This window comes from Lathyrus oleraceus, chromosome 4 (assembly GCF_024323335.1).
Source record: "Lathyrus oleraceus cultivar Zhongwan6 chromosome 4, CAAS_Psat_ZW6_1.0, whole genome shotgun sequence".
NCBI classification, from domain to species: Eukaryota; Viridiplantae; Streptophyta; class Magnoliopsida; order Fabales; family Fabaceae; genus Lathyrus; species Lathyrus oleraceus.
Window position 1 is genome coordinate 76427982 of NC_066582.1, and position 72089 is coordinate 76500070.

The 72089-nt window shown below is 36.3% G+C and overlaps 1 protein-coding gene and 1 long non-coding RNA gene across 2 annotated transcripts; both read left to right on the forward strand.

Moving 5' to 3' along the window:
* Positions 1–26792: 26792 nt before the first annotated feature.
* LOC127073510 (uncharacterized) lies at positions 26793–33054 on the forward strand. The gene is made up of 10 exons (XM_051014670.1): positions 26793–27120; positions 27217–27284; positions 27371–27432; positions 27518–27667; positions 28209–28385; positions 28739–28951; positions 29220–30895; positions 31397–31462; positions 31553–31622; positions 31946–33054. The coding sequence occupies exons 1-10, from the start codon at positions 26924–26926 to the stop codon at positions 32624–32626; spliced, it is 3360 nt and encodes a 1119-aa protein (XP_050870627.1). The 5' UTR covers positions 26793–26923; the 3' UTR covers positions 32627–33054.
* A 17165-nt stretch (positions 33055–50219) lies between these two features.
* On the forward strand, positions 50220–51923 carry LOC127073511 (uncharacterized). Its single transcript, XR_007785776.1, has 2 exons — positions 50220–50882; positions 50987–51923. It is a non-coding gene; the product is annotated as an uncharacterized LOC127073511 (long non-coding RNA).
* The last annotated feature ends 20166 nt before the right edge of the window (positions 51924–72089 follow it).

The window sequence follows — 72089 nt, forward strand, 5'->3', positions numbered from 1 at the left end:
CACTACCTTTGATTGCTTTTTGAGATTGGTGTTCAATATCATACTCGGGTAACAAGATCTGCCAACGGAAAATTCTCCCAGTTAAAGCAGGCTTCTCAAAAATATACTTGATTGGATCCATTTTGGATATCAACCAAGTGGTATAATTCAATATATACTGACGCAGACGCTTAGCAGCCCAGGCCAATGCACAACAAGTCTTTTCTAGCATAGAATACAGAGTCTCACAGTCGGTGAATTTCTTATTGAGGTAGTAAATTGCATATTCTTTCTTTCCAGTTTCATCTTGCTGACCGAGAATACAACCCATACTCTCTTCAAGCACAGTCAAATACATAATCAAAGGTCTTCCTTCAACAGGCGGAGACAAAATCGGAGGCTCGAGCAGATATTCCTTGATACTGTCAAAATCTTTTTGGATATCTTCAGTCCAATCACAAGATTGATCTTTCCGAAGAAGCTTGAATATAGGCGCACATGTGGCAGTCATATGCGATATAAATCTTGAGATGTAATTCAAGCGGCCGAGAAAACCTCTGACTTGTTTCTTAGTTTTGGGCGCAGTCATCTCTTGTATTGCTTTGACCTTTGCAGGATCAACTTCAATACCCTTCTCACTAATAATAAAGCCCAACAACTTACCAGAACGAACACCAAAAGTACATTTATTGTGATTCAAGCGGAGTTTGTACTTCCTCAAACGGTGGGATAGCTTTAATAAATGCTCAACATGCTCTTCTTCATCACTGGATTTAGCAATCATATCATCAACATAAACTTTGATCTCTTTATGCATCATATCATGAAAAAGAGTAGTCATTGCTATTTGTTATGTTGCACCAACATTCTTTAAACCGAAAGGCATCACTCTATAACATAATATTCCCTAGGGTGTAATGAATATGGTCTTCTCCATATCTTCGGGTGCCATCTTGATCTGATTATAATCGGAAAATCCGTCCATAAATGAAAAGACTTTGAATTTAGTTATATTGTCTACTAACATATCAATGTGTGGCAACGGGAAATCATCTTTCAGACTAGCTTTGTTCAAATCTCTATAATCGACGCACATATGGACTTTTCCATCCTTCTTCGGGACAAGCACAATATTGGCCATCCATTGCGGATACTCAGCGGTAACAAGGAAATCGGCATCAATTTGCTTTTGCACTTCTTCTTTGACTGCCGAGCATTCTGGCTTCAATAATAATCTATGCTCCACAATCTCAGAATCCAAACCCGACATGTCTTGATAAGACCAAGCAAACACATCTGAATACTCTCGGAGAAGATCAATCAACCCCTTCTTAACCTTTGGACATAGTTGAGACTCAATCTTGACTTCCTTCACATCATCTTCGGAACCCAAATTGACTAGCTCAATCTGCTCTTCGAATGGCTGAATGACTTTTTCCTCATGCTCAAGTAGACGAGATAATTCATCAGATACTTCTTCATCAGTCTCTTCCTCAGCCTCAAACACAGGGAAATCAAAGTTTGGAGAGGGAGTAGGATCATTGTATTCAATGGGTTTAGGAACCAACCTGCATAATGATTAGATATTTCGATTTTAGAGAAGTGAATTGTGACCAAATATTCTGCATATGGATAATTATTATTTATTTATTTATGTTTTTTTGTGATTACCATTTTCAGAAAGGCAAAAAGTAAAATAAGACATCATAAATGTGGATGAATAGAATTGCATTTTATTGATGATAACTTTGAAAATGCCCAAAAATCTTCACTTCTCCCTTAGGCATAGGAGAAGTATTTTTTCTAAAAATAATGAAAAAGTAAATTACTTATAACGATGGATAATAACAGGAACATCAACAATAATCCAATTGTTGCAAGTCTTGTCATGCGTCACAAAGTTGGCGCAGTCTTCATCTTCATCACCCTCGATCACAGTAGCTGAGTGTTATTCATTACCATGGATGACCCTCCGCTACGAAAACTCGGTTGCACTTCTTCAGGTTTGACATTAGACGACCCTCGTTGGAATCCCAATCCGACCCTATTCTTGTTTTCGGCGACCTCTACCATACGCCCCACTGATATGAACTTCCGTCTTCAATGATTTTCTGCGCATCTTTGAAAGAAGACATGGGTGCCCCAGTTTTCTTCACTTCAATAATAGATAGAGCTTGGAACGGAGTTCCGACCTCTATCTCATCTTCCACATATGAAAAGTTGACCCACAATGCAAGAGCACTTTCTCTCATGGATGGCTAACCAAGAGCACTTTCTCTCTACCCACAATGCAAGCTTGCCATTCTTCACAAATTTCAACTTCTAGTGAAGAGTTGACGTTATAGCTCCAGCCTCATGGATCCATGGCCTTCCCAACAAACAACTATAGGTTGGATGGATATCCATTACTTGAAAAGTAATCTAAAAATCACTCGGACCTATCTTTACTGGAAGGTTCACTTCTCCTATAACAGTCTTGCGAGAACCATCAAAAGCTTTGATGATTACACCATTATACCTCATTGGGGTGCCTTGGTAGGATAATCTACATAGAGTTGATTTGGGGAGTATGTTCATAGAAGAACCGGTATCAACCAACACACTTGACAATGCATCCTTCTTGCAATTCATCGATATATGCAGTGCTAGATTGTGATTTTTGCCTTCCTCAAGAAGTTCTTCATCACAAAAGCTCAAGTTGTTGCAGGAAGTAATGTTAGCCACAATGTGGTCAAATTGATCCACAGTTACATCATGCTCTACGTAGGTTTGCTCCAACATTCTTTGCAATGCTTCTCTGTGCGCTTTAGAATTCATGAGCATAGACAACACTGAAATTTTCGAAGGAGTCTGGAGCAGCTGCTCCACCATATTAAATTCACACTTCTCAATTAATACTAATACCTCATAATCATCATTAGGTTTCAATCTGCTGGATTCACCAGACTGACACATTGGAGCACTAACTGGGCTTACGGTAGGTATATCAACCTTCTTACCAACAAACATATCTTATATCACTTCTTTCGGGAAGATGGTACCAAAACCACGACCACTACGGGTTACCTTCGCAATATAGGCTATATTCATAACAGAATCGATCATAGGTATCAGAACCTCTTGACCATTCTCTACCATGGTAGCATTATATTGATAAGGAACAACTCTATCGGATGAATATGGGATGGGGCCTGCTAACCGTATTACTAACCGCGATACCGATATGTTGACGTTGTTACTGCTATCATTATTAAACTGAATAACTACCCGCTTAGGGGTCTTAAACACTGGAACAATCACATTGACATCGTCACCCAAGTGACGAGACTGAAAAATCTAATCATACCCTCATCCATCAGCCTTTGAATATCTATCTTGACGATGACGCACCCTCGAGGGTTTATACTACAGATTGCACAACCATCATGGTCATGCTCGCACTCACTAACCAGGCAAATATCCTTATGCATCGTTACCTTCTGATAAAGCGGACGTCATAAATCTTGAATTTTCTAAGACAACCATCTACCATATTAACAGAGGAATTACCATGAGCGGGCAATGGGTTAGCTAAGGGAGAAAGGCGATCCAAAACGCATCGAAATTTAAAAAAAATCTCCTTTAGTGATCCTTACGAATAGGCATGATTAGTGATACAATCGTTACCTCTTGTGACGATTGAAACCTTTTATGCAGATCTACGGAGCAATCACGAACGTTGAACGATGACAACACCTCTACTCAGTCCACACGAACAGATTCCTTCAATCTCGGTGCTAGCTGCTATGAATGAAGGCTTTGAGTGAGAGAGAGAGAGAGAGAGAGAAAAAAAAACGAATTTGTAATTGCACAAGGGTTCTATTTATAGAACCAATTGTGCGGGCTGCAAGCTAAAAATCCCATTTAAGTGTATGTGGCCCATATCTTATAATATGCCAAAATCACTTAAGCGCATGGTACCTTACCATATTTCGTATTCTACTTAAGTACGCCCTACCTTACGATGTTCTATAATTCACTTAAGTGCATCGTACCTTACGGTGTTCCTTAGTTACTCTATCTCTCATCAATCCATCCTTTTGTGTGTGACCCTGTAGGTATTCGCGGCATTGGCAATTATATTAAATCACGTATTTAACATAATAAACAGTGAGCGGTATCTAGCAACACATCACTACTACCCAAGACACGAAAATGTCATGTGATCTGACAAATCCTTTTGTGATAATACTTATGTGTACAATTACCCTTTTGCCCTTATGTCTATATTGAACACAAGGCATAGACTGTGTCATCCTTGTCCAGTTCAATATTCGGCCCATATACATTTATCCTGTTATGCAGGATGGGCAAATTCCATCTAGGTCACTCATGTCCCTCAGCATGCTTCGTGGAGTACCCATCAACTGTCTTTATGGTCATCTAGTTACGGATAATGTTTGATCAGCAATAAGGCACTTGACTCTACATCTAAGGTCCATAGTGGTTTCAGATCGAAGGGTGGTATACACCATTATCACCATGAGAATAACTTATGACACTTTGCATAACATTCTATATAGTATTCTCATAGCGGGTCAATCCAGTATAAATATCACTCTTAATATTCATACCTACGTTTAAGACTTGATAACTCCTTATCCATGATCCATGAGATGTGATCATCAATCTGTATATATAATAGTCTTAATGCTTTAATGTTATCCCACTTCACAATAAAGCTCGACTACATATACTTTAAGAATAGTGTCCTTATGTTTAATGTGATCTCGTGATTAAGTCACACTTGATACATTAAACGGACTAGTTATTCTAGGGACTTTATTAAACAAACATAATAAAGAAAAAGCCTTTTATTATTAATAAATAATTCGATACAAGTACCAAAAGTATTGGCCTCTAGGGCTTACACCAACAATCTCCCACTAGCACTAGAGCCAATCAGGTATATCCCTAATGCCCATAGATATAGTATGGCCATCATGCTTCTGCTGCCCAAGAGGCTTTGTCAGTGGGTCAGCAATATTTTCAAGTGTAGGTACTCTGTATATTTTCATATCTCCTCTATCTATTATCTCTCTAATGAGGTGATAAGACCTAAGTATGTGTTTGGATCGTTGGTGAGATCCAGGCTCCTTAGCTTATGCTATAGCACCATTGTTATCACAATAGAGACCATTGGGATCCACAATACTAGGAACTATGCCAAGTTCACTAATGAACTTTTTGATCCAAACAACTTCCTTTGTTGCACTTGAGGCAACAATATACTCGGCCTCGGTTGTAGAATCAGCAAATGTATCTTGCTTTGAACTTTTCCAGCTCATAGCGCCACCATTTAAGCAAAACACATAACCAGATTGTGATCTAAAGTCATCCTTATCAGTCTAGAAGCTAGCATTGATGTATCCAAATACAACAAGCTCTTCCTGACCTCCATATATCAAGAATGAGTTCTTAGTCCTTCTCAAATACTTAAGGATATTCTTGGCAGCTACCCAATGAGCATCACCGAGATCAGATTGGTACCTACTCGTTGCACTTAAAGCATATGAGATATCTAGTCGAGTACATAACATGGCATACATGATAGATCCTATTGCAGATGCATATGGAATCTTATTCATGTGGTCCCTTTCTTCCTTAGTTGAAGGGGATTTTGTTTTTGATAGACACGGGCCATGTTGCATAGGTATGAATCCTTTCTTGGAATCATGCATATTAAAGTGTCTCAGCACTTTGTCTATGCATGTACTCTGACTTAGGCCAAGCTGTTTTTGTGATATATCTCTATAGATCCTGATTCCTAATATATAGGTTGCTTCACCTAGGTCCTTCATAGAAAAGCATTTCCCCAACCAAGACTTTACTTGTTGTAGGGTAGGGACATCATTTCCAATGAGTAATATGTCATCTACATATAATACCAGGAAAACGACCATGCTCCTACTAACCTTCTTGTAGACACAAGGCTCATCTTTGTTCTTGATGAATCCATATTGTTTTACTGTTTCATCAAAACAAAGATTCCAGCTTCTAGAAGCTTGCTTCAATCCATAGATTGATCTTTGCAACTTACATATCTTTTGGGCTTCTTCTGGTATGTCAAATCCTTTAGGCTCTGTCATGTACACATCCTCAAGAAGATTCCCATTAAGGAAAGCAGTTTTGACATCCATTTGCCATATTTCATAATCATGATATGCAGCAATAGCAAGTAAAATTCGAACAGATTTAAGCATTGCAACTAGTGAAAAGGTCTCATCATAGTCAACCCCATGCATTTGTTTATATCCTTTTGCAACAAGTCTTGCCTTATAGGTATGTACCTTACCATCCATGTCAGACTTCTTTTTGAAGACCCACTTGCATCCTATAGGGTTAACTCCTACAGGAGGCTCTACCAAGGTCCAAACTTAGTTTGTGTACATGGAATCCATTTTAGATTTCATGGCTTCTAGCCACTTCTCAGACTCGGGACCAGTTATGGCCTCTTGGTAGGTCACAGACTCATCTTGATCCATGAGTAATACATCACCTTGATCAGTTATGAGATATCCATATCTCTCAGGTAGGTGACGTATCCTGCTTGACCTACGCTGGTCTTGTTCTACTTGAGCAGGTTGCTCTTCCACAACTACTTGTGTTTCCTGCTCTAATTCCTTCATAGGTGTATCAATGCTTTGTGATTCTTGAATTTCTTCAAGCTCTACTTTCCTCCCACTAATTCCTTTGGAAATAAAATCCTTTTCTAGGAAAACTTCAGTTCGAGCGACAAACACTTTGCCCTCATAAGGATTGTAGAAGTAATACCCTCTTGTTTCTTTAGGATACCCCATAAATAAGCATTTGTCAGATTTGGGCTCAAGCTTAGTTGAAATTTGTCGTTTCACATAAACTTCGCAACCCCAAATCTTCATGTAAGACATATGTGGTTTCTTACCACTCCATATCTCATATGGTGTCTTCTCAACCTTTTTGGATGGAGCACGGTTAAGTGTGTAAGCTGCTGTCAGTAGTGCATGTCCCCAAAAGGAGTTTGTAAGATCGGCGTGACTCATCATGGATCGGACCATGTCTAACAGGGTTCGATTTCTTCTCTCATATAAACCGTTCCATTGGGGTGTTCCAGAAGGAGTAAGTTGGAATAGGATCCCATACTCTTTCAGATGGTCGTCAAACTCTAGGCTTAAATACTCACCACCTCGATCTGATCGAAGAGTTTTAATATTCTTACCTAGTTGGTTTTGTACTTCATTCTTGAATTCCTTGAACTTTGCAAAGGACTTTGATTTATGTTTCATTAAATACACATAACCATATCTACTGAAATCATCAGTAAATGTGATGAAGTACTGAAAACCTCCTCTGGCTGGTACGTTTAGTGGTCCACATACATCAGTATGTATGAGGGCCAAAAGATCATTAGCTCTTTCACCTTTTCCTGTGAATGGAGACTTTGTCATCTTTCCAATTAAACAAGATCTGCATGTCTCATATGATTCATAATCAAAAGAGTCCAAGAGTCCATCTTTATGGAGTTTGGAAATGTGTTTCTCATTTATGTGGCCTAATCGACAATGCTAAAGGTAAGTTGGATTTAACTCATTAGGTTTCATCCTTTTAGTATTAATCTTATAAATAGGCATTTACAGATCAAGGACATATAGTCCATTGTTCATTTGTGCAGTAGCATAAAATATATCATTCAAATAAATTAAGCAACAATTGTTCTTTATTATAAATGAAAAACCAAACTTGTCCAAACAAGAAACGGAAATAATATTCCTGCTAATTGCAGGTACATAATAACAGTTCTCTAACTGAATTATTAAACCACGAGGTAAAGTCAATACATAAGTTCCTACGGCTAAAGCAACAACCTTTGCTCCATTGCCAACTCGTTGGTTAACTTCACCTTTTGCCAAGTCTCTACTCCTTTTTAGCCCCTGCACATTGGTACAAATGTGAGAACCGCATCCAATATCTAATACCCATGATGCAGAAGTAGATAAATTAATTTCAATAACAAAAATACCTGAAGTTGAAGTCTCTACTCCATTATTCTAATCTTCCAGGTACTTTGGGCAGTTTCTCTTCCAATGTCCGGTCTTACCGCAATGGAAGCAGGTGCCTTCCTTTGCTATGCCTCCACTAGGCTTTAAAGTAGCAATAGTGGGTTTGGGTTTGGCAACTTCCTTGCCTTTCCCTTTATCACCCTGCTTGGTGGGTCTTTTCTTCTGTCTCTTTCCATTTCCGATCATCAGAATGAACTTCCCTTTTGACTTCAGATTCTGCTCAACAGTTCTTAACATGGCTAGTAGTTTAGGAAGAGATTTGTTCATATCATTCATATTGAAATTAAGGACAAATTGATTGAATTTATCTGGCAACGATTGCACAATCAAATCAGTCGCAAGTTCCTTTCCGAGGGGAAAACCCAACCTCTCAAGGTTTTCCACATCTTGAGCACACGGGGACCTACAGGGGCTCCCTCAGCTAACTTGCCTTGAAAAAGGGCTTTTGAAACTTCAAACCTTTCATGTCTTGCTTGCTCTTGATAGAGCATCTTCAGGTGTTCGATCATATCGAACGCTTCCATATTCCCATGTTGCTTTTGCAACTCTGAGTTCATGGTAGCTAGCATGAGGCAAGCAGTTTCATTGGCATCATTGACATGCTTCTTATAAGCATCTCTTTCTGCCTTATATGCAGAACTAGGAGGTTCCTCTTCAGGAACAGGTTTCTCCAAGACATACAACTTTCTATCATGTTTGAGGACAATCCTCATATTTCGGTGCCAATCTAGAAAATTTGTCCCAGACAATTTTTCCTTGTCAAGGATTGATCGCAAAATGTTGTTAGAGGTGTTTGTTATCATGGTAATGTACATGAAAATAATGAAAATATAAGTATCAATAACATATTTAATTAGGCCTTTAATTAAATATGCTCCCACTATTTTACTCAAAACAAATGACCCTCGCCATTTGATTCGGAAAATCCCGTTGGAAGATTTTCTAGTGGATCGAGATCCATATTTCACTTTGTTTTAAGTCCGCGTAGGCGGATTACACAAAACTAGGTTATTTAGGTATGAACTCCTTCCAATTGTATCTAATACAATTCTCGAATATTTTAGTTGGGTGAATAACTCCTTATTCCAATCCATCACATGGATCATTTCCAACTCTTGCTTCTAAACATATATAATCTTATTATAATTTGTTTAGTTAAGTTTGACCCATTGTTTTAGCAATTGGATATTACAATTATCCCATCGCACCTTACTAATATAAAACATGTACCTCGCGTAGGCGAAACCTACATTATTTGATACTAGTCTTGATGAGTGATAAAACTTGGAAAGCATAAACTTAATATTTAATTTGAGGGAATTTGCAATTATTCCGATCTCACCAGCTTATTTATCATTTAAATCGTCTCTCACATGCATCAACATACATTCACATGCATCAACATACATAATGAAACAATTATGGCTCCTAGCGCAATTGTTCTCCCAAGCCAATGAGAGAACCTAGGCTAACCTAATAACGATCTAAGCTTCTCCAAGCAAGATCTTCAAGGTTGTCCTCCTTTGATATTGTATTCTTCTCTTTCTTCATAACATTACATTACATAAAAGAAACTCTTTTTACATACGAGGGAAACTAAGGCCATACCCGATCACCACAAGACAATAATAATAAACACATTATTATTATTAATTTAAATTCTGTTAATTAATTAAAACCAAATTAAATTTCGGCGGCCGATCACACTATGCAGAGTTAGCCGGGGGTTCCGTTACCCGGTCAGCGGACGGTGGTTTCGCTGACCGATCAGCGGATGGGGGTCAAGGGGCAGCGCCCCCTTACGGGGTTGCAGGGGGAGCGCCCCGACTCAAATTTTTAATGAACAATTCATTTAAAATCGACGTCGTTTTTTTTGCATTAACACTCGATACTTTAAAGCATAACTCTTGCGCAGTCACAATCCTAATCGCATAACTCTTTGACAGCACAACCCTTGTGTCGTCATTAACCCTAATGCAACAATTTCAGACCGTCAAACACACCTCAATTGTTAATTTAGTATGATTGATCAACACCTTATTGCTTCACCATACTAATGTCGGATCAAGAAGCAAATGACCATTGATCGCTCAAAGGAAAACAACCATTAAGTGTTTGAATGAACGAAACAAAAGTAGTATATCATATATGTCGTAATTTGCATCAGGATTACTTATATCATATATATAACTTGATCGATCTCAATTGCGTAACCTATGGACGATCGATGTATCGCTGCTTCACCATACTAACATTGAATTTCGAAGCATAGTCAACATCAATCATCCAAATCGTACACACGTGATGCTAAATTTAATTACTCGTTTATTCTTTGATTCATTCTGTATTTTAATCGTATTAATACAAAAAATACAGAAAATAAATAACTATCAGATGCATGGTTTCGTAAGTGGCTGTGATACCACTGAAGGAGAAGGGCGATCCAAAACGCAACGAAATTTAAAAAATTTCTCCTTTAGTGATCCTTACGAATGGGCATGATCAATGATAGAATAGTTACCTCTTGTGACGATTGAAACCTTTGATGCAGATCTACAGAGTGATCATGAACGTTGAACGATGACAACGCCTCTATTCAGTCCACACGAACGGATTCCTTCAATCTCAGTGCTAGCTGCTACGAACGAAGGCTTTGAGTGAGTGAGAGAGAGAAACGAAATTGCAACTGCACAAATTCTTCTGCACAAGGGTTCTATTTATATAACCACTTGTGTGGGCTACAAGCTAAAAAGCCCACTTAAGTGTATGTGGCTCATATCTTATAATATGCCAAAATCACTTAAGCGCGTGGTACCTTACCATATTTCGTATTCTACTTAAGTACACCGTACCTTACTATGTTCTACAATTCACTTAAGTGCATCGTACCTTATGGTGTTCCTTAGTTACTCTATCTCTCATTAATCCGTCCTTTTGTGTGTGACCCTGTAGGTTTTCGCGGCATTGGCAATTATATTAAATCACGTATTTAACATAATAAACAATGAGCGGTATCTAGCAACACATCACTGTTACCCAAGACACAAAAATGTCATGTGATTTGACAAATCCTTTTATGATAATACTGTAAAACCCCAATTTTGACCCTAAGATCCCTCATGCAATTTCATCATAAGCATTAGCATTGGGATCATACATTGACATCCTCCTAACCATTTTTCATTGGGTTTGTTTTGGGAGAGATCACCAAGCACTATGTGATTGTATCATACTTGTATATTATCATATTACTAACCAAAATATCAAAAATATGTCTTTGTATTTGCCTAACTCTTTTGTAGGAAGGGCATGATCCCATTAATTCATCAAGTTCACATCTAGGGTTTGAGACCCTCAAGAACAAAGAGCACAACCATGGAATGATCCAATAATGGTTATAAGTATCATATATGAGTCCCAATGTTCTCTACATGTTATTTTGATCAAGTTTTCTTCAAGAGTTTGAGGGTGATTTGCCTTGGAAAACCCTAGTTTGACTGGGTATTTTGAGTAACTTCTCCAACAAGCTATCTCACCAATTGATCAAATTTCTCAAGGGAAACTTCAAATTTCATCACCTTATGCATATATGATCTACCATGAGCCTAGAAAGTCAAGAGAAGTCGAAGACAAAAATTTGGCACATGAGATTGGGTCATGTTAGTGAAATGGGTCTGGTCGAATTGGGGAAACAAAATCCACTTGGTGGAGACAAAGTCGAAAAGCTAAAGTTTTATGAACCTTGTGCATTTGAAAAATCTTGCGGAGTGAAGTTCAATAAAGGCAAACAAAGAACACATGGATCCCCTGATTACATCCATGCTGATCTTTGGGGGTCTGTGAGGTGTCCATCACATTCAAGAGCAAGGTATTTTCTATCCATAGTTGATGATTATTCTAAAAAGTTACGAGTATTCACCTAGAAGAATAAGGATGAAACTTTTGAGAATTTTAAAAGTTGGAAGACTTTGGTAGAAAATGAGAATGGCAGGAAGGTCAAGAAGTTGAGAACCGACAATGGCCTTGATTTTGTAATGAGGCGTTCGACAGCTTTTATGCAGCCTTTTGTATTGCAAGGTGCATAACTACTACATGTACTCCCCAACAAAATGGTTTGGATGAAAGGTCAAATTGAAACATTTTAGAAAGAGTTAGATGCATATTGACTAGTGTTGGATTAAAAAAGGTGTTTTGGGCAGAGGCTGTTTCGACAACAACATATCTGATAAACAAATGTCATTCGACTGCATTAGATATGAAGACACCTGAAGAAATTTGGTCGGGACATCCACTAGATCTCGATAAACTTAGAGTATTTGATTGCATAACATATGCTCACACTAGGTAGGACAAGGTCAAACCTAGAGCTTTGAGATGCATGTTCATGGGATACCCTGAAGGAGTCAAAGATTATATAAGCGATAGCAAATCAAACATGTGTCCCAAAAATATTAAAATAGGTTCATCAACCTCAACCTAATCTAAGGAGAATTAGTTACTCATAATGCAAATTACAATACCAAATACAAATAAGAAGGTTGCATGAGAAATCCCTTGGAGAATTGGCCTTTAATGGATTCAAATGCTCTCCAAATATGCCTTTTGGTGCTGAAAACCCTTCCTTCCCGTGTAAAATTTCAAAACCCTTGAAAAAGTACCAAACTTCCCCTTTTAAATCACATGGGCGATGTTGCGCAATGGCCTGCATGATTATTCCAGTAGTTGCACACATTTTGTCCTGTTTTTTACCTGATTTTCACTAAGTATTTATTTCTCCATACTTAGTCATTTTTGCATTTTTGGCCTGCATGATTATTCCAGTAGTTGCACACATTTTGTCCTGTTTTTTACCTGATTTTCACTAAGTATTTATTTCTCCATACTTAGTCATTTTTGCATTTTTCTATGGCCTTTATTATTCATTTTTGCTCCTCTTTACCTTGTTTTGATCTGTTTTTAGACCGAAAACATGCAATGACAGAGTGTCATCAACCGATAATGTCAAAGTAATAGAAAGATCGAATTCATAATGACTGTTATTTAACAAGACAATAATTGTGCAATGTTTAGAAAAATACTAAATTGAGGGGGGGGGGGTTATTGTGAACAAGAAAATATAGTCTTTTATCGATAATACGAAAGTAGTTAGGTTTTGTATAAAATCTCCTGTTTCTTTACTGTTGATGGTCAATGTATTGCATAAATGACATTGTTGCTATAATTTCACGTGAAATTAACAAAACTTCTATACCCAATCCCTTGGTGTATATCTCACTAATCTATAATATGAGCTTTCTATCCCTAGTCCACCAACTTAAGCAAGATTAGACTATGCAATGGAATGTTAATTCCTAAGCCATTACTCAAGATCTCATATCCCTATTCAACCGACGTAAGCCACAACAATTGCCTTAGGTCTAACACATACAATAATGGTCAGTATTCCTTATGCATCCAAACTCATGTTAAAAGATCACATAAAAAGCATTAAGAACAAGGTGCAATGTAATAAAATTATAACTCAAATTATTCATGCAATATCAAATCAAGCATATGCCCCACAATATTGAAATAGGTTCATAAAAAAAAGCTAACTGAGAGAGAATTAACTACTCATAATGCAAATTATAATACCAAATACAAATAAGAGGTTTGCATAAGAGATCCCTTGAAGAATTAGCCTCCAATGGCATCAAATTCACTCCCATTATGCCTTCTGGTGTTGTAATTCGTCACTTGTAATGCAAAATCACAGAACCCTCGAAAATGTACTAAACTTATCTTTTTAAAGCAATCAAAATGGATCAAAAATGCATTAGAAAAAGTACCATCGTGCGCTTTATAACTTGCATCGCATGCGCGATGCTGACTTTGCTTTTCTATCACGCGCATGATTATTTCAGTAGCTACATGCATTTACTCCTTTTTCCACCTTATTTTCACTAAGTCCTTATTTCTTCATACTTAATCATTTTTGCATATTTCTTTGGCCTTTATTCCTCATTTTTGCTCATCTTTAACTTGTTTGCTCCGTTTCTTCGACAAAAAACATGCAACGACACAGTGTCATCACAACCCCAAACTTGAATCGTTGCTTGTCCTCAAATAACTTGCTTGTACTGCCAATTTCAAATAGAAAACAAGTTGTATAATAACAATTGAACATCACCATATAAATTTTTCTTTATCTGACAATCATTCTAGCTTTCAACTTTAATCCTAAAAATTCAGAAAACATAAACAATCTTTGACAGGTACCCAATATGTCTCTCATCTCACCTTAATTCACCTAATTGATAAGGTAGTCTCTCAATTATCATGCAAAATAGTTTATACTGAGTTTGATCATGTTCTAATATAATTCTTAAAAGAAATAAAAGCACACACATTTTAGGGCTTTTTCGGTTGAATCTTGGCTTATGTCCGGGTAGGAGATTTTTGGGAAAATTGATTTAAACCTTTGGAGTTAGGTGCCTAGTTCTCCTTCTTTTATCATACCACGCTGTTGCTTATTTCTGGTACTAGAGATATTTCTACCGTAGTCCTCATTATGCATTTTTCATTTTTTTATCTTTTTTTTTTGAAGAAGTTCCTTTTCTCAGCTTCTTATTTTCTCAAAATTTTGAATTTTTGACTATTTTTCTCTAGTACCCCAATCCCAAACTTTAAAATTTATTCACTTCCAATAGCAACCCCAAACTTATTTTTTTTATACAACTTAAGAACTTAAACATTTCTACCTAACTCTAAAGAGAGGATGGAAAGATAAAATCTTTCAAGTCATATGGCTAAGAATTAATGCTAAGTCACCGAAAGAAAGACCAAGCTCAAAGTGGTTAGCAATGGATGCATCTTATTACTACATGGTGGTTAAAAGACCTTAAGTTCAAAGGAAACAAATGGCTCAGTGTGTGTCAATTAAACTAGACAAATTTAATAAAAAATAGTTCAAATATGATAAACAATAATGCATGGATACACTCAATAAAAGGAATAGTAAACAATAGAATTTATTTGGCTCAAACCTTACTAATTGAGGTATCTGAAGGTTGAGTACACGTCCCTTAATTCCTTTTTCATCCTTTGCTTTCAAGTTATAAGTCGCTTTCTTGATGATCAAGTTTTCTCAAATGGTACTTTTGGTTCATTTATTCAATACTACAAGTTCAAAATTTGTAAATCTGAAAGAAACAAAAGCTACGAATTTGTTCATTAAAGACAAATATAAATTTATTGGTATAAAAGGGAACCAAGTATTGTAGCTAATAATCTAAATTTGACTTGTCATACGTAAAAAGGAATCGTAGATATTAATACAAATTTAGAAACTCCAAATTAATATGTCATTGGAGCGGAAAAATTCTTGGACGTCTTGCATGATATTGTTGAAGTCTTGGTTCTGTTTGATCCACTATGCCCTCGTCTGACTGATGATGATGCTCAAGAGAAGCGACTTCTCTTTGGACCCAATGCCTGAAACAAAAACAACAACATTAGAAAGTGCAAAGAGATTGGAAAGAATAATAATAGGATTATAAAGTTTTTAGTCTCTTTTTCTTCTTTCAATCCCTTTCTCAAGTCTTTGTCCTACTGCTCCTAAATGTGACATGCTACAAAACAAAAACAATTAATTAAAAGAAACTGAAATTTAAATTTTGCAAATAAAATAAAAACTTATTTGATGGATTGCCTCCCATAAAGCGCTTCTTTAAGGTCATAAGCTTGACCTTTCGATTTTTGTGTTATAGCGGTATATATGACACGGAAAACACATAATCCTTCTTCTTCCTTTTGTTTAGCAGGAATTTCATTACTTTCAAGAATTAAAGGTTTTTCTTCCACATTCTCTTGAAGGTGTATGACTATTCTTTTGTTGAAGATCTTATAGTTGGATATCTAAGTCTGAACGAATTATTGAAATTGGAGCTTCCTTCAAAATGATACAATCTTCATCTTGCATCTTACTCTTGTCCCACATATCTTTTTCACCTCTGTTGCTTCTACTTTTGCTCATATCTCTATATCAAGTGTTATGCATTTTCCTCCCTCTTTCTCTTTTTCAACTTCTCCTTTATCGACTACCTCACATTCCTGTTTGACTTCTCTTCCAATTTCCATATCTCTAGTACAGTCTAACATGTTTTAATAGAATTCCCCACTAAATCTCAGTTTTAATGCTAATTGGCTATATATTTGACCAAGTTGCATTTCTAAATTCTCGAAGGATGTTTCCATGTTACTTTGCACGGTTTCTTGATGCCTGTTGATTTTCTCGAAATTGAGTTGAGCCATCTTTATAAACCGAGTCAAGGTTTCTTAGCTGAGACGATTAATCCTCCTCCCATGAATGATCAATGTAAGGCTCTGGCTTTGAGTAATTTCCTGCATTTTGTTGAATTAGAGTTTTTGCTGCAAGTTCCTTTGAATAAGCTTCAAACTTTGTCAAGGTAACATAAATGTCATTTTGCATGACTGTCTTGACCTTGCATACAACAAGAAAAATACCTTAGTAACAATGCACTAGATAAAAAAAAACAAACAAAAATAAAACCAAAAAGAGAAAAAATAGGAAAGAAAATTTAAGAAGAGACAAAAACAACTAATTACAAAAAAAAACATATTTCCAATTGAAAATAAAAACAAACTTAAAAGAAAAAAAAATTAAATGTTGCACAAACGTCACCTTGTTGAAATTATCAATAGTCTCTGACAACGACGCCAAAAACTTGATGACTTCTCGACAAGTGTACCAATAATGTCGAAGTAAAAGATCGAATATATAAAGAATGCTATTTAACAAGACAATAATTGTGCAATGTTTAGAAAATATTAAATTGGGGGGGAGGGGGGGAGGGAGTTTTGAGTGTTAATGCGAAAAAGAAAATAGAGTGTTTGTCGATAATATGAAAGCGGTTAAGTTTTGTATAGAATCCCCTATTTCTCTATTATTGATGTTCGATGTATTGCATAAATGATATCGTTGCTATAATTCCACGGTGAATTAACAAAATCGCTATACCCAATCCCTTGGTGTATAACTCACAAATACATACTATGAGCTTTCTATCCATGGTCCACCAATGCAAGCAAGATTATGCAATGCAATAGAACGTTAATTCCTAAGCCACTACTCGAGGTATTCTCTCCCTATTCAATCGGCATAAGCACAATAATTGCCATATGTTCAACGCATAGACGAATAGTCAATATTCCTTATGCGTCAAAAATTATATTAAAAGCGTATCTTACATAAAAATCATCAAGAACAAAGTGCAATTGAATAGAATTATAACTCAAATTATTCATGAAATATCAAATCAAGTATATGTCCCAACAATATTGAAATAGGTTCATCAAACAAAACCTAACATAGAGAGAATTAGCTACTCATAATGCAAATTAAAATACCAAATACAAATAAGAGATTTGCATAAGAGAACCATTGAAGAATTGACATCCAATGGCTTCAAATTCACTCCCAATATGCCTTCTAGTGTTGTAAATCGTCACTTGCAGTGTAAAGTCGCTGAACCCTTGAAAAATATCAAACTTCACCTTTTAAACAGTCATAATGGGTCAAAAACGCATCAAAAAAAGCCTAGAAAAAGTACCACCACGTGCGTTATAACTTGCATCACGCGATACCGACTTTGCTTTTTGAAATTCTGGTATAGTCAGAGTTTAGATGTTCTACACGAAGTCATGACATCTGATCCTACAATGTTACTAAATACAACAAGACAGTTATACAAATTAAAACCCAATACTCATATGCACCCAGTCACAGATGTCAAGACATCTGCTAATACACCACCATGGAAAGAAGAACATCTAGTTTTGTCTATCTAGTGCAAAGACACAGTAGAGATCAAACATAGCCCTTATGTTTATTGATCATGCCCAGTTATCAGCGTGATGTCTCAACATTGATTTGAACATCACTTGTCCCACATTACAGATGGTTGAACTGTAATAGACCAACCAGTCTATACATCAGTATTAGTAGTCAATAATGAATGTCATAACATTCTGTTTTGCATTCAGACTGCAGGCTATGTGTCTGGTCTGTTATTCCCTTCATAAACAGACTAGAAACAAACTGAGTTATAACAGACAAAATATAGTGTGCAGAAGGTAAAAACACCAGTAATTGTTAACCCAATTCGGTACAACATTACCTACTTTGGGGGTATACCAAGCCAGGAAGAAGATCCACTATTAGCAGTATTAATTCAGAGTTAAACTCCCCCGTTTATAACTCTTCACTTAATCCCTACCCAATGCAATCTATACCTAGGCACTCCTAGATAGAAACCTCTAGTTTCCATTCCTATCATTACAATTACCATGTAATGCTTAGACAACTTGAACATGCTTCACAACTTCGTTCAAGAACATAACAACTCTTGCCTACAGGCTTTAAGTTACAAATAATCTCATGCTTTCAAGCACTGAGAAACACCTGGTAACCTTCCCACAGGTTGGGAGGTTTACCTCACACACACCCCTAATTTTTACATTGTTTGAGGCTTCCAAAACCTAGGTTATAATCTGCTATCTATAACCTAACTACCCAACTGGATTTGGGCCTTCAAAAATCGCAGCAAGCTTCTCCTTTGCTGTTACAAAGCTGGCAGAATTCTTCTGCTACAATCAAGGTCTTCAATCTTTTATTTCCTAAAAGATCTCCATATTTGGAAACTGCATATTCACCAAATATTCTGATTGAGTCTTCAAGATCTCCACATAGAAGTTAGGATATTCACCAAATATCTTAACTAATCCCAGAATATTAAATTAGTTAACACATGCCAGAATTAACTAATACAATTTTATACACCTACTTGATGTCACAGTCACGATGTCGTGACATCGTACCTAACATGTTGGTCCAGATGTTGAACTTCTTCAACCCAACATATTAAAACAACAGAGGTGATTACATTATTTGTTTTACAAAATTAATGCCAATCTTAAGGTACCAACAATCTCCCCCTTTGGCAAATTTTAGCTAAAACAAATAACCCAATATGGGTTTGCACTTCCTCTTTGTCATTGACAACCCCATTGCCACCACCACTATTGGTGTACATGAGGAAGAAGCTGTACAAGACACAGCTGCATCATAACCCTTCCCCTCAACAGGAGGGCTTCCTGAAGAATATGTAATGCTGAGTACATAGATAATGTAACTCAGATCACAAGACACAACTGTCTTCTTAACTCAGATCACAAGACACAACTGATATACCCAGTTAGTGACTTTTGTGTCTGAACCCATCTTCTCCTTGCTACCAGATATTGCTTGCTTCTGGTGCATCCTCAGGACAATGTTTCTCTCCCCCTTTTTAGCTAAACATTTATAAATGACACCTTCACAAAACCAGATGCAGGAGCAGTATGCCCAAATCTTAACAAACCCCATGAATTGTCGCTCTTGTGAGGAGAGGAGTGCTGATACATCCTTTAAATAGGCCAGACCATGCTTAGGATTTAACGGTAGGAGTAAATGCTTGGTCAAGATCCATAAATATTTGCTGAGAATCAGTCAGAGAATCACCACCAATATCCCAGACTATCTTTGAATACCTTTTATAGCTCTTGACTATTTCTTTCCAAAGACAACAGTTCCAAGACTATTCCATAAATGCTGTCAGACACGTTGCAAGCTATGTCTTAACATTTGTTACTGCTTTTGTCTGCATTCTTCATGTATTCTCCCTGTCACCATTTCCTAAAACCATTTTCTCACCTCCAGTGGTAACTTGACATCTAGCACCACACATCCACATTTCCTTAAATAACTTCCAGCAGGTACATAGGATATCTTATGTTAAGACATCACATATGACATCTTGTGAACACTCTGTCCTTTTTGTTCACAAGGAAAAACTATCAGCAGCTAAACAACTTAACAGTAGTTTAATCAGCAGCAGAGGCAAAACAATTACTAGCTATGGCTACTAGTAATACACACATGCACAAGGGTACTTCTCCTCCCCCTAAATCTGTGCAACAATCAGAATGACTAGTTATGGATGCAACTAGTAAGACACACAAATGCGCCAGGGTATTCCTTCTCCCCCTAAATCTGTGCATACATCAAATAACAGAAACTCCAGCACATGTTCCACACAACTGTAATACACATGCTCATTCTAATATAACATAATGAGACACACCCCATCCATATTTCCTTATGACTGTAAGTTTCAGAAGGAAATAACAATATTGTCCAAGGCAATGTCATGACATTCGGTCAGACATTCTTCTGCTCACTCAGCTTTGACACACACCACAACATCCCAATAACTAATAAGGTTCCATACCTTGTTATCTGAGAACACATAGACCACAAGCTTGATGATTACTTGCAGTGCAAAGACAGAACTCCCCCTGTCACGAACAACCAACTCTCCTCTTGAAACATGGAGATCACACATGAACATATCCAACACCCCGAGGTTGGACCATCACTAACTTCCTGATTCAAAGAGAACCCAGACCACTTGATGAATGGAAAACATAAGACGCATCTTCATGTCTTCAAGAGCGCACCCTCTGCTCAACCCTTTTGGCTGAACACATCCATATTCCGTGTCAATCTCTCTTCTAACCAGAACAGAAAACTACTTCACACCATGCTCTAACTTGAGTTAGGACATTCTTCACAACATAACACCATCTGATAATCTTCAGCTATCACCGAGTCATTAGCTTGATCCACAAGAAACCAGACACAAATTGGGACATATACATTCTTATCCCATTACAAGAGATAGTCTTCCATATATAGCTCAACACACCTTCCACAAGCTCCAAGAGATGGATAGACAACACCTCCTTTTGTCTTCAACTTACTACTTTTCTGCTTAAAGTAAGTTGTCTCAGACCTTCCTCAAGAATAATCAGCTGCCATAAGTTGATTGTCTTGATCCTTCGAACTCACTTCTGAGATAGACCATATGCCACTGGTTGATTACCTTCTTCAAGAATCCTCATATGGAAAAAAACATCAAATGCCATTCTTTGACCTCTCCACGTTTATCAGACTTCTCCCAAAGATATTCTGACCTTCCAAGTGAGACTTGAACTTCAAGCTACATGTTGAACAAAACTTAGATTTTCTAAGACATGAACATGTAACATCCTCTCCATCCAGCAACTCCAAAGAACTGCAACGAGAACGATCTTTTTGAAGTATCCAATCTACAACCTTGTAGACCCTTCTATCTCAAGTTGTTGTGCCACTTCACCAACTAAGAATCTAATGTTGAACCAAATGTCACAATATTGTGTTTTGACATCTAGTTGTTGAATTCAGCTTCTTCTTCTGCCACTTGAAAGAACTTCCTCCCTTCACAGAACAAGAGTTCAATGTTCTCATAGACTTGATTGTGGAACCAAGTTTGAGTAAACAACCTCCATCCTGCAGGTTTGCAGTTAAGTCATCCAAGCTCACACCTTGATGAATCCCTGCTTCTTCTCCAAAGACATCAGACACTCTGATGCATGAGTCTTCAGAAGGACCAGTTAGAAACTCTCCCTATAGTTATACCAAGGATTCCACTTCCTAAGATAAGGCTGTTTCCATGATGTTAAGAATGATGCCACTTATTCTTAACTCCACAGTGTGCATTAGCCAATGCACTTCCTTACCTAGATCAGAAGTAAACTGATCCAAGTAACCACCATCAAGACTATGATGTTTTCTTCTTTTCGTACACACTAAGGTTGAACATGTTTCTTGCCAGGAAACCTTTTCAGAGATCATATGCTTTTGCTGCCACCAAAGTGATAGATCATAAACCAATGTACTAACCTTCCTGTGATTCTGCACAGGGTCTAGAAGACGAGATGTTCCAACATCTTTTAAAAACATCAATTATCTTGAGCTCCAAGGATAATCAATTAAGTACTTGTACTTGGCACAAGTAGACATTGATCTTAAATCCTTTCCCAATTTTCCTTTCAGATACTTCCACCATAAGAATACTTTGAGAATACTCTTCTTGTGTCAACATCTTCTGCTTGCAAGCACCTCAACAGTTTTGAGAATCTTCCCAGATTAGATTCACCCTTAGGAATGAGAGGGATGAATCCTACCTTGCAAATGTGTCACAGAACAACCAGAACCCATGTGACACAGGTCAACAGCCAACCAGACCCTAGGCTGACCAAATGTGGGGAGGTTAACCAAAACTCCCCCTCAAATTAACAATCATGGAAACTTCACACCAAAATCCATGCATTGTACACAAATGTCTCAACATGACATACATCACCCCTATCGGTGGCAACTAACTCTATGAGTTATACCTATACATACTCCAATCACACCAATCAGACTCCAGCTGACCATAAGAACTGGTGAAAGAAAACAACATCCGTCAATAGTAGATATGCATTGCCAGAGCATACTACTTCAACCAATCTCTGAATCTTCATATTCTCACTCCTTGAAAGAACTGTCACTTCTGAGAGTGGTGTTCGAATAACTAGATTCATGATCCCAATCCTCTTAAATGACATATCAATCAGGTTACCCCCATTATTGACTTCTAACGTCCAGGGGACTTGTCTTCCAACACAACATAGAACTTCAGGGAACAACTATCCAATCCTAATCAATCTATAGGAATAAGACAGACAGTAGGAAATAACATTATGTCACATCTCAACCAGCTCCACTACTAGAGATCACACGTCCAAAAGTGACCTTCTTGAGCATACACACAGTTGACCCTACCCTTGTCAACTTAGCCCCCACAGATGTCTCCTCTTCCAGGTCAGGAGTAGGTTCCAAACACCAGTATCCCTTTGTTTGACACCTAAAAACATATGCTCTTCAACCAGTAGCTGCATACTTGTTGAACAACATGTTCTAGCATCGCATAGAACATTAGTTCCACCTCATTGGAACAAACTCTCCTTTAAGGTCTTCAAGGTCTTCATATACACTACCCAAGAGAGTAAAAGAATCAGTGATCAGGTGATTCTTACCATCCTGAAGTTAGAACGTCATGATGAGTGGACTTGAGGAGACTCAAGTATCTTTGACATTTTCAGTAGATTATGATGACATCTTGACTAAGCAGCCTTTCATCCACGTGAGGGGAACCTTCATCAGAGTTTGAGTTTTGCCAGGTATTATGCAGCGGAAATCATAATACAACTTAACCTATGATCACACACTTCACCAGATCAGCCTCCAAGAACATACCGAGTTTGAATATGTTCCAATACTGGCACAACTGTTCCACACAAAGGCCAATTGCCAACCTCCAGAGACAGGTACACACAGTTCCTGTCATGAATAGTCCAACCACCTACTTCAAGGGACCATTCAGGGGGAACACAGAACCTTCTAAAGGTTCCACCATCAGTACTAACATAACTCCTTGCAAGATACCAGAAAGTATCACCCATGGATCTCATTCAGAAACAGAACAGGATGCCTGCTCTGATACCAATTGAAATTCTGGTATAGTCAGAGTTCAGATGTTCTACACGAAGTCATGACATCTGATCCAACAATGTTACTAAATACAACAAGACAGTTATACAAATTAAAACCCAGTACTCATATGCACCCAGTCACAGATGTCAAGACATCTGCTAATACACCACCATGGAAAGAAGAACATTTAGTTTTGTCTATCTAGTGCAAAGACACAGTAGAGATCAAACATAGCCCTTATGTTTATTGATCATGCCCAGTTATCAGCGTGATGTCTCAACATTGATTTGAACATCACTTGTCCCACATTACAGATGGTTGAACTGTAATAGACCAACCAGTCTATACATCAGTATTAGTAGTCAATAATGAATGTCATAACATTCTGTTTTGCATTCAGACTGCAGGCTATGTGTCTGGTCTGTTATTCCCTTCATAAACAGACTAGAAACAAACTGAGTTATAACAGACAAAATATAGTGTGCAGAAGGTAAAAACACCAGTAATTGTTAACCCAATTCGGTACAACATTACCTACTTTGGGGGTATACCAAGCCAGGAAGAAGATCCACTATTAGCAGTATTAATTCAGAGTTAAACTCCCCCGTTTACAACTCTTCACTTAATCCCTACCCAATGCAATCTATACCTAGGCACTCCTAGATAGAAACCTCTAGTTTCCATTCCTATCATTACAATTACCATGTAATGCTTAGACAACTTGAACATGCTTCACAACTTCGTTCAAGAACATAACAACTCTTGCCTACAGGCTTTAAGTTACAAATAATCTCATGCTTTCAAGCACTGAGAAACACATGGTAACCTTCCCACAGGTTGGGAGGTTTACCTCACACACACCCCTAATTTTTACATTGTTTGAGGCTTCCAAAACCTAGGTTACAATCTGCTATTTATAACCTAACTACCCAACTGGATTTGGGCCTTCAAAAATCGCAGCAAGCTTCTCCTTTGCTGTTACAAAGCTGGCAGAATTCTTCTGCTACAATCAAGGTCTTCAATCTTTTATTTCCTAAAAGATCTCCATATTTGGAAACTGTATATTCACCAAATATTCTGATTGAGTCTTCAAGATCTCCACATAGAAGTTAGGATATTCACCAAATATCTTAACTAATCCCAGAATATTAAATTAGTTAACACATGCCAGAATTAACTAATACAGTTTTATACACCTGCTTGATGTCACAGTCACAATGTTGTGACATCGTACCTGACATGTTGGTCCAGATGTTGAACTTCTTCAACCCAACATATTAAAACAACAAAGGTGATTACATTATTTGTTTTACAAAATTAATGTCAATCTTAAGGTACCAACACTTTTCTATCATGCGCCTGATGCTGCACGTGATAATTCCAGTAACTGCATGTATTTGTTCATTTCCATCCGATTTTCACAAAGTCCTTATTTCTCCATACTTAGTGATTTTTGCATATTTCTTTGGCCTTTATTCCTCATTTTTGCTTCTCTTTAACTTGTTTTGCTCTGTTTCTTCGAACGAAAATATGCAATGATATAACTTTTCAAACTGGTTTACAAAATACTTATATGAACAATTATATTTGAAGAACAAATTACACTAATTAATGATTTTCAAGTATTTTGCAACTCATTATTCATCTTATGTTTTTTAATGGTTAAAATCTCTCTAATGCTTCTTGTTTTCGTTCAACTTTCTTCCATACTTTTTCAATGAGCAAGTATGAAAGAAAGTTGAACGAAAACTAAAAGCATCTGGAGAGATCTTAACCATTAAAGAACGTGAGATGAATGATGAGTTGCAAAATGCTCAAAAAACATTGATTAGTGTTAGATGTTTTTCAAATACAACATAATTTTGATATTATTATTTCCAACAACAATTTAATATATTACATGTTCAAAGAGGGGTTAGTGAAAAAAACAATCGACATTAGATATAATAAACTCAATTATATTTTCTATCACTATAATATCCTAAACATATATATTTCAAAACTTTGCTAAGTATAACAACTAGACAACAAAAACAATAACACCAACAACTCAAAAACAATAGTAAATAACAACAACATTAACATTATCTCAATCTAAACAATAAAAAAATAATAACTCAAAAAAAATCTCTAAACAAAAAATACAACAATATCAACAATAAACCTACGACTTCAATCTCAATAAACCTATAATATACTTATGTCAACAAAAACAACAACATAATCTAGACCGAGACACACACTCTTCTTTTTATGCCGATAAGTGTCTCTATCCGATGGTTGATTGGGTTCGGTGTTCCATGATCCCTGGTTAACTCCCATGGTTGAGGGTTTTCCCCCATGATTAATGTAACGTTGCATCCTATTCAATATACCTTTCAAATTATGGTCTTTCTTGAGTCCTGGATTATCTCGGAACATGTAGTAAGACCTCGATCCTCTTTTAAAAATCCAATATTTTAATCTTTCATTTATGTTCTATGACTACCGCCACTTTAATAAATCTGTTAATGTATATACGCAAAATTTTATTATTTTTCTAAATAATTCCACTTAATACACATTTTATTTGAAGAAATTTGAGAAAATAACACACAAGAAAAATGATTGGAGATTGCAACACCAAATTTGAAGACCACAATGCCCGTGCATATGACCCCATTTGATTCATTTAAAAAAAACAATGTATCACAACTATCTATAACAAATAACTTAAAAATATGAATAAATTCAAATTAAAAAGAAATGCATTGTCTATCTAAAACTATTTTATATTAGCTGTGTATAGAAGCTTATGTTATTACTCCATAAATCTCCTTTTCTTTACATCATTTAGAAAAAACTACAAATTATTAAATTTTGATAGAAAGTAAAGTAAAATCAATTTATATCGACAAATATATATGTTGCATTTTAAAAAAAAGAAAAAAAGACTATACACTGAAAATATTTTTACATTATCAATCAGAGATATGCATCCCGTCAAATCACACATTTAATTTTAAAATACTGTTATAACATGATAGAATGTTATAATTTTATTGGATGATGATGTAAAAAAAATTTAAACCGATAATGCACTATCTTTAATCTCTTTAAAAAATAAAAAATAAAATATTTTAATTAAATAAATTATTATTTATCATTGAAAAAGATATAAAACTCACGATAAATAAATAAAGATAATCTTATCTATTTTATCATCAAATTACTAAACTAATGAAGAACTAAATTTAATAAAAAGTCTTAAATTTTGTAGAGAACACAAAACTATTTAACCCCAAAATAAAAAATTGGCGCTAGCATCAAACTAGTTTTGGCGCGAAAGATTGGTTCCATCTCGTCTCTCAGGTCTTCGAGCATTCACCACTCATCACTTCTAGGGTTTCATCTCTGCAACAAAACAATGTCTCAAGAGATTCTTGAAATCCAAACCCTAATTTCTTCCGATGATAACTCCAACAAATGTTCAGGCTACTCCACACTTCTCCAATTCCAACAACATTCTTGCCTCAATCCTTCTTCGCTTCAATCCCTTGCACAATCCTCTAATTCTATAGTTTCCTCTACCGTTTCCGATATCTCACACCCCGATGAAGAAATGTGAGTTTCCAATTGCATTAATATCTTATGAATTTTTTCATTCTCATGTAAAATTATCATGTTTCTGTTACTTATATATATATTTTTGTTTGTTAGAGCTGCACAAGCCTTGAAATGTTTAGGGTTCATGATTTACCATCCCGACATTGTTTCCACGCTTCAAGGTACCTGGTTTCTCTCTGATCTATGTCTTGTGAAGTTGTGATTTACTTTGATTTTAGGGACTCTAATTTTCTATACTGTTTTGCAGTTGATGGTGTTAATTTGGTCTTGGATTCGTTGTCTAAGCTTATTACGACCACCAAATTGAAGGTTGATTAGATTTTTTTTATAGATTTGTTGGGTTTTTGTTGTGTGATAGTATGTTGTGTATTAACTATCTCTACTTTTGTTGCAGACTGTTTGCAATTTAGGGGTTTGGTGCTTATCTGTCCAACAGTTAGATGCTTCATTTCTTGTCACTCACTTCCATTCTTTGTTACATGCGATTGTTCATGCCCTAGACAATCCAATGGGTTCTTTGTCAACTACGTTTGAAGCTACCCAGGTACTTGTTTTTTCTAAGAAAGTGTTTGTTATTCCATGAGGTTTCCATACACGTGTTTTAAACAGAAAAGGAAAACTTTTAACTTTCTAGTAATTTTTAACGGTTTAGTTAATTTCTGGTGGGTTTTTTTTAATGTATTTTCATACCAAGTTAATTAGCATATCAGGATATCAACATGTTGATATTAGAAGTTGGAAAATCAGAGCTAACCCTCAGATCGAAATAGAGTTAAAACTTAAGCTTGGTCCTTGCCAATTTCTAGTTGTCTGATAGCTTTGCTTATATGCAGAAATCGCGTATTCACTCTATGACCCATAAAATGACATAAAATGACATAAAATGGAGATTGGAGCTTATAAAATTTTAAATATACTCATCTTCTATTCTTTTTCCCTTTTATATTGACAATCTTGTAGTCTTAAAAATTATTACTGAGAGAACTAATATCACAATTTTTATTCTTCATGCACAATGTCAACGGCATACCAACATTTTTTTCCAACTACTGACTAACTAAATGTATTCAACCTTTTGATGCCAGGCTATAGTGAAGCTATCGGGTCAAATAAGTGAGCAAATGAGAGACTCATCGCATATATGGGCTCCTCCAATATACAGGAGACTTCTCAGCACAGACAAAAGGGAGAAAGATTCATCAGAAAGGTGCCTGTTGAAGATCAGCTCCATAGTTATTCCTCCTTCATTGGAGCTCTCCAAGGTACCAAATACCTTCTTCAATATTAAGACATGACTCTTTACTCTCAGTGGCATGGAGTGATTTTACTATAGCTATTTAAGCTGCTGGTTGTTTTCTTGGGAATGACAAATGTTAGTGTTATGTTGCTGCTAGATTATTGTTGTTTAGTGTTTACATGTTTGTGCAAATGATTCAAAGTTAACCCCTGCTGCCTGCAATTTTTCCATGGTAGATAATTATCTAAATAACCTTTTTTTGGGTATTGCAAAGTGGAGAACAAAATAAATTATATCACACCCATGGCATTTCATGATTGATCTGTAAAGTTCTTTTGATGGTTTAAACATGTATTCTCTGGTCTCCTTTTTCAACAGGTTCTTGTTAAAGATATGAAGATAAAATTGCTCAATGGAATGAAGGACTTGCTAGATAATGGTATGAAGATTCAAGCTATTCAATCATGGGGGTGGTTTATTCGAATGCTTGGGTCCCATGCTTTGAAGAATAAGCATTTAGTTAATGATATGTTGAAAATTCCTCAGCGTACATTTACAGATCCTGACCCTCAAGTTCAGATTGCCACACAGGTACCATATATCAGTTACTGCATTATCTCATCCATGTTTCATTGTGGTGAGTTATGTGTGGGATGCAATTCTATTCCGATTTTAGGTGACAGACATGGCTTAACAAGACTTGATTAATTTACATTTGAAGACCAATGCATAGAGATCTCACTAGTTCTTTTTACTTTTTTGACTAGCAAAAAGAAACATAAAAAATTGAGCACCCACTAGTTGTTAGCACTGTTTACCTATTTCTGCTTATGTGACTTGTCAAGTGTCTTATGTGCAGGTTGCCTGGGAAGGTCTTATTGATGCCCTTGTTGACCATGCCATATTGGTTTCAGAGAAAAAGACACCAGCTAAGGATACTTCTCTCCAGAAACAGCATTCATTTGGTATGAGCGATTGTAAGGATCAAGTAAACAGAATTTACAAAAGCATAAAGCTTATAATGACTCCACTGATTGGCATCATGTCAAGTAAATGTGACATATCTGTTCATTCATCCTGCTTGAACACATGGTGTTATTTGCTTCATAAGCTTGATGCCTCTGTCAACGAACCATCATTGATAAAAATGGTTTTAGATCCTATTCTTAAAGAAGTATTTCAGAATGGACCTGATAGCAAGACAATCTGGTTATGGAACCTGGGCCTTGAGCTGCTCAGTGATAGTGTTTCACAGAAGTGCAGGGAGGTAGACTGCGTAGAAATCGGAGTTTCTTCATCTGGAAAAAGCTCTTGGAAGCAACACCCAGTTAGATGGCTGCCATGGGATATCAGTCAATTGGACTTTTATCTGAGTATGCTTTTTGTTATCATTCGTCAAGCATCAGGGACAGCGGTCACTTGTGATCATAGGAGTCATGTTTATGATGCTGCCTTAAAGTTATTTATATATATTCTGAAAGGAGTCAAACTGGACTTGGAAAGTCCATCTACCAATTATGATGGTATAATAGGGTGTTTGAACATGATACTTACATTCATGAAAAAAGTATGTGAAGATTTGTACTCAGATGGCAGTGAAAATTATGATCTGTATTATACTTTCATTCAGTTTATAGAAGCTATCACAGAAGAGTTAGGTCCTTCTATCTTGGGTTCTCCTCTGTACAAGTTTTCTTTAGACCTAAAGTACATGAATGAGACACAATCAGTTGATCATAACAAACACCTAAAGTTTCTGACTGTCAACTGTATTTCTTATATGGACAAGGTTTCTCCATTGGTTTATTTGGTAGTGCTTTACTTCCATACGATGGTTCAGTTAACATTAAAGTCCCAGCAATCAGACCGCATTTCACAAGGGATGTCTGAATATTTTAAATTAATTTTTTCTTTAAGTGATCCCCTGGATAATCTCCTCACCTGTATTGGTCTCTTGTACAAACATGTTGAACCAATTTACTTAGATATATGGATAGCAGTGGCGCAAGGTCTGAATTACCGTGTCTCTGATGCAAACTGCATGTCACTAAAGGAATCCTTGTCTGACAGCATTGGATATTCTTCCATATGCCACCTTTTAGTTTACCCCATCGTGGCACATTCTGAAGTTCCAAGATTGATCTCGTCAAATGCTAGTGGCTCTATAGAAAAATGCTCTGTATCACCAGAAACAAAGCTGAGGATTGAACTCGTTATTCAAACATGGAAATCACTTTATGGATCTCTTAGTGCATGCTTTGGATGTTCAACATCAACCAATTTCTCAGGGGATCTGTGCAAATTGATAAATAGGTGGCTTGATGAAAATGTTGGCATGTTAGAGAGTGGCACTGATTTCAAGTTAACATGCAGTGATATAGATCTTGGTATCCTTCATCTATCTGGCAATTTTTTGATATGCATTCTTGAACAGATTCAGACTTTGGAATTAGTTTCAGAAACCAACAGAAGTAAATCTGAATGTGATAACGAAATACTCAACAGTATAAAGAACTGCCTAACGTTTGCTTCCAAGTAAGTTTCAAAATGTCCTGTTATGATAGGACATGCCTTTGTTTGATACATGATATCTGTCTCTTTCTCTGATTGTGTGAGACTGACTATTTTTTTCACTCGTGTGAAATAAAGTTGAATGATAGAAGTCCCCTCTTCAACATAAGTCTGTTTTTCAATAGCCTAACAGTGAAAATTCCCCATCCTACTACATTGAGTTGGGGATGTAAATAGCAATTTCATTTCACTTATTTTCTTTTCCCTTTTGTATTTAATCATTATAATGTTGGTTCCTTTTTTGTTCTTGGGGCTAAGTTATTAGAATAATGAGACTTGATAAGATTATGATGAAAACTTGGACAGGTAATTGACTACCTGATGTGATTTTTGCTGCTTTACTTAGTTAATATGAATATACAAAATGATTTTAAACCAATCTTCGGTGCATCAATTATCTTCAAAACTAAAGGGAATTGGGTTTATTCATATTGCTGCTGATTGTTTTCACATGGCATTTTTCAGGTATATTAATTTGTTGAGGATAACGATGGTGACAAACCCACTGCCTGGTTTTGTTGGAACATCAAGGTCAGTCAGTATAATCTGTTGTCTTCACAATCCATGCTTGGTTAGTGAATAAGTAACTCTTTTTGACTCTCACTTTATCATAACTCACAGGCTATCTTCTGCATTGGCATCCTTTATTAATTGCCTTCACCGGAAGCGATATATTCTTCTTTTTCTGGAGGTTTGTTTCCCCATATCTACTTTGCAGTTCATTGAAGTTACCCATATGTCATTAAAGTATTTCTACTTCACAGTTCTAGTGGCTGATGACTTTTTTTTCCATCAATTATATGTTTTTTTAAATAAATAATGACATTCAATGGGTTGTTGATGATCAGAATAATAGTAGATCATATTTATTTCAGTTGGTCTTCCTTTCCTCGTGTGTTTCATTGTATTGTATTGGTTCGAGGGAAATGGATTTAATTTTGCAGAAAACCTTCAGTACTTAAAAAGTTTTGTTCTGTTAAACTAGTATCTGATGCTCTGTATAATTGATTGCAGATTATTTCCTGTCCACTACTTCAATGGCTATCAAATACGGGAATGCAAGATGAAAGAACAAATGATAACCTAAAGCTTCTGTGGACTGAAATTCTTAGCTCTTTAAAAAGGAGTCAACCTCCAATACACTTTGGTTCGGCTTTACTCGAACTTCACGAACCTCTATTTGAAAAAACTCTTGATCACCCATATCCCTCCATTTCAGAGGCCACCATAGAATTTTGGAATTCTACATTTGCTCACCAAATTATTTTTGATTTCCCCCCACGCCTGCTTCATGTCTTGGACAAGCTATCAAGACATGGAAAATTGAAACTTCAGAATAGAAGCTTATCCTCTTTTCAAAAACGCCATACTCGTGAAGAAATAAGCGACACTCTGAAGGGATACAAAGTGACTGCAAAACAGAACAAGACTTCTAAGAGGGTGGAATTACTGTCGGATACACAAAAAGAAGCACCTCCTTTAAGTTGTAAAAAGAAGAGGTTGGAATTGACTGAGCATCAAAGGGAAGTCAGGCGAGCTCAGCAAGGAAGGGAAAGGGATACTGGAGGACATGGCCCTGGAATTAGAACTTACACCAATGCTGACTTTTCACAAGGTTTTGATGATTCACAAGAAAGCCAGGATGAAATTAGAGATTCTGAAGCCATATTGGAGATGTTGAGAAAAATTATCTAATTGGCTTTGAGAGCTGTACAATGCACTGACACAACTTATGGAGGGGGTCTGAATGCCTAAATTATTACTGAAAGAATTCTAATTTAACTTGTGTTGGTAAAATAAATTTACAAACTTTTTTTAAAACCTAGAATCTAGTAGCTGTTTTGAGAGGTAGACGGAGGAACCATGACCCTAAACTCTACTCGTCTTTGTAATGTTTTTGGCTACTGTATTGTATGTATATAGCATACTTATCATTCTGTAAGTTATTTGTATAACTGTCTGTTAAAAATTATCATAAATAAATGGTTTGTGAAAAGGCTTAAATATGATTTAAGTCTTCAAAATTGGTTTCTGCTGCTTCAGTCCTAAAAAATGTATATTTTTTGTTCGAGTCCATGCAAATTGCAAAATTGCCTCTTGGTGAAATATAAGTCTATTTTTTCCTTCTGGTTTTAGATATATGTTACTATTATTGAGAAAATCTGAAGTACTATTCCTTGAAACTATATTCCTAGAGTTATTATTTCTAGAAATAATATGCAAGTGATCGGTCAAAAATTAAATTTTCTTGAAATGTTTACCATATTTATTTAATTAAAAATTATAAAAATCTAAAATAAAAACAAATGTGAGTAGTAGTTGTTTTATTTGATAAATGTGAGAAATTGTAATAAAACTTTAGTTAGATTCTTTAAAAATGATGTCTTTGAGGCAGTGGAAGAGATATTAGCATTTAGAATCTCAAACTTATTAGGATTAAATTATAATTAAATAGAATTTTATAGACTCTCTTTAGATATGAGAATAATTATGAGAAAAATCATATAAAATAATATTTTTGAAAGTAAAAAATATTTAAGAATAATTTTAAAAAATTTGAAACAAAGACGGGATTCTTAGATTCCCGAAAATGTGATTCTAATCTATAAAACAAACACACCATTTAAATATAAATCCTCTTAAAAACTTATATTGGACTAAATGGAGTGCCTAACGTCATTTTTGTCTAGCAAGGGCAATGGAGCCAATATAATCAGGGAGGTGCATTGATAACCGTTTGATGTAAAATAATTTATTTTTAAAATTATAATTTATAAATCTAATCACTTATTTTAAAAATCAGTTTGAATTTTATAATCAATTTTGAATCGGTTCAAAATCGATTTTAAATGAATTTTAATTTTAATTCAAATTATTTAATTAAATTTAAATTTATTTTAATATCAATTTTTAAATTTAAATACTTAAAATAAATTTTATGAGTCTTTAAAAAATATTTTTTTTTGAAAGTAAAAAAAATATTTTTTTGAAAAATAAAGTTGAAATAAAAATATTCCGTAAATAAAAGAAATAATTCCAAAAATATTTTTTTAAAAAATAAAAAACAAAAAATTCCAAACATAAATAAAAGCAGAAAAAAAATTATTCCGAAAAAACAAAAAAGAACTAAAAAAAAATCTGAAAAAAATGATTTTTATTCTGAATTTTTTTAAAAAAAAAATTGATTTTTTTTTATTCTGAAAATTTGAAAAAAATTATTTTTCCAAAAATAAAACAAAATTCTGAACAAAAACATTATTTAAAAAAAAAGTTCTAAATATTTTTCAAAAAGAAAGTCTTTTTTACTAAAAATAAAAAAATTGTTTCAAAACTAAAAATAAAACATTTTCTGAAAAAAATATATTTTTTATTCAATTTTCTTTTTTCAAAAATAAAAAATTCCGTATATAAGTTTTTCATAAATAGAAAAAAAATTATGCAATTTTTTTAATTAAAAAATTCTGATTTTTTTTTATAAAAAAAAAATAATTTTAAAAGAATTAACAATATAAATTTGATTTATAGTTTTATACAATGGAACATGAAAAAAGACTAATATATAAGTTTAACAAATAATAAAATTTAGGTACGCAATAATTAAACCGTATTATTATTATTATTATTATTATTATTAATATCTATTTATATTTGATAACAAAATGAATATTTATGTTTATATTTTATCATTTAAATTGAATTTTTAAAAATAAAATAATTTAAATATGAATTTGATTAAGAATAATCGTGTTTTTTCAACCCCCTAAACGTAGCATCATTTTTATCTTGCAAGGGCATTAACCTCTTGCGCATGAGTTGGAATGCTACCTAGGCTTCAATGTAGCATCAATTTTGCCTAGCAAGGGTAACGGGACAGCCTTATTTCTAAACCATGTCGTAAATATTAGGTTGTATATCACAGTTTATAAGATTAGTTTGAAGTCAAACAAAATTTATTAGATTTTTTTTAGAAACATCTTTCATATCTAAAATACCTATTTTTCAACATGGTATACATAATTCTTTTTTTAGGTCACTTTCGTTTCTAACCTCAGTTTAATCACTATTGCTGTCTATTATCATGAGACAGAAAAATAAATTATACAGACGCATCAGATAAAATACAAGTCTTTGAGATTATAGATTTTAATGATTTAGCATAGACTTCAATACAATAGAGAGAGTATAGTATTGAAAAATAATTTTAGAAAGAAGAAATATTTTTTTATGAATTTAATATATTTATTCAATTCACTTAAATAATTATTTATAGACAAGTCAGATAACAAATTCTATCAATGGGCGAATAAAAATAGGAAAAGTAATAACTAATTTTATTAAAATATAAAATCACTGCATAGAAAAGAGAAGTAGAGAAAATAAAAAAAATTAATTAACTAAAATAAAAATAACTAATTTACTAATATAATGAATTACTATAATAATATCATCCACTTCAAACATCGTTTCTTCATGGATGAACAAGCACATGTGTCATGTTAGAGGCAACTCATTTCATTTGATTAGAACTTTAACATCTCGAATATTTCCCTTATCATCTTCATGTGAAAAACGACTACAAAAGCAAATCGACTAAGAACTAGCAGAGATTGCCTTAATGATGAGTGTTTCTCAAAAGGACGAGATGAGGAATTTCTCTTTTTCCATATCGAAACAATATGATTTCTAACATTAGTTCTCATGCATATGCACCCGCCACAAGAATGCTCAAAGAAATTTCCACCATCTTCAAGCATGTGACACTTGTAAAGTACCTTGGTATAAGATATGTGATCCTTGTAGTGAATTGGTTTGTGTTTTGCATGAATTTCCTCCACACAAAAATCCTGAAAATAAACCCTGTTGTTAGCAACACTCCAAACATCTACATGTCATATTGGCATTTCACCAAACCGTTGGAGAATATGAAGTAGTAATTAATTGACAACATATATAAATGGATTGTGTGATAACATCACTATGTAAACCCTATCAGATGGTTCCAGTGGTGGTGGTGGATTCTCATTAATTCTTTTTAGACATTTGAGCTATCGTCTTCTTGAAAATGCTTCTCCATCATTAAAGAGAACATCATTTGATGATGGCAGTTGACGTGATTTGAATTGTAAGGACACTTTTGTTTCCAAAGAAATCTCCATGATATTGTAAAACTAAAACAAATTTAAAATCAAATGTCTTAGTAGAAACAAAAATGGTGTCGACCCGCCCAAATAAAAACTTTTGAGACCATCCTAGCTTTGATGAACTGAGGGTGCATACACACTAAATGTATTAGATAAGATGGATATGAAGTTTACCCAACTAAAACGTTGAAGATAGAATGATGATGATTTCTTTTGTGAAGAGGTACTCAATCCGATTGGAAGAAGGCATGGAATCTCTTGGCATGCGATTGAAGAAGTTGACCTTTGGATTTGTTGTTTACAACTGGAAAATTGCTTGCAATCTCAAATAATTTCGAGAACTGCTGGTTGTGGTGCTTCATTGTTGCTCATCGACAAACAACTCAATATAGGTATAAAATCCTAGGTAGAGTCCAAATTACAAGTTAGGGTTGATGGTTTCTGAAAAATATCTCTATCATCATCATCATCATCATCATCTCTATCACTAAGAATCCGAGACCCTTATATTTCTTTTCATGATCTAGGGTAAGAGGTTCATCACATAACAAACATAAACCTAATTCCATCTCGTTTTCCACTTCAAGGGCACTAATTTTTTTAAAATTGTATTTGGAAGCTATAATTGGTCCAGAATCAAAGGCTCTAGATACCAACTGAGACAAGAAAATCGATTTTAGGGACGAATCCAATAAAATCCAAGTCTCGAGAGTAGGGATTCTAATGATTTAGACTAAAATTTGATGTTGAGAAATAAGTGTGAGGTTTTAGTCCCATATTGCTTGGAAAAGTGGAAGTTTGACGCTTTATAAGTGAGATGATCCATACACCTATCACCTTAATATTTTGAGTGAATAGGTGAGTGTTTAACCCAATGTGAATGCTTCCCCCTCATGATGACCCATTAGTGGTATTAGATTCTGGTTCGAGTAAGGGATCGACTCATTGTATCCAAAGTCTTCCTGACATGATGGTGGTTAGGCGGCATGTCCTGTTGAAGTTCCCGTGATGTGGTAGGGGTATCTGTCAACAGCGATACAAGCATGTGGATGAAAGGGCTTCCTCTTGAGGGGGAGAATTGTGGATGGTGTAACACCTTAAGCTCCAAAACTTATTTAAAAAGGTTTACACGATAATTTAAGGTGTCACCAATGACAACCCTTCGAAAATATATCAACCAATTGAAACTACGTAGCGGAAAAATATTTCATAGCAACTTCATAAATAAAGTTCTAAACTCCAAAACAACAAAATCAATATCAACATAAAGCATAACGAACTCCCGTCCTCGACGTTACATGATCAGAGCACTAGAAACCAATAATGTACGACAAAACAGATAAATAAAAGCGAAGGGTAGCTCTGACAAACCATCTTCTAGACACAACAACAATGTTCACTCCTGAGTATCTGCAAGATATCCATGGTGGACAACATGGACAAAGGGGGTGAGAAATAACATTCAAAATGAACAGTGTAAAGAATGTGAAGGTAGAGAAACATACAAACAACACATATTCAATACACGAATCAACATCACAAATGTTTCATACCCATTCATAACAACATGCACATTCATCAGGCATACACACTATTTACAACAACTTATTAACTACATCAAGTATTCACAACTAGTCACCAACATCATGAACAATCAATTACATATGCAAGCATGTAAGCAATGTACTCCACAACTGACTCATTATGCATGTGGTACCATTCATGGATAACACATATCCATCTCGCTTCTGAATCCTCACTATAGAACCAGAGCATACCAAAATTGAAACTAATCACCATATAGTAAAACATCACTAATTCCTCATTGAAATTAACTACCTGCTCCTGAATCCACACCAAATCGCTACTATCACCATAAGTAATGCTTCATCGATTCCCATATGGAACCAGCTACTCGCTCCTGAATCTATACCACCCGACCATAGCACATCAAAATTGGACAGAAGCTCGTACACCATGATGCATGACTCTCAATAACATCCGTTATCACCAAAATAATCACCAAAATGATCACCAAAATGATCACCAAAATGATCACCAAAATTATCACCAAATAATCACCACGATCATGCATAACATTATACCAACTACACAACAATTGATTAACACCATAATAAATAATAAACAACACCAAAAAGCAGTACCACGTCAAATACATATTCACTAATTCATTAAGTAAGCACAATGACTCACTAATTCATCATACATGTAATCACATACATTCATATAGTAAACATATGAATACAAATCAATTATATTACCAAGAACTAACATGAGGTAGCTTTGCGCGTTAGCTTTTCAACGCTTCAAACCGCGCCTCCACTGCAGTCACACAACTCAAGTTATGACTAAAACAACAAGTGAACTAATTAATTGTTGTAGCTGACCAATCAATTGACACAAAGGACCAATTGATTAACACAAAGGACCAATCGATTGTCCCTAACTCTTTGCCAACGTTTTTCACAATTTTTTTTCAGGGACCAATCAATTGGTATAGGGGACCAATTGACTATTCCAAAGTTGCTGTTCAAATTTTTGTGTGTTTTAAAGAGGAACCAATTGATTTCTCCCTAGGATCAATTGATTGGTGTAAGCAACTTTTTTTTCCTCTAGAAACTCAATTTTTTCACGTTTCAACAGTTTTAATCACTTTTAAACCACACACAAACATGCCATAACACACCTAAATAACCTATTTTGAGAATCTAACTTTATAAACCAATTATCTACTATTAACACAACATATACATCAATTAACATGCAATTTGTCATACAAATTAATCATCACCTTCACCAACATTTACACTCATGTTCAAAGCTTCATACATTCATCAATGGAAAAAAATACAGATGCATAAACATGATGAATCAAACATGAATTCAGTCACAACCAATCAATTAATCAACATATTCAATCACAAGTTCAGATTCGAACACAATAATAACACATCAAAAATAGAATTATACAACCCTAATGAGAGCAAAGACATCTCTTCTCTATCCTATCATACAATACACCCATAGTGAAAGCCTTTCCTTCCCCCTTACCTTATATTTCCAACAAAAACAGCAAAAACAAGCAGCTCATATGGATTATCCCTTTCAAACCCTGCTTTCCAATGTTCTTGTTTCTCCAAACTCCTTGTTTTCACGTACTAACAAAATGTTCTCCACTAAATCTAATTTTCTCTAATTTCTGAATATATAATATTCTATTTATCTTTTCACAATTACAATTTGTTCCCAACTAACTTTCAACTTCTCTCCTCTTACTACATACTCCCCTCAAATTGCATAATTGGCCAAATTACTCATATATTATCAATTTTCTCATTTTATTGCTAATATTAATTAAAAATACTAGTTGTTCTAATTATTCTACCAAACACCTATTTCTCACCACACCCTACCAATCCTATTGCACCCCAACAACACATATAATCACCAAATTTATTTAAAGGCACACCAAACACCAAATAATTAAATCAAAATCTAAATAATTCAATTAAATTTATCAATCAAATTTGGGGTGTTACAAATGGACTCACACTTGATGGGGCAAATTATTGACAAAAAAGTGTTATTTGTTAGTCCCACATTGCTTGGAAAAGTGGAGGTTTGACATTTTATAAGTGATGACCCATACACCTATTGTCGCGCCGCAAAAAATACAGAATCGCCACCAAATTTTATTTATTCCAAAGGAAATGGAAAATAGTTATAAAACTCCAAAAGAATGGTCTTCGCAACCAAGAGCAGATTCAAGCATTAAGTGTTTGTTTTTTTTGCAATAGAATGGATGCGATTGGATCCACTCTAGCAGTTAAACATTACTTACTCACGCATGGAGGCTTAAGCTTTATTTGTAACACCCCAATAAAAATAAGATAATTATTTGATTTAAATTAATATTATATTTATTAATTTAGTTAAATAATTGGAATTTTTGGATTATTATTATTATTATTTTGGAATAATAATTATTGGAAAATATATAAGTGTGAAGTAAGGAAAAAGAATCCCATTTGGTAAAAAGAGTTTTACGTGAAACAGAGAAGCGGCTGAAAAGTGGAAAGTGGAGAAAGGGCAAAGAGGAAGAGCAAGGGCAAAGGTTGGAGAAGAGAAAAGCTTGGAGCTTAGAGATTGCCGGATTAACTCAGGTAAGGGGGGTTTATCGTCGTTTAATGGGTATTATGGGTTAGCATGTAATGGGTAGTGATAAGCCGTTGAATTGACCCTAATTGGGATTATGAATGCTGGAAAATTATGTTGGATAAACTGTGTTTAGGCTGTAATTGAATCTGTGTTTGGGTTAGTTGTGAATTTCCGAACGTATAGCTTTTTACGGAATTGGAATCGGAGGTCCGGAAGTCCTCCAACGGCGGAAAATGCGGAGAATTCTGCATTCTGCCTTGTGTTAGCGCAGGAACAACTTCTGTCTTGCGTTAACCGGTTAACCCAGGGTGTTAACCGGTTAACACTATTATGTATTTTGAATAATTGCTGTTTTGTCTGCGTTAACCGGTTAACCCAGGGTGTTAACCGGTTAACACTGTTGTGAATGTTGAGATATTGCTGTTTGTGCTGCGTTAACCGATTAACCCAGGGCGTTAACCGGTTAACACTGTTAAGTTTTGGGCAGGAAGCGTGTTTGTGCTGCGTTAACCGGTTAACCCAGGGCGTTAACCGGTTAACACTGTTGCAGAGTGGAAAAATTGTTAATTAAAATGTTGTGTGCCTAATTGATGGTTGCCTATATCGGTGTGTGATATAGTAGGGATTATTTCCCGCTGTTTTGAGCAGTATAGGTATTAGTAGAGTGTGCTAATACTGTGTTTAATTATTTGACATGATATGATGTGTTGATACATGTGTTGATACTGTATGATGGTAGGCATAACGTGTGAATGTGTATGTTATGCATGTGTTGTGAATGGACTGTTTTATGGCTTAGAGAGTGAGCATCGGTCCATTGTGGATTATTGTTGTGATGTTGCATTGCTAGGTGATTAGCGTGCATAATGTGGCCTTTATGGTGGTAGCTAATTCCCATGGTGAGGAATTAGTGATGTTAGTCATTTGGACTGTTTTTGATGTTTGCATGCTAGGTGAATTAGCGTGCATAGCATGGCCCTTGGGGTGGTAGCTAATTCCCATGGTGAGGAATTAGTGATGTGAGTCACTAGGTCTCAAATGAGTGGGACTGGTGAGCTTGGTAGCCGTACCTGGATTTGGTCGGTGAAGTTGAACTATATGTTCACGAATAGTCGGTACCGCATGCATGGAGTCTCATTGCATAATATATGTGTAGTGTATAATATGAATGGATGTATTCCAATGTTATACGTGTGTTGTGTTGGCATTGAGCATGAGTATGAATTGTGTTGATATTGAGTATGATATTTGAGTTGATGTGCCGTTACTGAATGTGTGATACGATTAGGGCGATTAATGTGTTAAATTACTTAACATGACATTATATTCTATAATGCTTATTATATCGATTGAGGAACTCACCCTTATAACTATTTTTCAGGTAACGAGCAGTGATTGAGTAGAAGCTAATGCTTGGAGTCTAGTGTAGTCTCCTTAGTGGGTCATGCTTTGATAGATGTAACATCGGGAGGGAACATTTTAATTGTGTTGTTGATGTTTGTTGAACCAGTTTACATGTAGTATGTTACATGTTTGGAATGATCGATTTGATCTCTATCCGCTGCGTATTGTGCAATACTTTATGTTTTGAGTTAAATAATGAGCATGACTAAATAGTATGACGAATGGTGCGAAATAAATGTGTGACACCCTTAATTGCATGATTACTCTGATTTATATGTTGTTATTTTAATTAAATATTTGGGGTATTTTAGAAGGGTGTTACATTAGTGGTATCAGAGCATAGTCGGTCGAGTCGAGTCGTAATTATTCTGTTTCCCCTGTACGGGATAAGTGTTGTGTAACCCTATCAGTACTTATTGTTTTAGCTTGTTAGGTTTTCAGAATAGAGATGGCGGGAAGAGGTAGAGACGATGCTGCGATTGCTGAGGCTCTGGGTATGCTAGCTGGAGTACTTGGAGGGAACCCGAATGTTGTGGGAATGGGAGCTGCTCGTCAACTGAGTGAGTTCCAGAAGAACAATCCTCCAATGTTCAAGGGAGCATACGATCCAGATGGCGCTCAGAAGTGGTTGAAGGAGATCGAGAGAATCTTCCGGGTGACTGAGTGTGCTGATAACCAGAAGGTCAGGTTCGGTACGCATATGCTGTCAGAGGAAGCAGATGATTGGTGGGTTGCTACCCGCACTGAGTTGGAATCTGCTGGGAATGCTGAGATCACTTGGGCTGTGTTCAGAGAGAGATTCCTGAGGAAGTACTTTCCAGAGGATGTCAGAGGAAAGAAAGAGATAGAGTTCTTAGAATTGAAGCAGGGTAACAGGTCTGTTACTGAGTATGCTGCTAAGTTCACAGAGCTGTCAAAGTATTACACTCCCTATAATGAGGCTGCTGGAGAATTTTCAAAATGTGTGAAGTTTGAGAACGGGTTACGTCCTGAGATCAAGCAGGCTATTGGGTATCATCGGATTAGAGTGTTTTCTGATTTGGTGGACTGTTGCAGGATTTTTGAACAGGATTCCAAAGCCAGAGCGGAGAGCTATCAGCAGAGGGTTGATAGGAGAGGCAAGAATCAGAATGATCGTGGGAAACCGTATGCAGCTGGCAAAGGTTTCCAGAGACAGAGTGGGATGAAGAGGCCTAGTGGGGGAGACTCTAGTGCTCCTGCTAAGTGTTACAGATGTGGTCAGGCGGGACATCGTTTCCACGAGTGTACCAGTGCTGAGAAGAAGTGTTTCAAGTGTGGTAAAGGTGGTCATTTGGCTGCAGAGTGCCGGTTGAAGGCTCTGACTTGCTTCAACTGTGGAGAGGTGGGTCATATCAGTCCACAGTGTCCTAAGCCAAAGAAGGAGAACCAGTCGGGAGGCAAGGTCTTTGCTTTATCGGGTTCTGAGACTTTTGCAGACGACCGTTTGATCCGAGGTACGTGTTATATTAATGGCTTTCCTCTTGTAGCTATTATTGACACCGGTGCTACTCATTCCTTTATATCTTTGGACTGTGCTGTGAAACTTAAGTTAGAGATATCTGAGATGCATGGAAGTATGGTGATTGATACTCCTGCGAAGGGTTCAGTGACTACTACTTCAGTTTGTTTAAATTGTCCTTTGAGTATTTTTGGTAGAGACTTTGGGATAGACCTTGTGTGTCTTCCATTAGTGCAGATTGATGTTATCTTGGGTATGAACTGGTTGGTGTTTAACCGAGTTTCTATCAACTGTTTTGATAAGACTGTGATATTTCCTGAGATTGAGGAAGGTAAGGATTTGTTTCTATCAGCAAGGCAGGTGAATGAGGAAGTAGCAGGTGGGGCAAAGTTGTTTATGCTGTTAGCGACTTTGGAGGCTAAAGATAAACTGGTGATTGGCGATCTAGCCGTGGTGTGTGATTTTCCTGATGTGTTTCCTGAAGAAGTGAATGAATTGCCGCCAGAGCGTGAAGTTGAATTCTCGATTGATTTGGTACCTGGTACTAGACCGATATCGATGGCTCCGTACCGTATGTCTGCTGTTGAGTTAGCTGAATTGAAGAGTCAGCTGGAAGATCTGTTGGATAAGAAATTTATTCGTCCGAGTGTGTCACCGTGGGGTGCACCAGTGTTATTGGTTAAGAAGAAAGAAGGTACTATGAGGTTGTGTGTGGACTACAGGCAACTGAATAAAGTGACGATCAAGAATCGGTATCCTTTGCCGAGGATTGATGATTTGATGGATCAGTTGGTTGGTGCGAGAGTGTTCAGCAAGATAGATTTGAGATCGGGATATCATCAGATACGTGTGAAAACTGAGGATATTCAGAAGACTGCTTTCAGAACAAGGTATGGACATTATGAGTATTCTGTAATGCCTTTTGGTGTGACTAATGCGCCTGGAGTATTCATGGAGTATATGAATAGGATTTTCCATCCGTACCTAGACAAGTTTGTTGTGGTGTTTATTGATGACATTTTGGTGTATTCGAAATCTGAAGAAGAGCATGCTGAGCATTTGAAAGTGGTTTTAGAAGTTCTCCGAGAAAAGAAGTTATTTGCTAAACTGTCTAAGTGTGAATTTTGGTTAGAAGAGGTTAGTTTTCTTGGTCATGTAATTTCAAGAGGTGGTGTTGCTGTTGATCCTTCTAAGATAGAAGCGGTGTCTAAGTGGGAAGCTCCGAAGTCTGTTGCTGAGATTCGAAGTTTCCTTGGATTGGCTGGTTACTATAGGAAATTCATTGAGGGATTTTCTAAGTTGGCGTTACCGTTGACGATGTTGACTAGAAAGGGGCAAGCATTTGTTTGGGACTCAAAGTGTGAAGAAGGTTTCCAAGAGTTAAAGAGAAGGTTAACTAATGCTCCTATTCTGATATTACCGAGTTCGTCGGAATCATTTGAGGTCTACTGTGATGCTTCATTGTTGGGTTTGGGTGGTGTGTTGATGCAGAATAAGCAGGTTATAGCTTATGCTTCGAGACAGCTGAGGGTTCATGAAAGGAACTACCCGACACACGATTTAGAGTTGGCAGCTGTGGTATTTGTTCTGAAGTTATGGAGGCATTACTTGTACGGGTCAAGATTTGAGGTTTTCAGTGACCATAAAAGTTTAAAGTATTTGTTTGATCAGAAAGAGCTGAATATGAGACAGAGGAGATGGTTAGAGTTTCTGAAGGATTATGACTTTGGTTTGAATTACCATCCGGGTAAAGCAAACGTAGTGGCTGATGCATTGAGTAGGAAAGCATTGCATATGTCTATGTTAATGATTAAGGAGTTGGATTTAATTGAGCAGTTTAGAGACTTGAGTTTGGTGTGTGAGAGTACTCACAATAGTGTTAAATTGGGAATGTTGAAGTTAACGAGTGGTATTTTGGATGAGATCAGAGAGGGTCAGAAATCCGATGTGCTTTTGGTTGATAAGTTGACTCTAGTGAATCAAGGTCAAGGTGGTGAATTCAGAGTTGATGAGAATGGTGTTTTGAAATTTGGTAATCGGGTGTGTATTCCGGATGTTACCGAACTTAAGAAGAGTATTCTTGAGGAAGGACATCGTAGTGGCCTGAGTATTCATCCTGGAGCTACGAAGATGTATCATGATTTGAAAAAGTTGTTTTGGTGGCCGGGAATGAAAAGAGAAATTGCGAGTTTTGTTTATTCCTGTTTGACTTGTCAGAAGTCAAAGATTGAGCATCAGAAGCCGTCTGGGCTAATGCAACCGTTGGCTATTCCAGAGTGGAAGTGGGATAGTATCAGTATGGATTTTGTTTCGGGTTTACCGAGGACGATTAAGAATTTTGAAGCTATTTGGGTGATTGTTGACAGATTGACAAAATCGGCTCATTTCATTCCGATCAGAATGGATTATCCGTTAGAGAGATTTGCTGAATTGTATATTGAGAAAATTGTAAGTTTGCATGGTATTCCGTCGAGTATTGTTTCGGACAGAGATCCTAGATTTACATCGAAGTTCTGGGAAGGTTTGCAGAGGGCTATGGGAACTAAGCTGAGATTGAGTTCTGCATATCATCCGCAGACTGATGGTCAGACCGAGAGGACGATTCAGTCACTAGAGGATCTTTTGAGGGCTTGTGTTTTGGAAAAGGGAGGTGCTTGGGATTGTTATTTGCCTTTGATTGAGTTTACCTACAACAATAGTTTTCATTCGAGCATTGGTATGGCACCGTTTGAAGCTTTGTATGGTAGGAGATGTCAGACACCTTTATGTTGGTATGAGTCCGGTGAGAGTGCTGTGGTTGGACCGGAGATTGTTCAACAAACCACGGAAAAGATTAAGATGATTCAGGAGAAGATGAGAATTGCTCAGAGTCGTCAGAAGAGTTATCACGACAAGAGGAGGAAGTCACTTGAGTTTCAAGAGGGAGATCATGTGTTTCTTCGTGTCACTCCGATAACTGGAGTTGGTCGAGCTTTGAAGTCGAAGAAGTTGACACCTCGATTTATTGGTCCTTATCAGATTTTGGAGAGGATAGGGGAGGTAGCCTATCGTGTCGCTTTACCGCCGTCACTTGCAAATTTGCATGAGGTTTTTCATGTGTCTCAGTTGAGGAGGTACATTCATGATCCGTCGCATGTAGTCCAAGTAGATGATGTACAGGTGAGAGATAACCTGACTGTTGAAACATCACCTATGAGGATTGAGGATCGAGAGTTGAAGCAGTTGCGGGGTAAAGAGATTGCCTTGGTGAAGGTAGCTTGGGGGGGGGGGGCCAGCAGGTGGCAATGTGACTTGGGAACTGGAGAGTCAGATGAAGGAGTCTTATCCGGAGTTATTCGCTTGAGGTATGTTTTCGAGGACGAAAACTCTTTTAGTGGGGGAGAGTTGTAACACCCCAATAAAAATAAGATAATTATTTGATTTAAATTAATATTATATTTATTAATTTAGTTAAATAATTGGAATTTTTGGATTATTATTATTTTGGAATAATAATTATTGGAAAATATATAAGTGTGAAGTAAGGAAAAAGAATCCCATTTGGTAAAAAGAGTTTTACGTGAAACAGAGAAGCGGCTGAAAAGTGGAAAGTGGAGAAAGGGCAAAGAGGAAGAGCAAGGGCAAAGGTTGGAGAAGAGAAAAGCTTGGAGCTTAGAGATTGCCGGATTAACTCAGGTAAGGGGGTTTATCGTCGTTTAATGGGTATTATGGGTTAGCATGTAATGGGTAGTGATAAGCCGTTGAATTGACCCTAATTGGGATTATGAATGCTGGAAAATTATGTTGGATAAACTGTGTTTAGGCTGTAATTGAATCTGTGTTTGGGTTAGTTGTGAATTTCCGAACGTATAGCTTTTTACGGAATTGGAATCGGAGGTCCGGAAGTCCTCCAACGGCGGAAAATGCGGAGAATTCTGCATTCTGCCTTGTGTTAGCGCAGGAACAGCTTCTGTCTTGCGTTAACCGGTTAACCCAGGGTGTTAACCGGTTAACACTGTTATGTATTTTGAATAATTGCTGTTTTGTCTGCGTTAACCGGTTAACCCAGGGTGTTAACCGGTTAACACTGTTGTGAATGTTGAGATATTGCTGTTTGTGCTGCGTTAACCGGTTAACCCAGGGCGTTAACCGGTTAACACTGTTAAGTTTTGGGCAGGAAGCGTGTTTGTGCTGCGTTAACCGGTTAACCCAGGGCGTTAACCGGTTAACACTGTTGCAGAGTGGAAAAATTGTTAATTAAAATGTTGTGTGCCTAATTGATGGTTGCCTATATCGGTGTGTGATATAGTAGGGATTATTTCCCGCTGTTTTGAGCAGTATAGGTATTAGTAGAGTGTGCTAATACTGTGTTTAATTATTTGACATGATATGATGTGTTGATACATGTGTTGATACTGTATGATGGTAGGCATAACGTGTGAATGTGTATGTTATGCATGTGTTGTGAATGGACTGTTTTATGGCTTAGAGAGTGAGCATCGGTCCATTGTGGATTATTGTTGTGATGTTGCATTGCTAGGTGATTAGCGTGCATAATGTGGCCTTTATGGTGGTAGCTAATTCCCATGGTGAGGAATTAGTGATGTTAGTCATTTGGACTGTTTTTGATGTTTGCATGCTAGGTGAATTAGCGTGCATAGCATGGCCCTTGGGGTGGTAGCTAATTCCCATGGTGAGGAATTAGTGATGTGAGTCACTAGGTCTCAAATGAGTGGGACTGGTGAGCTTGGTAGCCGTACCTGGATTTGGTCGGTGAAGTTGAACTATATGTTCACGAATAGTCGGTACCGCATGCATGGAGTCTCATTGCATAATATATGTGTAGTGTATAATATGAATGGATGTATTCCAATGTTATACGTGTGTTGTGTTGGCATTGAGCATGAGTATGAATTGTGTTGATATTGAGTATGATATTTGAGTTGATGTGCCGTTACTGAATGTGTGATACGATTAGGGCGATTAATGTGTTAAATTACTTAACATGACATTATATTCTATAATGCTTATTATATCGATTGAGGAACTCACCCTTACAACTATTTTTCAGGTAACGAGCAGTGATTGAGTAGAAGCTAATGCTTGGAGTCTAGTGTAGTCTCCTTAGTGGGTCATGCTCTGATAGATGTAACATCGGGAGGGAACATTTTAATTGTGTTGTTGATGTTTGTTGAACCAGTTTACATGTAGTATGTTACATGTTTGGAATGATCGATTTGATCTCTATCCGCTGCGTATTGTGCAATACTTTATGTTTTGAGTTAAATAATGAGCATGACTAAATAGTATGACGAATGGTGCGAAATAAATGTGTGACACCCTTAATTGCATGATTACTCTGATTTATATGTTGTTATTTTAATTAAATATTTGGGGTATTTTAGAAGGGTGTTACATTATTCACGGTAAAATGGAAGTAACACGCCATTTCTGAAAAGGTTTGAAAGATTCCCTAAGGAAGAAAATGATTTGATTGGTTGGGGTTGATTTTAATATGGACACAAGCATCTAACCCTTGGCTAAGCACAACCAACAATTTGAATACTTGGGAGTTGAGAGGACAGTTGCATCCTAACCACTCTTTTTCATCCATTTTTTTTGATTTGTGAAAGAATTTGGAAAGTTTAATCGTTGGTACTTAGAGGGAGACAAATATCTAACCCTTGGCTAAGTATGACCAACAATCATGATACTCGAGAGTTGAGAGGACATTGGCATCCTAACCATCCTTTTTCTCTCTCAGAGCACTAGATTGAACTTGTTTTATTGTTAGATGTTTTGAGGAGGAAGTCAAGCATCGGGCCACAAGCTAGATACAACCGACAACCCAAGTACTTGAATGTTGTGCACAAGTATGTACACCATATTTTTGCATTCCAGTTTATTAAGAAATTATTTTGAAAAAACACTTGACGTTGGATCAAGTGTTTGACATTTATTGTGAAAAAGTGTGTGTGAAAGAGATAGGGATAAATTGATAAGAAATGGTATGATATAGAGATAAAAGTAGGTTGAGAAGAGAATGAAAGATGGATAATGGGATGAGATACTTGACGTGGCGTTGCTATGAAGTGATTTTATTTGGAAAACACTTAACGTTGGGTCAAATGTGTATTTTGTATTTTGAAAGGTTTCTTTTTATCGTTTAGTTTTATATTTTTTTAATTAGTATGCATGGAAAGCTATAATAGCATGTAAACCTAAGATCTTACACTTGTATGGGAATGAGGGACATGTGACCCACAATGGGGGATGAAACCATACAATACAAAAGGTAAAGTAATGGAAACATACAAGTTACAATTCAAGCATCATGCCTAAAACAATCAAGTGACATGGTGTCCTCAAACAATACATGGCAAATGATGATTAAAGATCATAATAGAAAAACATCTTGGATTGAACTTGAAATCTCAATGGTTCATGTAATCACACAAACAAATGGAGTTAGTATGGATTAAAACAAATGAGAATAATGCATCAAATGGAAGCATGCTTAATGACAATTATTAATTCACATGGAAATGCACCAATATGGACAATTGATCATGAATGAACCAAATGATCAAGGTGAATGAAAGTGACCAATTCAATACATACATATATCAAATTGAAATAACATTTTCAATTTATAAGATATTCAAAAAAATCAATGAACAAAAAGATGAAATTAACCCTAAGTTAAAATCAACCTATCATGAATTATGGATCAAATGTACATCTATCCTAATCTACACATGTCCATGGTAATTAGCTTGATAATGTAAAAATGTATCACAAATCACCAATGGGATTAATCATGCAAGAATGATAAAATGCTCAATTAAATGTGAATTAAAAAAATCAACAAAAATCTAAGTGAATTTAACAAGTAATGCCCAAATTACATCACATTATTTTCATGATAAAATGTCACAATTATAGTAAATCAATTAGTATTAAATTAAACAATAAAAACCATATAAAAAATCAAGAATAAACCAAAGCAAAAAAGGGGGTCAGACTGCCAAATGGGGTGCCAACACAATGGTTGCGCATGGGCCAAATAGCAAGGCCCAAATTAATTGCACATGGAAATCAGGGGGTGCACAATCAACAACAAAGCAGTGTTAAACAATTTTTGCCAAAGCCCAATACACCAAGGGCCCAACCGAATCAACTCACATTGCAATAACAAAAATGGATAAGGCCAAATCTGACCAGGCAATGCGTGGACATGTGTCAGCTTGCGTCAGCAAACATGTGCATTAAATGTAACCAAATGCATTAACGGCTATTAAATGCACGTGCAGACAAATTTCAATGAACATTAAAAATGCACGTGCAGACAAATTTCAATGAACATTAAAAATGCACGTGCCAAAAATGGAATAAAGAAAACTCAGAATAAGAACACTCACATCTCTCTCTCAGCTCATGTTCAGTTATTACCTCCGCCGTGCCGGAGCGGTCCTCGACTGCGGAGGTTCTCAAGAACCTAATTAAAAGCAAACATACCACTCGAAATCACGCCCTGGTCACGAATCTGTAAGTGAAATATTCTACTGCTACAAGAATTAAGCGAATTGAAGTGAAGTCTCCAAGAGCCCTAACACCGGAATCCTAAATTAAATGGAAACGGAGGGGAATCAAGCCACCACACGCTGGGGATTTTATTCCCCTCGTGAAACTCTACACTTTGGTAACCTAGAAACTCAAAAAAGAAGAAAAATATTTGGAGGCTCACCGGATCTTTTGCCGGCGTCAGGTAATGATTCTTGACCTTTCACCCTTATTTTCCTCTCTGTGCGTGTGCCTTCTTCCTCTTCTTTCTGGTCGCGTTCTAAAACTCTCTGATTGGTGAGGTTGAAGGAGAGTTGAAGCAGATGATGAATTCTTAAAATTGAAGGTGATGAAATGTGAATTCTGAGATTTCAGTTGTGAAGGATCGAGATTTTCAGTTTCAGAGAAAAATTGAGAGGATCCAGATGAATGCGAGGTTCTGCGATTATATAGGTGATAATCCAGCTGAGTTGTTATGCTGTGAAGTTTGTTGTAATTTTCTGTTATGATTCAGTTATCACTTTCTGTTATGAGCTGCTAGTTAGTTACTCTGAGTTTTTGAGTTTGTTACAAGTTTTCTTTTATAAGCTGTTAAGAGATTGGAAGGCTAGTTATAGGATGTTAGTGAAAAAACGGTTAGGGTGTTATGGTTAGTTGGGAAGTTAGACTGAGTTTGGTGAAAGTCAGTTGGGTGAGGAGTGTAGTTAGTTTTTGTGCTGAGTTAGTTACAAGTTCTGAGTTGCTTGTTGTAGGTGTGGACTGAATGTGTATTGGTTCTGAATTTGCAAGTATGCTTGAAGTTCCTTTCCTTGATGCCTTGAAGTGCATTGCATATGGACTGGCTTGGATTCAATGGAGTGCTTTGGACTGTTTGGCCAATGACTTGGTGATTGGTTTTATACTTGGACATGTTGTTAATCAGAGATACTTGGAATGTGCTTGAGCTATTGGATTTGAGCTCTGTAGTTGGTTTATATAGGGTTATGTATGAATAAATGTTTTGTATTTTGGAATTGTATAGAAATGGCTTTTTAATTTGAAATTGGATGTAATGGATTGTAGATGAATGTATGGTCAACTGGACTTGTAATGCATGGCCATGTCTTAGAATGAACTTGTATGAAAGTGTTGAATTGAAATGTAATGAAATTGGAATGTATTTGTATGAAGATGGAATTAAAATGTAATGAAGTGGTTGTAACATGACTTGGTTTGAATGAAATGGTGAAATGAATTTGTATGTGAATATTAATGGTTGAATGTGGAATTGTGTAATATGAATGGTGTATTATGGCCATGTGGAAATGAATTTGATTTAGATGAAAAAAGGACCATTGGAAGTGAGTGTGGTTAAATTTGTATGAAAATGTGACTTAGGTTATGGAACTTGGTTAGAAAAGTGGTATTTGGATTAATGGAATGAAAACAAGTTAAAAGTGGCAAAAAAAATAAATAAAAATGTAGGTCCAAAAGTTGGTCTGTCCAGGTTTTGGACCTGGTCATGGACCAAGTTCCTTGGTCTAAAAGTTGGTCAGATCAAGAAATGGACCAAGAAATGACCAAACCCTATAATCATGCAAAAATCAATGACACAAAGATTTGATGACGAAACTTGATAAAATGCATATAAACCAGTCTTATGGGATCAAGAATGATGAGTTGATTTTGGTTAACTAGTTGATCAAAAAGACAATAGTTGACCAAGAGTCAATTGTAACAAAATTGGCCAATCAATGTAATCTTTGCAATGAATATGGACACTTGTGATGGAAAGGACAAACCATGAATGAAATGAGGTATTTGAATGGATCAAACTAGACATGAATGAAATTGAATTGAAAACTTGATTGATTATCCAATGAACCACACCTAAGACACCAAGATCTTGACCATGATTTAATGAAACTTAAATGATAGGATTTTGACACAAGTTTGAATGTACCAAAGCTCAATAAGAAAATAACCAAGACATTGAAAGTGTAGCAACTTGCATGACCTAAGACAAATGAGTGAACCACCAAGAATGGTAATGATCAGATGAAATGATTAGATGGAATGCTGTGATTTGAAATAGATTCAATCCATCCAATAAAATCTCCAGATGAACCAATGACAAAAAGCTTTGAATAAAGCTTGAACAAGCCAATGCACCATGCACAAATGGATAGTGATCTCTCAGGTGAAAATAGGGTTAGAAGTATCCACAAGAAAGGGCAACCAAATTAGGGTTTTGCTTCACCAAGAAGCCACAAATGAACCACCAACTCCAAACACCCATACAAGGACCAAAGATGCCACCAATTAGGATTTTGATTGAATGAGCATCCTCAAGTTGCTAGGAAACCCTACCTTCCACCAGCTACAAGCAACAATGCTTTGAATTCAAGATACTTGTCCTCTTGTTTTGAACCAATGCTTATGCAAATGAAATGATTGATCATGAAGATATGCACATGATTAGGATTATTGACCTAAGTGATCATTGTGAAGGGTAAGGTAAATTTTGGGGTATGACACTTATCACCTTAAGATTTTGGGTAAATATGTGGTGTTTCTTTCACTTATTTGGGTGAGTCTTTGACCTTTAGATGAATATTTTACCTAATGCGGATGCTTCCCCATCATGATGACCCATCATCCTACACAATAGAGATTGTATAATATTGGAAGATAATTCAATATATTTATTCCATTCACTTAGAGGATTATTTATAGGCAAGTTAGTAACAAACTCCGCCAATCATTATATAAAAATAGGAAAAATAGTAACTAATTTTACTAAGATAGTAAAATCATTGCATAGAAATAGGGAAAATAACAACTAGATAAAATTAAAATAACTAATTTACTAAGATAATGAATTACTGTAACATATCATTTGACTCAATTAGAGATTGTTTTCTCACAAACAACCACTCCATTGTGACCACCGCCGCTAGATCGTCCAATTTCCAAAGTTTCATTATTGTCGCCCATCCCACACACCCTGACATGCTTCCTTTATCTTGACGTGTGAGCGTCGCTTCCAGTGTCGCCCCCTGAGCGTGTGCACCACATGTTTTCATACACATCTCAATTTTCGACGATCCGACCGTAAATTTACTCGTCTGAATCTCATTGTTTCGCCTCTGTGGTCAAAATATAATTCTATCATACTTCATTTTAAAGGTATTTTCTTGGTTAGGACATCGTTATTTGTTGACTGTATACTTCGCTCTCGTTCATCCAATGGAAAAGTTGTTGTCGATCATGATACATCTCCACCTCCACCTCCTCCAAAATCTCCAGCCACTCCATTCAATGCTAAGAAATTTATCATTCAAAAATATTATTGGTTCAATGGTAAAAAAATATTTCTTATGGTCTTAGTTGACTCATAAAACGGTGAAAGATTGATATGCTTGATCATCTTGAAGAGAATCCTTCTTTAATAACTGCTTCTAATTTTTCTTTTTGGGAGAAATATGGTTATGTTATTATTACTTGGGTTTGGAACTCCATCTCTCAAAAAATTATCTGAGATTGCATGTTCCTCTCTACTGCATGAACAATTTAATTTTGTGTCACAATAACCCCATTTTCAGACACACAGAAACCAAAATAAACGCAATAAACACACTTAATAAAAACAAATCGTACTGCACTAAACAATTAACACATGGAAGATAAAAATTTAAGGGATGTTATGAAACTCAACAAAATATAGGAACACAAAAAGGGAATCAAAACATACCTTAACCTTTATAGTTTCTAAAGCAAAAAAAATGAAGCAAGATGAACTCGAAATCGAACAACACAAAGTTGAACAAGATCCTCATACTCTACTCTGAGGGAATAATAATACTTCCAGAATTTTCTTAGCACTCTGAGGGAATAGTAATCCTTCCAAAATCTTCTTAGCACATGAGAATTCTCCTTATGACGATATCAAATATCTTAACTACAAGTGCATCAAACGAATCTCTGTAATTCCCTCATAACAAATAACGAGTTTGTTATTCTCTCTCTATTATATATAGAGTTTTGAATGAGAATATGGACTAATAACGATCTAAAAGGGGGGGGGGGGTGAATAGACCTCCAAAAATAAAAATTTTGTTTGAAAAATATTTTTATCAGAGTTTCAAAAATAATATGTTTTGCGTGGCGGAAGCAAAGTTTGCGTAACAAGATATTATGCTTATCGATTGAAAGTTATGTAAGTATCCTTAAACATTTCACAACAATCAACTTGAACTATTGAATTTTACCAAAAATTACAAACTAATTGTAATACACAATCACTCAATTTTACAAGATGTGTTATTGAATAACTTTTAATACAAGTAAGATTCTACTATCAATGTTTTCAGACTTAATCCACACTAATACAAGTTTGAATTACCAATTATAACAAAACCCGCAACTTATACAACAAATTGCTACTAACGAATAAACTTATCAATATGCAATTCTAGAAAGAAATAACAACAACCTAATCATGCGATCAACTATGAAATTATATATATATATATATATATATATATATATATATATATATATATATATATATATATATATATATATATATATATATAGAGAGAGAGAGAGAGAGAGAGAGAGAGAGAGAGAGAGAGAGAGAGAGAAATGTACACTAGGATTTATAGTGGTTTGACACGTTCTTCCTTTCTTTATTCTTATTCCACTCTTCAACGGTTGCCCATTAATAATTCATTGGTCTCTCATTATGATTTGCAACAATGTTATAAGAGTTCGCACAATCACTTGTCAACAAATAAAATGCTGAAAATAAAATTTCTTCTATTCTAGATCTTGACTTGTACATAGCTCAAAGAACTGAACTCTGTTTGAAATCTTTACTCGAGATCGCTTCTTCAATCTTCCAATCCCAACAACCTGCTCCTAAGTTTCTGTCTCCGGCAATTTCCACATAATTTTACTAGTATCTTGAGTGTTGGTCTGTCCGAAGATCACAAGTAATCCTACCCTACCTATAGACTTCCACACATTACTACCAAGGTCAACATGTGTTAGACTATGGCACGGATCTAGAAGGGGGGGGGGGGGGGGGGGGTTGAATAGATCCCAATTAAAATTTGAGTCGGCGCTACCAATTAAAAATTGGTTTTGAAAATTTGTTTTAAGTGCGGAAGCGGCCGAGGAAAATATAGTCTAAAACGAACTGTTATTGGAAAACCGGATATGCGTCTAGCCTATGGATTAGTGATAATGTAGAATAAAAATCACTACACTAGTCACACTATCAATGATTTATTTCATTTGCTAGGATTCCTAGTTCCAATGATTCAAATAGCAAACCAAACTAGATACACAACTAAGATAATTTTGGTTTAGGCAAATTATCAAACACTTGGTGTGCAAAAACACTCCAAGTGATATTTATGTTGAGTAAGTGATTTCAATTAGTCTAGTACAATATTTTATTGTACTTTGGATTCAAAAACAGAGTTTTAACTTCTTACTCAATTAATATCAAGGTTTGATAAAAGTGCTTATACAAAAATCACTTATTGTTAAGCTAAAAACAAATATGCTGAAAAATAGAGAAGACAAAGATTTGATGAGGCAGTTCCCCCGTCGTCCTCGCTTCGGGGTACGCCTGCCCTCAATTCTAAAACTAGAACTGAGATTGCTTTAATAGATATCACCTGTTGAGTATAACAATTTATACAAGGATTGCAAAGCAAATATACAACAGAATTCTCAAGACGTTGAATGTTGCTTCCGCTCCTTGTTCCTTGATTCAAGGTGAATCAAGTCCTTCGATTGTTGTTGATAGACCTCCGATTCCAGCCCCTTTGTTGAATAACCCTCAGTTCTTCAAACCCTCGGCCCGACTGATCTCAACTACAACAAATCGAACCCGAAATCTTCTCTTCAATATCACTGAATCCGCTACTAGATTGATGAAGACATCCTCTTCTCAATCACCTTCGCTCAGCTGAAAATTGATGAAGAAATTCGTCCAAAAACCCCCAAAAATCAAACCAGTCTTGGAGGACAAAACCCTAAAGGTTTTATTCAAGAAAAAACCTGTCACAAGCTTCAACCCGAACCGGATTCCCCAATCTCGACTTTGAACGTTATCACCTTTAACCAATCACAAAGCACTTCAAAAATGGTTGTGTGTAATTGATGTGTTGTGAGATGTTGAAGATGAAGATGAAGAATCTTGGACACCTATTTCACTTTTTCTTGTTCTTTGAACACTTGAATCAAAATATCAAAATGTTAGTTGATACAAGTAACTAAACTTCTATTTATAGTAACAAACCAACCAACCCACTTAACAACTTTTCAAACAGAGTGGGAAATACTTAAAAACTAAATTTGCGCACGAACGGTCGACCATAGCAGGTCTATGCGTCGACGCATAGCCTGCAGTTTTGGACAGTCTGAAAAACACATCAGTATGCGTCGACCATAGGTCGGCGTGCGCTGACCCGTGGTTCATGCGCTGACCCCTGCGGTCGACTCAAGCCTTTTGTGCGCTGACCCGTGGGAAATGCACTATGTTATGCGCCGACCCTGCGGTCGACTCAAACCCTGCAAATCTGCAAAAATTCATATTTTTGTGGTTTTCATGCATTTTGTCATGACCACATTTTATCCACATATGTTGTATGAAATATAACAGTTTAGATGAGCATAGAAAAGGATATGATAAATGATATATTGCATTTGTTTTGTAGAGGTGGAATCGACAATGCCGATTCATCCATGGTGGTCATTTGTCATCATCGAAACCTATGATCGTATGTTGTATGACAGTTTGCCCTTACATACTCCCCCTTTTTGATGATGACAACCTGTGTGAAACCAAAGAAAAACAACATGAAATATTTACACACACTCCCCATTTCTTTTGTAATCTAAGGCTGGCTGCAAAACAAACTGTTAATTGTTGTGAATATCTTGGCTTGGCTTTGGTACATGCTCTTCTCCCCCTTTGACAACATCAAAAAGAGAAAAAAAACTATTATTCAACATAGCATGATATTCCACAGGAGATAGCGAATCATATAACAATATCACACCAAATATTATTACTGAACAAATTGAAAAGGAGATAACATTAAACTAGATTAACAAACAAGCATAACAGATAATAAGTTCAGTCAAACAACAAAAGTACAGATGCATATGCAGTTTTATGCCCTAATGGCCTCGTCCTCGACCGAAACAACCATCCGTTATTTGGTCAGCAACACTACTTAGATACTTGAGGCCCACATCAACGGACCGCTCCTGTCGTTCAAATGTTTCGGTGAATGCTGCATACCGTTCATTCATGCTGGTAGAGAGGTTATCGAGCCTCTCATTTTGTGCTTGAAGTTGGCTGCTTATATGAGCATAGCGCTCTCCTGAGTTTGTATGAAGGATTGTTGAGCCAACTGCATATTTCGCATCATATCTAAAAGTTCAGAAGAGTTTTCTTGCTGCGGAGGAGACGGTGGAGATTCTTCAGCACCATATTGATACGGCTGATAGAATTGGCGTTGTGTTGACCAACCCATATGTTGCCATTCACCCCAGCCACCATGGTTGGGGGCATCTTCTTCAGTTGAATATGTATTCTGAACCCAAGTGGTGTTTGTGTAGTCGTGAGTGTCTGCTTGTGGAGGACTATCATGCTGCTCAAATGCTTGTCTTGCTCCTTCTTCTTCGTTTTCCTCTTGGTCTTCTTCTTCACTTTCATCACTTTCATCATCTTCTTCAACACTCGTAGGAACATACCCCCTGCGAACAAATTTGTATATTCTCCTCTCATCACACCAAAAGTATCCCATCATAGAGAGAGTTTTTGGGCTGAATTCTTTGTCTGAGGAAATGGAGGTATACGGAAAGGACGGATAATCAACGTCGGCTGCAGTAAGGACCTATTGAATAAAAGATCCATAGGCAAGAGCCGTTCCTCGTCCGGAGTCTCGTAAACTGAACATCCTACTAGCAATGTAGTAGGGCAAGTTTATTTTGCGCTGATTTTTCAGGATATATATGAGATGAACCTCAGCCTGTTCAACTCGGGAAAGACCACCCTTCTTAGGCCGCAGGATGCGTGACACAATCCACTGGAGAATGCGCTCACCTATTTTCAGCTTACCGGCAGTGACAGTTCGTGGGAACGCATCACTGTTCACAATGTGGTCTGGGTAGGGTCATTTCAGCATATCGTTCAAAGCACTCTTAAACTCATATCCTTCTATTGTGTGAGAATCAGTTACCTCAGCAAGAGGATTTTCATCAACAACCAATGTCAGGTCAAAATATTTATTCCAAACAACAGACTTAAAAGATACCTTTATTGTGCCGATCCTGGAGTGAAACTTTTGACCGCGAAATTTGTCATGAAGGCAAGTGTAGAATACACGGACTAGGTCTTCGCTATATTTGGCATTGCATTCCAGGAATTTAACAATGCCATGATACTGTAGCAGATTCAGGATTTCTCTGAGATGCATGCGTTCTGCTGTGAGGTTGTAGAATGCATGTTGCCTCACAACTCCTCTTTTACCAATGTCTTTGTTGAAGGTGTCGACAAGAGCCGGTGGAACTAATGATACAGCGGTGATGGGTAAGGAGGCAGAGGATAATTCCCTTGATCTCTTACCGGTAGGTCTGCGGGATGAGGAAGCCATGGGTAATGATTTTGAAGCTTTTTGTGAAAGTAGAGATTGAAGGTTGGTGTAAGATTTTGAGAGTGATTTGCAAGAAGGAGGTTTGCCCTTTTTATGGATGAGGATTTAGGGTTTTTGGGAAGAGGAGAGGCCAAGAGACAATAGGCACTAGGTAGATGCAACTCACAATGTAGTGGGTTGAATGCACACTTAATGAGAATTTGAAATGTAAATGCATGGGAAGTTTGAACGTTTTCTGCAAAGAAAAACTGATTTTTCGTGCGATGCGTCGACCATACCCTCTGCATGCGTCGACGCATACTGTTTGAATTTGAAAAAAAAGAAATTTTTTGAAGTGTGCGTCGACCATTGCCCTGTTATGGCCGACTCATACAGACAAATTTTGCAATTTTCACTGTTATGCACATATGCTCACATGTTTGATGCATAAATAGAATGCCACACAACATTTAAACATCCAAACATATATGGTATAAGAGACAAGTCATATATATACAATATTATCATGTAATACACCTATTTAGCCATGAAGGTTGAGAGAGAGAGAAGGGTAAAGGAACAATATCACCTCGATGCCGGAATAACTTGATGAACAATATACTTGTGCTTGCAACAACATTAACTTGTTAGAAGTACAAGATTATAGTTTTAAATGAAATAAGATAAAGCAAGCAATTTATAACGCCCGTTCCGAAATGTCGAGAATACCAAGTTCTCGGCGAATATGAAAGAAAGGCTCAGTAGCTAGCGGCTTTGTGAAAATGTCCGCCAGTTGATTTTTAGTGTTAACATGTTCAAATACAACATCACCTTTCTCTACATGATCCCGAAGAAAATGGTGTCGAATTTCGATATGTTTGGTGCGAGAATGCAACACAGGATTTTTGGTAAGATTAATGGCACTTGTATTGTCACAGAAAATGGGAATACGTTCGAGTTTGAGATTAAAATCCAATAATTGTTGCTTAACCCATAGGATTTGAGCACAACAACTACCGGCGGCAACGTATTCCGCTTCGGCGGTTGACAAAGCAACTGAGACTTGTTTCTTGCTATGCCAACTGACCAAGGAATTTGAAAGTAAGTGACAAGTGCCACTAGTGCTTTTCCTATCCGATTTGCAACCGGCAAAATCGGAATCGGAGAAACCTACCAATGAGCAATCATTACCTTTGGAATACCATAGTCCATACTTCGGAGTACCAGATAGGTATCGAAGTATTCGTTTGACAGCTTTTAGATGGGATTCCTTGGGACATGATTGGTATCTTGCGCACATACACACGCTAAACATAATGTCGAGACGAGAAGTAGTAAGATAGATAAGTGATCCAATCATACCTCTATACCTTTTTACCTTTACGTCCTTACCGTTTTCATCTTTATTCAAGTTTTTACATGTTGGCATGTGGGTGTCAATGACCTTGGCTTTTGCCATGTCAAATCTCTTGATAAGGTCCAAACAATACTTTGTTTGACTCACGAATGTTCCTTCATTGAGTTGTTTAATTTGCAAATCGAGAAAGTATGTGAGCTCCCCTATCATACTCATCTCCAATTCACCCTGCACAAGATCCGAAAACTCTCTCACGAGATTCATGTTAGTAGACCCAAATATAATATCGTCAACATAAATTTGTACTAATATCAAGTGCTTTCCTTGACGTTTAATAAAGAGAGTTGTATCAACCTTTTCTCTTGAGTAACCTTGATCAAGTAAAAATTTACTTAATCGCTCATACCAAGCTCTAGGAGCTTGTTTGAGACCATATAAAGCCCTTTTTAGTTTGCAAACATGATCGGGATACTCATGAGATTCAAAACCCGGAGGTTGTGCGACGTAGACCTCTTCATTTATGTAACCGTTAAGGAACACACTCTTAACATCCATTTGGAGTAGTTTAAAGTCTTTCGCACAAGCGAAGGCAAGGAGAAGGCGTATAGCCTCGAGTCGGGCAACCGGCGCATAAGTTTCCTCATAGTCGATGCCTTCCTCTTGGTTATACCCTTGCGCTACTAAACGCGCCTTGTTACGGGTTATTACCCCGTTTTCATCCAACTTGTTCCTAAACACCCATCGGGTGCCGATTACTCGATGACCTCGCGGAGGAGGGACAAGGTCCCAAACCTCATTTCTAGTGAACTGATTTAGTTTCTCCTGCATTGACAAAAACCATTGTTCATCGAGTAGGGTTTCTTTAGGGTTTTTAGGTTCCATTTGTGAAACGAAAGCGAAGTGATAACATAAATTACTTAGCTTCGATCGAGTTGTAACACCCTTTGAGATATCTCCAAGAATGTTGTCAATTGGATGGTCTTTGGGAGACTTCCAAGCTTGAGGGAGATCATCGTTTGAAGGCGGATGAGCTACCTCGGTTTCCTCATGGTGTACATCTTTATCCTCCTCAACTTTGACTTTGTCGGGTTGATCAATCCCCGGCTCGCCACCCTTGAGTATGTCTTCCGTAGATGTACCTGCACCATGAACAACACTACCCTTTCCGACGTTTCTCGGATAGGATTCGTCAAAAGTGACATGTACAGACTCTTCCACAACAAGTAATCGTTTATTATATATTCTATATGCTTTACTCGATTGAGAGTATCCGAGGAAGATACCTTCGTCGGCCTTGGAATCGAATTTGCCCAAGTTTTCCTTTCCATTATTTAATACAAAACATTTGCAACCGAAAACATGTAAGTGAGAAACATTTGGCTTTCGCCCTTTTAAAAGCTCATACGGTGTTTTATTTAGAATGGGGCGAATGAGCACCCTATTCAAAACATAACACGCCGTACTAATAGCGTCGGCCCAAAAATATTTCGGTAAACCACTTTCGTTAATCATTGTTCTTCCCAATTCTTCCAAAATTCGATTTTTACGCTCCACAACCCCATTTTGTTAAGGAGTACGTGGAGCGGAGAAGCTATGATCGATACCATGGTTACCGCAATATTCTTCAAATAAATGGTTTTCGAACTCACCCCCATGGTCGCTTCTAATTGAAACAATGTTTGTATTTAATTTATTTTGGGAAAGCTTAGCAAACCTTTCAAAGGCGGCGAACGTATCGCTCTTGCTTACTAAAAAGATAGTCCAACAAAATCTAGAAAAATCGTCCACTATTACGAAACCGTAATAATTTCCTCCTAGACTTTTAATCCTAGACGGTCCAAATAAGTCCATATGAAGAAGTTCGAGAGGTCTCGTTGTTGAAACAATATTTTTGGATTTAAATGAGATCCTCGTTTGCTTCCCTTTTTGACAAGCATCACAAAGGTGATCCTTGGTGAACTTTATTTTGGGGAGACCTAGGACTAGATCTTTTGAGACTACTTTATTTAGTAAGTCAAAGTTAACATGTGCTAAACGCCTATGCCATAACCATGAATCTTCACTCATTGTTACAAGGCATTTGTCACTTGTTAACGATACTTCGTTCAAGTCTAACATATAGACATTATTCACTCGCAGGCCATTAAACATACTCTTCTTATCATCATTATGTACAATTTTGCAACAATCTTTTGAAAAAGATACATTGTATCCTTTGTCACATAATTGACTGATGCTAAGTAGATTGTGTTTAAGACCTTCGACAAGCAATACATCAGAAATAGTAGTGGAAGAAGGGTTACCTACACTACCTTTACCTAGTATTTCTCCACGGTTGTTGTCACCATAGGTTACATATCCTTTCTTCTTAGCCACGAAGTCAATGAAGAGTGATATGTCTCCTGACACGTGCCTTGAGCATCCACTGTCGAGAACCCATCTTTTCTCGGTGGTCTCGAGGCATTGTACCTATGGAAATGTAATTAACACGAGAAGGTACCCAATGGCTTATTGGGTCCTGAATGGTGAGTAACGAAATGGTTGCATTTGGGCAGCCATTGATAAATGCCTTTAGGAACTAAGAATCTCCTAAACCTGCATTTAGCAATGGAGTGGCCTTTCTTGCAACAATAAAGACAAGAGAAATTAACATTTTGTTTGCCTTTGCTATCTTCATCCTTTATAACATATTTATATTTTTGATATGGATTAACCATACTTTTTCGAAAGTTTGATTTATCAATTGCAAAGGTAATCTTGGGCTCAAGAGCCTTGTCAAGTTTGGCCTTTAGGTTTCTTACTTCACCTTGCCAAATATAACAAGTATCACACCCAAAGTTTATTATCCTATTTCTAAGGTCCTCACAACCTGCTTTTGTGCTTTCTACTATAGAAGCTTTGAGTACCTCAAGTTTCCTTTCGGATTCTCGAATTTTTTATTCCAAATGGGTAAAAATTTGGTTATTTGAGGCAAGCCTTTTAAAGAGCTCTTTAGCTTCACAGTGTAAAGTATCAAATGCAGCTTGTAATTCATGATGAGACATACTAGAGGATTTTTCATATTTAGCATGTCGTACCTGTTTCTTTTTGTTCTTTTGATGAGCAGAGAGGCATAGGTTTGCAGCTTCATCTTCATCACTAGAACTTTCATCATCGGAGGAGTCGCTATCGCTTTCCCAAGCTATGTATGCTCTCCTTGGCTTTGATGATTTCTTGTGTGATTTGTATGATTCCTTTTCCTTTGTCTTCTTGTTCATCGGACAGTCCGCTTTGTAATGACCGGGCTTCCCACAAGTGTAGCACGACCCTCTAGTCTTTTTGCCTTTTGAGTCATCATCTTTAGAGTACCTCGATTGTTTCCGGAAGTTTACCAAGTTCTTCTCGGAATGTTGGATGCCGTTCTTTCTCACGTAACGATTGTAACGTTTAACAAACAACCCCATATCTTCGCTCTTGTCATCTTCTTCTTCGTCGCTCGAGGAATAATCACTTTGCTCTTTTGCTTGAGACTTCGAGGAGGAAGTCTTAAGAGCTATTGATTTCTTTTCACTCACCTTTGTTTTGTCCTTCTTTTCTTTCTTTTCGTGTTGTTCTAGGCTCAAGAGTACTTGTTCGTGCTCTTGTAGTTTGCCAAATAATGTTGTCAAGTCTAATACGGTGAGATCATTTGCTTCTTTGATGGCGGTCACTTTCGGCTGCCATTCCCTGTTAAGACATCTCAAGATCTTATTAGTAGCAATATCATTGGAAACCGGCCTACCTAATGAATGTAATCGATTGATGAGATGAGTAAATCTCTTTTGCATGTCAGCAATGGTTTCCCCTTGCTCCATGAAAAAGAGATAAAACTCTTGTGTCAGTGTGTTGATTCTTGCCAACTTAACATCGTTCGTCCCCTCATGGGCGACTTGTAGTGAATCCCACATGGCCTTAGCAGTAGGACAATGAGATACGCGATAGTATTCATCTACACCTAATGAGGAGATTAGGATATTTTTGGCTTTCCAATCATAATTGTATTTTCTTTCATCATCATCGGTCCATTGTGCTTCGGGCTTTGGCACTAATTCATCATTCTCATTGGTCATGGTTATTTCAATTGGACCATTGAGAATAACGTTCCATATTTTTCTATCTATGGAATTTATGTGCACCCGCATACAGTCTTTCCAATAACTATAATTTTCACCATTGAAAACGGGAGCTCTATTATAAGCCCCTTTAGGTTCGTTAGCCATTTTCTATCACAGTTATATTTTGAAGCACAAAGTGAACCGGAGCTCCTGATACCACTTGTTAGACTATGGCACGGATCTAGAAGGGGGGGGGGGGGGGGTTGAACAGATCCCAATTAAAATTTGAATCGGCGCTACCAATTAAAAATTGGTTTTGGAAATTTGTTTTAAGTGCGGAAGCAGCCGAGGAAAATATAGTCTAAAACGAACTGTTATTGGAAAACCGGATATGCGTCTAGCCTATGGATTAGTGATAATGTAGAATAAGAATCACTACACTAGTCACACTATCAATGATTTATTTCACTTGCTAGGATTCCTAGTTCCAATGATTCAAATAGCAAACCAAACTAGATACACAACTAAGATAATTTTGGTTTAGGTAAATTATCAAACACTTGGTGTGCAAAAACACTCCAAATGATATTTATGTTGAGTAAGTGATTTCAATTAGTCTAGTACAATATTTTATTGTACTTTGGATTCAAAAACAGAGTTTTAACTTCTTACTCAATTAATATCAAGGTTTGATAAAAGTGCTTATACAAAAATCACTTATTTTTAAGCTAAAAACAAATATGCTGAAAAATAGAGAAGACAAAGATTTGATGAGGCAGTTCCCCCGTCGTCCTCGCTTCGGGGTACGTCTGCCCTCAATTCTAAAACTAGAACTGAGATTGCTTTAATAGATATCACCTGTTGAGTATAACAATTTATACAAGGATTGCAAAGCAAATATACAACAGAATTCTCAAGACGTTGAATGTTGCTTCCACTCCTTGTTCCTTGATTCAAGGTGAATCATGTCCTTCGATTGTTGTTGATAGACCTCCGATTCCAGCCCCTTTGTTGAATAACCCTCAGTTCTTCAAACCCTCGGCCCGACTGATCTCAACTACAACAAATCGAACCCGAAATCTTCCCTTCAATATCATTGAATCCGCTACTAGATTGATGAAGACTTCCTCTTCTCAATCACCTTCGCTCAGCTGAAAATTGATGAAGAAATTCGTCCAAAAACCCCCAAAAATCAAACCAGTCTTGGAGGACAAAACCCTAAAGGTTTTATTCAAGAAAAAACCTGTCACAAGCTTCAACCCGAACCGGATTCCCCAATCTCGGCTTCGAATGTTATCACCTTTAACCAATCACAAAGCACTTCAAAAATGGTTGTGTGTAATTGATGTGTTGTGAGATGTTGAAGATGAAGATGAAGAATCTTGGACACCTATTTCACTTTTTCTTGTTCTTTGAACACTTGAATCAAAATATCAAAATGTTAGTTGATACAAGTAACTAAACTTCTATTTATAGTAACAAACCAACCAACCCACTTAACAGCTTTTCAAACAGAGTGGGAAATACTTAAAAACTGAATTTGCGCACGAACGGTCGACCATAGCAGGTCTATGCGTCGACGCATAGCCTGCAGTTTTGGACAGTCTGAAAAACACATCAGTATGCGTCGACCATAGGTCGGCGTGCGCTGACCCGTGGTTCATGCGCTGACCCCTGCGGTCGACTCAAGCCTTTTGTGCGCTGACCCGTGGGAAATGCACTATGTTATGCGCCGACCCTGCGGTCGACTCAAACCCTGCAAATCTGCAAAAATTCATATTTTTGTGGTTTTCATGCATTTTGTCATGACCATATTTTATCCACATATGTTGTATGAAATATAACAGTTTAGATGAGCATAGAAAAGGATATGATAAGTGATATGTTGCATTTGTTTTGTAGAGGTGGAATCGACAATGCCGATTCATCCATGGTGGTCATTTGTCATCATCGAAACCTATGATTGTATGTTGTATGACAGTTTGCCCTTACAACATGGAGATAAGAACCTTCTTCTTTTTCATAGGAATTGTCACAACCAGTTACAATCCAGGCAATCTTGTAAGCCTCTGGAATTTTAAACAAATCTTCAAAGAAACGTTAAATCCAAAATGAATCTCCTCAATCAATCATGAATCTATCAATATGTGATTCAGATCCATGCAACAATGGAAAAAGAATGAGATAGAAGATGAAAGAAATCATTTGCAAGTGTTCAAGAAAGATTTAAAACCCTTTTTAAAATGTAAGAACAAATGGTTTGTTAGTTTTCAAATCATCAATGAAATAATGTATTTTCTAACATTATGAAATGTTTAGAGATGAAAAATGATTTATAGATGTTGGAAATGAAGCATAAAAAGAAGTGAAAAAAATCATGTTTGATCTGAGTCAAAAGCATTTGGTGATTTGAGTTAAGTGGCAAAGTAATGTGGATCAACACTTAAAGAGAGACTCATTTTTATGTGATTCGAGTCAAGACTAATGCGTGATTCGACTCACATAGGTCATGATTAGAGTCAAGGCATGGTCATGATTCGACTCAAACTTGGTAGTGACTAGAAATGATTGTGATTCGACTCATGTAAAAACTGTAATTTGACTCATGTAAAAACTGTGATTCGACTCACAACGCACATGATTCGAATCAAAAGCTAATTATGATTTTACTCACAAAGCTCTCAAAAGTCCTGATTCCTTTCTGCCTTGTTTGATTCGACTTAAGGAATGCGTGATTTGAATCACACATCCAAAATCTCAAAAATCCATGTTTTCAACTAAGTTTTAAGATTCTACCTTTGACATGAATTTAATCAATCTCAATTATGATTTTTGTTTCAAAAACTCTACCAATTGATTTAAAGAATAATGTTCAAACTCAAACACAAACATTTTGAATTATGCATGCTAAAATACAGACTCAAAACTCGATCCTAAAAGATATGAAATTGAAGAGGATACTCAAATATAAAACTAAATTCAAAGTAAATCTTAAGAGAGATGCAACGAAACCACATGGGGTTCTCCCCCTTAATGTATCAGAAACATGCAATTCCAGTCTCCCCCTTTTTGATGCTTGGCAAGCTTTAACTTGGAATGAGTCGACTTTAAGCAAAAGAAAAATGTGATCAATGATTTCCTTCAATTTATTGTGCTCCCCTTGAAACATTTCACAATACATAACAACATAAAACACATAAAAGAATCTAGACTCACATTACAACTTATACCACTTTGACAAGATAAAAAAGAGATAGATGTTAATGAGCCTAAATGCAAACAGAACCAGCAACACAAACGATATTCCAGAGAAACTCATTAGCTACAAAAAGCTAAGAAGAATCTACAACAACAAAGATCAAATATAAAATATGAAAATTGACATGCTAAATGCAACAAATAAGAAAATGGACATGTAACTATTCATCAAAACACAATACATAATAAAAAATTATGTGATTGGAAGATTTAAATAATGCATGAACAAACATAATAATGCTGAAATGCACATAAGTAACAATACACATTTAAAAAGATATCAAATGCAACATGTGAACAATCAAAACTGCAACTTATGAATGAATTAGGGAAATAAGAAATGTAAGAAGTAAGCCAGTGAGAATATAAGAACAAAATACAATAAATGATATAAAAGAGTATTATAGTTAAAGAACCATACCAATTACTTTGGTTAGAATAAATTTCTACAAGGAAATGTTAGTGTACAACACAAACATATAGAATATGAAATGAAATAGGAAACCAAGTCTATTTAAAACATGACGAATCTAGGATTCCCAATTCCCTACATCTCTTGTGAAAAGGTTTGGAGGATAATGGTTTTGTAAAGATACCAACAAGCTGATTTTTCATATCCACATATTAAAAAATAACATCCCAACTTTCAACATGATCACTAATGAAATGATGCATAATCTCTATGTGCTTAGTACTTTAATGAAGTATAAGATTCTTAGTTAGGCTTATTACACTATTGTTATCGTATTTGACTGGAACACAATCAAGTTTTAAATCATAATCCAATAGTTGTTGATTTATCCATAAGACCCGTGCATAATAATTACCAGTGACTAAATATTCAGGCTCGCGGTAGAAATAGCAACAATATTCTACTTCTTACTATGCAAGAAACTAAATAGTTCCAAACAGATGACAAGTCTCACTAGTTCTTTTCCTATTTGACTTGCAACCGACAAAATCAGAGTCAGAACAACTTATTAAGCTACATTCGCTTCCTTTGGGAAACCAAAAACCATGATGCGAGGTTCTTGTAAGATACCTTAAAATTCTTTTTACGATCTTAAAGTGGGATTTCCTAGGGCACGCCTGAGATCTAGCACATATAAACACACTAAACATAACATCTGGCATGCTCGCGGTTAAATAGAGTAAGGATCCTATTATACCTTGATATTTGGTAATATCGATATTTACTCCACTCTCATCTTTGTTTATCAGAACATTTGAACCAATATGGGTTAAAATGCTTTTTGAATTTTGCATATCAAACTTCTTGAGAAGCTCCAAGCAATACTTTATTTGGCTTATGAAAGTTCCATATTTCGCTTGCTTAATTTGCAGTCCAAGAAAATAGGTAAACTCTCCCATTAGAGACATCTCAAATCATCCTTCATGACACTAGCAAACATCTTGCAAATAGATTCATTAGTGGCGCCAAATATAATATCATCAAAGTAAATTTGAACTATTAAGAATACGCAACTTCTTTTGCAAAAAAAAATGCTAAAAACCATTTAATGAGAAAATACTTTAATGCAACAAAACCACTAGTTTGATGCAGGTGAAAAATAATTTTCATGCAGATGGAAGATTTTTTTGATGCAGATGAAGAAGATAAACGATCTTAATAGTGCTTTAGATTCCTTTAAGGAAGAGAATGCATACCTCATAGACGAACATTTTATTACTTCTAATAATTTTTATTATAAGATAATTTAACTTCAGGATCAAAAGTATACACCTTAGAGTCTTCACTTTTCTTATGTGCCATCAAGCATAGGTTGGTACATTCATCATCAGACCTTGAACCATAAGATGAAGAAGAGCTATAATCTTCTTCTTCCCAAGCATGTTTTCCCATTGTCTTGTAGAATTCCTTATCCTTTTTCTTATGATGTTTGTTGAGACTCAGACACATGGTTCTATAGTGACTCAATTTTTCGCATTCTAAGCATGTGACATCTTCTTCTTTTCTCTTATATTCCTTCTTGTGCAAATGAAACTTTTTAAAGTTAATCAGGTTTTTGTCGGAATGATTGAACTTATGCTTCCTCATATATTGATTGTAGCGTTTGACTAATAAACCCGTATATTCTTCTTTTGAAGAATCTTCATCAAAGCTATCATCTTTGTCCTTAATTTTCTTTGTCCTTAACAACGAAGATTTCAAGGATAGATCCCGCTTAATCTTCTTTACATTATCTTTCTTCTTGGACTTACTTTTATTTCCACGAGACATTTCAGTTTATTCTAATGTTAGGTGAGCTTCCTAAATAAGATTTTGATATCCAAAGAACTAAGATAATTTGACTCTTTTATGGAGATTACCTTTGGCTGTCATTCCTAGCTAGTAGATATCATAATTTTGTTAACACAATCTTTGTTAGAAATGGTCTTTCCCAAATTGTCTAGTTTGTTGATTAAATGGAGAAAATGAGTATGCATGGATTCCATAAATTCTTCGGGTTCCATACAGAAAGGTTTGTACCTCTTTATCAACACATGGATTTTAGAATCTTTGACGTATTCAGTACTTTCATAACGGTTTTGAAGAGCGTTCACATAGTCTGTGAGCTTTTATGATGTGAGATAGAGTAATATACTTTATCACTTAATGTGTATATATGTATGTTCCCCGCCTTCAAATCATATGAATCCTTTTTAGGTTCATCATGAGTCTGATATTTTGGGTTTTTAATAGAATCATCGTCTTTGTTTTTAGGGATAAAAGATCCCTCAGTGATTGCTACCCATAGAATCTTGTCAACTAACATTAAGTGTACATACATGTTATCCTTCCAATAAGCATAAATTTCACCTTTAACAAGTGGTGCTCTATTGTACGCTCCCTCTGGATCGTCGTCACCCATATTACTAAACTTTTGAGTCGCTTAGACCTAATCAAAAGACCAACTCTGAGGTTAATTGTTAGGTGAGAATATGGAATATGGAATAGATGGGGATAACTTTCATTTTAAAAATATTTTTATCATAGTTTCAAAAATAATATATTTTGTGTGGCGAAAGCAAATTTTACGTAAAAAGAGATTATGCTTGTTGATTGGAAGTTACATGAGAGATACAAGAAACAAAACCACATGGGGTTTCCCCCCTTAATGTATCAGAGACATGCAACTTCATAGAGAAGACACCAAATTCAGATAACATGTTTCAAACATAATTTCAATTCACTATTCTTCCTTACATACTGACTTGAGCATTGGAGTGCTAACTTTGCATGTCCCCTCTCTCCACCATATCGGAAGCCTAGATCCCCCATCACTTTCGACCATCACTCTATTTATGTTTCCAGAGTGTAACAGTGGCGCCGTATGTGGGAATCGACATCCGATTCTTGCATTTTCCAGAATTCCACAATCGCCCATGATTCATCAATTCATATCCTCATAATGTCACCAAATCAAGAGCTTGCAGAATCAAACACAAAGGTCTGTTGCGTTCGATCCAATCAAGCATCATGTCAATTTTTATATGTAAAACTCTCAGATCTCTATCTCCTATGACTGCAAGTGATGGCTCAATCCAAAGCTACTTAATCCGATACTGCGCATGAAGATGCAGCTATAACTCAAGCATCGATCAATCAACCACCTCTACCTCCACCTCCTCAGCAAAGCGTCATGAATCCATAAATAGTGATTGTGTTGCATCCAGAGTTAGTTCAAACTCCTTAAGTATATATATATGTCCAACAACCTTCACCGGACCTCATAATCCACATCCAGCTGCACATCCTGAAGTTTTACCTGGTTTCCAATTACTGCGAGCAAATCTTGGATTACAAGGCACTAACGAGATGTTGAAAAACATGTACAGTATTGTTCGACAGAAGAACTCACATGAGTTTAAAGAAATGTTACTTCGACTTTAAGAAAGCCTTCATAACGCACCTCAACGAGTTAACACCGTTCAAGAGTCCGTATCTCGAAGACCTCACACTGCTGATCCATAACAGACCGCGACAAAGAAAGATAAAGCTCCTAAATCAAGAGATCGACATAGGAGCAGGAAACATAAAAGTACTCCTTAAATCCCCAAGGGAGACCGAGACAATTATGCTC

Bases quoted from the DNA above. Each gene is read 5' to 3' on its own strand.
- LOC127073510 (XM_051014670.1), top strand. From the start codon at position 26,924: ATGTCTCAAGAGATTCTTGAAATCCAAACCCTAATTTCTTCCGATGAT. The intron at 28,386-28,738 runs GTACCAAATACC...CTTTTTCAACAG, and splicing joins CTTCATTGGAGCTCTCCAAG to GTTCTTGTTAAAGATATGAA. The intron at 30,896-31,396 runs GTAAGTTTCAAA...GGCATTTTTCAG, and splicing joins TGCCTAACGTTTGCTTCCAA to GTATATTAATTTGTTGAGGA.